This window comes from Beta vulgaris, chromosome 4, assembly GCF_026745355.1.
Source record: "Beta vulgaris subsp. vulgaris cultivar EL10 chromosome 4, EL10.2, whole genome shotgun sequence".
NCBI classification, from domain to species: Eukaryota; Viridiplantae; Streptophyta; class Magnoliopsida; order Caryophyllales; family Amaranthaceae; genus Beta; species Beta vulgaris.
The window spans coordinates 5,720,668-5,792,756 of record NC_079205.1 but is presented as its reverse complement, the minus strand read 5'-3'; the positions used below and the strand labels follow the sequence as shown (position 1 = coordinate 5,792,756).

At 34.9% G+C, this 72,089-nt stretch overlaps 4 protein-coding genes and 1 non-coding gene across 7 annotated transcripts in view; 2 read left to right on the top strand and 3 right to left on the bottom strand.

The window, feature by feature from the left end:
* Positions 1-1,468, bottom strand: part of LOC104907061 (protein disulfide isomerase-like 5-4) — an 18,020-nt gene extending 16,552 nt beyond the window's left edge. The window contains exon 1 of the mRNA XM_010695924.4: positions 1,159-1,468. Within this exon, the coding sequence (XP_010694226.1) occupies positions 1,159-1,199 (41 nt within the window). The 5' untranslated portion in view covers positions 1,200-1,468. The remainder of the gene's footprint in view (positions 1-1,158) is intronic.
* Positions 1,469-8,040: 6,572 nt separating this feature from the next.
* On the bottom strand, positions 8,041-17,838 carry LOC104907060 (anaphase-promoting complex subunit 10). Of its 3 annotated transcripts, XM_010695922.4 has the most exons (7): positions 17,646-17,831; positions 14,878-15,078; positions 14,726-14,786; positions 14,534-14,626; positions 12,951-13,021; positions 10,890-10,994; positions 10,252-10,802 (listed from the first exon to the last, which is right to left on the bottom strand). In XM_010695922.4, exons 2-7 carry the CDS (start codon positions 15,054-15,056, stop codon positions 10,733-10,735), a joined length of 579 nt encoding a protein of 192 aa, XP_010694224.1. In that variant the 5' UTR covers positions 15,057-15,078; positions 17,646-17,831; the 3' UTR covers positions 10,252-10,732. The 3 variants fall into 3 exon arrangements, with proteins under 3 accessions (XP_048498640.1, XP_010694224.1, XP_010694225.1); XM_048642683.2 differs by lacking the exons at positions 10,252-10,802; positions 10,890-10,994 and adding an exon at positions 8,041-8,348 and having other exon boundaries at positions 17,646-17,836; XM_010695923.3 differs by lacking the exons at positions 10,252-10,802; positions 10,890-10,994; positions 12,951-13,021 and adding an exon at positions 13,164-13,459 and having other exon boundaries at positions 17,646-17,838.
* An 11,037-nt stretch (positions 17,839-28,875) lies between these two features.
* Positions 28,876-37,574, top strand: LOC104907059 (electron transfer flavoprotein subunit alpha, mitochondrial). The gene is made up of 8 exons (XM_010695921.4): positions 28,876-29,045; positions 30,672-30,854; positions 34,221-34,432; positions 34,662-34,819; positions 34,992-35,150; positions 35,297-35,349; positions 36,068-36,208; positions 37,202-37,574. Exons 1-8 carry the CDS (start codon positions 28,965-28,967, stop codon positions 37,277-37,279), a joined length of 1,065 nt encoding a protein of 354 aa, XP_010694223.1. The 5' UTR covers positions 28,876-28,964; the 3' UTR covers positions 37,280-37,574.
* Positions 37,575-37,687: 113 nt separating this feature from the next.
* Positions 37,688-37,758, top strand: TRNAG-CCC (transfer RNA glycine (anticodon CCC)). The gene has a single exon. It is a non-coding gene; the product is annotated as a tRNA-Gly (tRNA).
* A 29,929-nt stretch (positions 37,759-67,687) lies between these two features.
* Positions 67,688-70,023, bottom strand: LOC104885324 (hypothetical protein). Its single transcript, XM_010670019.4, has 4 exons — positions 69,148-70,023; positions 68,757-68,819; positions 68,560-68,625; positions 67,688-68,071 (listed from the first exon to the last, which is right to left on the bottom strand). Exons 1-4 carry the CDS (start codon positions 69,472-69,474, stop codon positions 67,949-67,951), a joined length of 579 nt encoding a protein of 192 aa, XP_010668321.1. The 5' UTR covers positions 69,475-70,023; the 3' UTR covers positions 67,688-67,948.
* Between the last annotated feature and the right edge of the window lie 2,066 nt (positions 70,024-72,089).

Genomic DNA, 72,089 nt, shown 5'->3' with positions numbered 1-72,089 from the left:
AGCCACGCCTTGGTCAACATATGCATTCCTCTGTAAAATCAACCTAAGGTACTTAAAGCACTCAGTAATAAACATTTCTTTTCCTTCCAATGTTACTAACTCCTCATTTAACTCCCTCTCATTACTAAAATTGCACTCTATGTACTCCGTTTTGCTCAAAAAAGGCCATCATGACTCGTCGCTATTAAAAGCATGGATGCAAAAGAGCAACCTTCAAGAACTACACAAAAGTCACCTCTTAAAGACTTAATTACACCAATCAAAATACTCCTTTCTCATAAGTTATGTTATACAAAGGACCACAGCGAATCCAAAATAAGAGAACCTCAGCCTACCTTTTAAACCCTTATATACTTCCTATAAACCATTCAAATACTAACATTCATAACAAAATCATTATAGTGCTTACTACTAATTGCTAGAGGCACGAGATAAGCAATGACACAATAAAAATACTCCCTGCCTTCCAGCCTATAAGTTGTTTCTGTCAATTTCATACATAATAAGATTTTGGCAACAGTAACGTGGAACAGATCATCAATGCCTCATAATGTCAAATCAATATAAAGTGACATTTGATATATCGAGCGAGCAATCATATGCATATATGCATATATGATGACCAGTTTATGAAGCAAAAGAAGAACACGCCACTTCACTTTTCACTAACAACAAAGAACAAACCATAACAATATTGGAAGCTAGGAAATGCTAATAACTACTACACAAGTCCAACTAAGAAGTTCAGGGCAAAATATCAGTAAATAGTTCAAATCCGACCTTCAAATCCAACTAATCTTACACAGTATTGTCAATTTAGGTCTCAATTTAAAGTGCCAAACTGCAAATGTGTTAAAGTGTATGAAAACTAGGAAAATCGGTGAGATAACTAGAATGTATTTACACAAATGCTCAAATTTTCCACCATTTTACAACAATTTCCTCTTAAAAGCTCCAATTATGGATACAAAATTCACATAATTACTATCAAACTCCTCTTAATCTGCTTAACGTCAAACTTCAGAGCAAGAACAATGACGACTAATGAAAAAACACTAATCTTACAACCAAAATTTCATAAAATTATCAGTCTCCAAATCTCGAAGAACTAAATTGCAATAAAATTGAAAATGCAAGTGAAGGAAAAAGAAATCTGACCGATAAAAATCGACGGATTTAAGCTTGCTAGAAGAAATCATGGTGTTTTCCGATGAAAATAATTCCGCAAAAAATGCGAAGAAATGAAGAAATTTGAGAGTGTAATTGAGAATTAGAGATCTGAAATTGAGGAGCGAAAGAGATGGGAGATCTCAATGGAAATGGAAGCTTCGTTGTGTTGAACGTACGTCACGCACGCATTTTAGCAGCGTTTATCATATGATAATGATATTGATTATTGATATGGGGATCTTGCTCTCGAGTGAGTATTGATAGTCGGACACCACTACATTAGTACAAGTATTTTTTAGAACATATTTTGTCCATGTCTTCGCCAATATTTAGGCCTCCATTAGACAACTACTAATGATATATGTATATGTCTAATTATGTTGACATGTTAGACATATTATTGGACATAATAAATTAAATAAGTGGCGTATTTGAAGAAGAGGTGGTAATTCAATGCAATATTACCTCGAATTACAAGGTATTGTCCAGAGTTTGAATCCTCATCCTAACATTACGTTGGGGCATTTATGTTTCGTCTTGTACCCAACATCTGTGATAGTACAATTTTCTCAAAAAAAAATTTATACAAAAATGAAATAAGTTTCGCTTATTTCAGAACAGGAAATATAAAATAGCCGATGATGGAATTAGTTTCACTTATTTTGTTCATGATAAGCCTTTTTTATGTTTGGACAAATGTTTATTACCATTAATGTAAAAAGAACAAAGTACAAGTTTGTTCATGGTAAGTAAATACTAATATATCATTTTCTTCCATCTTGTTGTCCCCCTTAGCTTAGATTGATCTTTAGTTTAATGTCCCTCCAATAAAGTTAACTATTATTTTGACCTATTTAAAGCATGAGTATTACATATCTACAGTTTTCCAATAAAATTATTTCTGGAAGGTCGCATGGGTAGATATTTCATATATGAACTTTGTTGTAGTAGAAAACAATGGCACCAAAAAAATAGAGAATTATTTAAATTGCAGAGTCATGAGCTTAATTATTTGAGACCATTGGAACTGAGAATCTTTATAGTAGACCTGGGTGTACCATGCTCATGTTACACCCAAGGCTATTTTCAGCAAATGAACAAAATGAGCAAATGAATAAAATGAGCAAATGAGTAAAATGAGCAAACGAGCAAATGAGTAAAATGAGTAAAATGAGCAAGCAATTCTACTCATTTAAGAAAATCAGCACACTTTTACCCAAACGAACAAACTTTGTCATTTTCTCATCATCTTCTTCCTCAATTTCAGATCTGGAAATTTCTTTTTTTTTCCGCGAATTTTAGATCTCCATTGTTGTGTTTGGAAGGAGGTAGGAGAGAAAGAACTATTGAAACAACAACAACAACAACAAAACAACAACAGATCAATTGAACAAATGAACAACAAGAACAGCACAAATGAGCAACAATGAGAAATTGAACAAATCGACGAATTTCAACTCGTTTCTTTTTGTTTCGCGAATTTCAGATCTGTCGACTTTCGATCAGATTGTGGAATTTCAGTCGCCTCATCACAATCATCTCGCGTATTTCAGATCGTGGAAGTTTTGATCTTTATGTTTCCGGCGAGAAAGAAGAGCGAGAAAGAAGAGAGAGAAAGAATTGAGAGAAATGAGTCCTGAAACAACGACGACGACAAAAATGACGAAGACGTGAACGGTCATCGCCGTCGTCGCACACCCCGTCGAAAATGAGCAGAGGCAGGCCCGACAGCATCGCCGGAAAAAATGGAAGTGAAACCACGCGGAAGAAGAGAACACACGGAATGTTGGAACATTTATAGGGTAATGGGTTTGAAACTCATATGGGTATGTACTAGAAGAGGAGGAGGTCTAGTATGCAAAAGGTTAGAGTGCATCAAGTGGCAAAACGCATTGATAAACCAAGGGAGACAGAAGACTGGCCGCGAGTCGCGACAACCGTTGCGAGTTGCGACCAGTGGCCCGTCGCGAGTCGCGACACGCGTCGCGGGTCGCGACCAGCGCCTCGCGACTCGCGAGCTTCTTCGCGAGTCGCGACGTGTCTTCTGCCTTGGAATGCGAAAAGATGCCTTGACGATTTTATATCCGTTGTGATGTTTTGTTGATCATTTTAATGACTTTTAAGGTCCTTAAATCAGTAGATTAAAGGCCTTTGATGAGTGATTAAGATGGGGGTTATGTGATTAACAACTCTAGTCAATGAAAGGTTGATTATGCTTATATAACCTTTGGATTCCTATGAGTGAGAGGTTAGAAGAAAATCAGATTTTCTATACTCTCAAAGACTTCTTGCTTTGCTTAAGAGAAACCTTGCAATCTTCTCTTGAGTGTTCTTCATAAACACAAAAATACAAGTTCTTGTTGATTCACTTAGAAGATCATCTAAGTGGATTGTTTCTCTCCATTGTATCTCATAAGTTATTTCGTGTTAACCCGGTGATCCTAGAGGGGCGAAATTAAACTAATAGGAAAGCGTAGTTTCCGTGCCTTGGAGTGGGATATCCGGTTCTCTCATTGATCACATCTAACACGGAAGAGGAAATAAGAGGGAAAGGGTCGTTTTCTCAGTCCGATAAGTGTGTATATAGCAAATTTGATAATAATGGTAAAGGAGTTATAATTTGCTTATATGTTGATGATATGCTTATTTTTGGGACGGATTTGGAACAAGTGGAAAAGACCGAAGTCTTCCTTTCCTCTAGCTTCTCCATGAAAGATTTGGGTGAAGCGGATGTTATTCTAGGTATTAGAATAATAAGAGGGAAAGGGTCGTTTTCTTTATCACAATCTCATTATATTGAGAAAGTGGTCAAGAGGTATAATGAGTCAAATTCGACTCATTTTGCTACTCCTATGGATCCTAGTATTCACTTGGTTCCGAGTAGTGGTACTCCAATTTCACAATTGGAGTATGCAAGCTTAACTGGAAGCTTGATGTATACTATGACTAGCACTCGGCCGGATATAGCCTTTGCTATTGGCAAGCTCAGTAGGTATACTAGTAATCCTAGTACGTTGCATTGGCAAGCCTTGAGAAGAGTGTTAAGGTACTTGAATAAGACCTTGGATTATGTCATAACATACAATAGAGAACCTTCTATATTAGAAGGTTACTCGGATGCTAGTTGGATTTTGAATAAGGAAGATTATTCATCCACTAGTGGTTGGGTGTTTCTTCTTGGTGGAGGTCCATTTCATGGGCATCCAAGAAGCAAACATGTATAACGGATTCCACTATGGCATCGGAATTCATTGCTTTGGCTTCTTGTTGCCAAGAAGCGGAATGGCTAAGGAATGTGTTGAGTGAGGTGGACTTATGGGTGAAACCAATGTCACCTCTTGCTATCCATTGTGATAGTGCATCAACCATAGCTAAAGCATATAGTGAAGTCTACAATGGCAAGTCAAGGCACATTGGAGTTAGACATAGCTATGTGCGGGAAATGATAAGGAATAGTTGTATAACTATTAATTTTGTTCGGTCTAGTTTGAACTTGGCGGATACGTTTACAAAACCGTTGTCAAGGGAACTAGTGAACAAAATGAACAAAGGGATGGGTCTTAAGCCTATTGATCAACCTATGGTGAAGGAAAACTCTATTTGATGTCTAATACAACGTTAGATCTCAAATTCAAGGAGGATATAGTTTCTCTAAGAGGTTGGGAGCACTTGTTTAAAACATCCCGAGGTTAGTGCTTGTTGCTACAATGATAAAGAGGTTGAATTTTATTCTTAATAAATCTTTGATAAGTGCTCAATTGTAGGAGCATGTTCGGAAAGATTTACCTATGTAAGCTAGAAGTTTGGCCGCTTCATCAAGTCTAAGGCTTGACTTGGAATGCTTATGAATGGATATGGACACCAAGGCTTCATAGGTGTCGGAGGTTTTAAGAACCTAGTTTATGTTTGTGTGTATTAGTAACTTCAATAATTTGTAATGGTTATATGATTCAAAGCTTTGTCTATCATTATGATCTAAATTATTGTAAAGATTACTTTTACTAAATGGAAATTCAATCGTTAGATATTTCCATGATGCATGAACATGTGTGTTTGCGATTTATAGCAAGTTGGAAAACTTTTCAACATTACCCTATAAATGGGAGGAGGATTGTTGGAACATTTATAGGGTAATGAGTTTGAAACTCATATGGGTATGTACTAGAAGAGGAGGAGGTCTAGTATGCAAAAGGTTAGAGTGCATCAAGTGGCAAAACGCATTGATAAACCAAGGGAGACAGAAGACTGGCCGCGAGTCGCGACAACCGTCGCGAGTCGCGACCAGTGGCCCATCGCGTGTCGCGACATGCGTCGCGGGTCGCGACCAGCACCCCGCGACTCGCTAGCTTCTTCGCGAGTCGCGACGTGTCTTCTGCCTCGGAATGCGAAAAGATGCCTTGACGGTTTTATATCCGTTGTATGTGTTTGTTGATCATTTTAATGACTTTTAAGGTCCTTAAATCAGTAGATTAAAGGCCTTTATGATGTGATTAAGATGGGGGTTATGTGATTAACAACTCTAGTCAATGAAAGGTTGATTATGCTTATATAACCTTTGGATTCCTATGAGTGAAGGTTAGAAGAAAATCAGATTTTCTATACTCTCAAAGACTTCTTGCTTTGCTTAAGAGAAACCTTGCAATCTTCTCTTGAGTGTTCTTCATAAACACAAAAATACAAGTTCTTGTTGATTCACTTAGAAGATCATCTAAGTGGATTGTTTCTCTCCATTGTATCTCATTAGTTATTTCGTGTTAACCCGGTGATCCTAGAGGGGCGAAATTAAACTAATAGGAAAGCGTAGTTTCCGTGCCTTGGAGTGGGATATTCGGTTCTCTCATTGATCACATCTAACACGGAAGAGGAAGAGGAGAGAGAGTACGCAAAATTACAAACATGCCCCTGAAGTTGTAACTTATTACAAAAATACATGGGTGTACCATGAGTGCTCTCATAGAGTTTACTCATGGTACACCCCAAGGTATTTTCGTAATAAATTAGAACTTCAGGTGCTCATTTGACACCAAATTTGTTCATATGGCCATTTTGCTCATTTTGTAACAAAAGTGTTTGCTCATTTTCTTAAATGACTAAAAAAGTTTGCTCATTTACTCATTTGTTCATTTTGCTCATTTGCTCATTCGTTCATTTTGCTCATTTGGAGAAAATAGTCTTGGGTGTACCACGAGCATGGCACACCCAGGTGTACAATAAATATTCGAACTATATTAAGAATTTGAGTTGCATCCTTCAATTTGAAAATGAGCATGTAAATATGGATTTCACTTTATCAAATGTTAAGAAAGCATTACATTAGTAAATAAAAGAAAATAAAAGGCTAATCTTAATAACATGGACTCAATCACTCGAATGAGAGGTTACTACATTATCATATTGTCTTACTTTCTAGTGAAATTTATATTTATGGAGTTTTTACCTAATGCAATATAATAGGATAAGTCATTTTCCCAAAAAAATTTAATCCAATAATCATAAGTAATTATACAGCATGTAAATTAATTATAACACATTTTCTTACATCATATAAAAGTTGAACTCTCATGGCAAAAAAAAAAAAAAAAAACTAAAAATTGAAACTTTTTGTGAATATCTTAACTATAGATGTGTATTAATAAAGGAGTAGGAACTAATATATCAAGCCACAAATATAACGCATGTCTTTTTAGCTGTGAAATTTGATAAAATAGACATTTTTCTTAATATAAACACATCCACAAATTATCAAGGTAAACAATATCACGTTACATATTTGTATAATACAACTACCTAATGCCAACCTATCATAACTAAATATAACTCATATCCAACATTATGAAGTTAATTAATAGACAATTCCTTTAGTTGTAAAATTAGAGTAAAACCCACCCAAAGTAACTATATAATCCAATCTTTTGATACATTATCTCTTTCCTTCCCATAATTTCATTCATCTTCTTCTTCTTCCTTGTCTTCAACTCATACCTAAAAACACCCTGCATTATCAAACTTGCAGGGGTTTTTAGTAAAGGAGAAGACAAGAAAAACAAGAAGAACAATGGAATTAAGGAGGGAAAGTGTTATTATGATCTTAATGCTCGTATTAATATTATCAACGTCGAGCAACGCTCAAGATGGTCCTCCCAATATGGTCGGACCGGCACCAGGGCCAGCACCGCCGCCGATTCCGCCGTGTTCGGATGCATGCATGGACGTATGCATGAGGGTTAAACAAGCAACAGAGGATATATGCAAGGAAAGTTGTAAGCCTTTATGTAAACAACTTGACACTTTAATGTTTGCTAGGAGTAGAGGTCCACCCCCACCACCGCCACCCCCACGCAAGAAAAATTTAAAATCTTGAGTTTGTTTGTGTTTTTTGGTGCATGAATGAGTTAGATGTTATATTTTGGTGCTAGAATTTTGTACCATTTATTTATAGAATTAATGGAATAATACAAACATCTCAGGTTGAGAATTTTTCATATTTGTGGTTTGGATTGGAGTTTTAATTTATTTATTCTAACAAAAATCGTTTCAATTTTGTAAACTACTTCTTGATGGAAGGTATTCCTTTCTTCGAATTATTAGTTGATATATATATATATATATATATATATATATATATATATAATTATATAATATATATAATATATATATATATATATATATATATATATAATATATATATATATATATAGTTTCTCTCTAATCGCTAACAATGAGGGCATGAGAGAAATTATACTTTGTTATATTCATATCTAGAGTTGTGGTTAAGACATCTGTACAATAATTCAGTTATAACAGCTAGCCAATATGGTAATACATATGCAATAAGTTATGGATTTGAGTTTTGGGTGTTTGGTTTTCAATATATAAGTTTTGCCATACACGAGACAATACAAAGAAGCTATTGAACAAGTTGGTAGCCTGTATGGGTTACAGCTGAATACATATGCAATAAGTTATGGTAATACACATTTGTTGTTTTATTGACACTAGTAGACTAGTAGTTGCACTTGAAAAGATCTTGAGGAGAGCCAGGTCGATGAAGAGGATCAGTTTAGGAGTATGTTTGCCATAATTGATAATTTGTGTTTGGATGAAAAAATCTCTCTTTGCTATTTATATCAGTTGACCTGATTTTTCTTGTGTGTGTCGATACAACCTTTCTCTCGCTGCTATTTTATTGAAGATTGAAACAAGTATTACAGGGGTAAGTTGGTTAATCATGCAAAATAGAAGATTGAAAGAAGTACGGTTTTTTCACCAAGTACCCCCGAGTTTTCAAAAAATTCACCTGGTACCCTCCATGTTTTCAAAATTCACCGGGTACCCCTCACTTTTATGTAAATACACCCAAATGCCCTTAATGACTAACGGCGTTAACCGCCGTCAGTCATTAACCCTAATTTTCTATTTTCAACTCTAATTAACCTCTAATCCTAATCCTAATCCTAACCTTAACCCTAATCCTAACCCTAACCCTAACCCTAATCCTAACCTTAACCCTAATCCTAACCCTAACCCTAACCCTAAACCTAACCACCCCACCCTCCCACCACCCCTGCCCCACTTCCACCCCCGCAGCCCCCCTTCCTCACCCCAGCAACCCCCTTGCCCCACCCCCCGCAGCCAACACCCCCGCGCCCTTAACCCCGCAGCCCCCACCCCTGCACACTCCACTCACGGCGGTGTTGCTGCAGTTTTTTCTCTCTCCTTGCGGTGGTTCTTTTCTCACAACCACTCACGGTGGTGGTTCTTTTCTCTCTCCCCGCTCCCTTAACCCACGCATCCCCCACCCCTGTTCTTCCTCTATCTCGTTGCTTCCCTCGCTTCGCCTCTCCCCTGCTTCGTACTACAGTTGTCATCGGCGCGGTGGAGGAGTGCGAAAATGAAAGCTAGTTGTGGGGCCGCAACACTTGGTGGGGAGGGGGTGGGGGTGGTGTTGTGGGGGCGCGTGATGGTGAGAGAAGGGTGAGGGGACAAGTGAACTGAACTGGGTGCGTGGGAGGGGGCGGCGCGAGGGTTAGGGAGGGGCTGCGGGGGTGGAGGAGGGGGGCTGCTGGGGTGGGGGGAGGGCAGGGGTGGTGGGAGGTTGGGGGAGTGGGTGGTGGGGTTGTGGGTTGTGGGTTAGGGTTAGGGTTTGGTGGGTTAGGATTAGGGTAGCATTAAGGGGTTGATTAGGGTTTAAAACAGGAAACTAGGGTTAATGACTAACGACGATTAACGCCGTTAGTCATTAAGGGTATCTGAGTGTATTAGTTCGAAACTGAGGGGTACCTGGTGAATTTTGAAAACATGGAGGGTACCAGGTGAATTTTTTGAAAACTCGGGGTACTTGGTGAAAAAACCGAAAGAAGTATTACAGGGGTAAGTGGGTGGGTTTAATTTTAAAACAAAACGAAGACCAAAAAAGAGCGTGTGGGCTATGAATATATTGTCGCCCCAAGAAAGAGTGCATTGAAGCTAAAATAAAACCAAGCTTCCTATCTCATAAACGAAATAAGATTTTTTAGCCATCTATTTCAGAGTTATGAAGATGAAAAAGATTGAAATAGGGCACAAAAAGATAATTCATAACCGCAAAACAAGGATAATTGAACTAAAAAAAAAAGAAGATTCAATTATATATTTCTTCTGTCTCACAATGTACTTTACATTTCTAATTTTCAAATTATTCATAAGTAAAGAATTCTTTAAATTTTTTCCAATATAAGAAAATACATTGTCATGTGAGATTTTGTGAGTCATCTCATTAAGTAATTACGAAAATAAAACTTTCATAATGTTTATTAACATGTAATTAAAAATACTAATGATACAAAACGTACATTCCTTCTACCATGTTCCTCCTTCGAACTCTAAAGCCACATGCGACTCAAAGTGTTTTCTTCTACTTGAAGGACTAAATGGTATCAACCTTTTTTGTGTCAACCTGCTCATAATTGAAACTCACAACTTATACCTCATCTACTCTGATTAACCAATTGACAATTTCTTGGTCCATTTACTTCATTTTGTGATGCAAAGTGTGTAATCAAATTCCTACTTCATTTCTTAATGTTTTCGGTAGACAAATCAGGCGGCCAATTTTCTGACTAATCCTAGTCATAATCATTGCAAAATATAAATAGACAACGTCACATCTGATGCAAAGTGGGTACCTATGCAATCGAATTCCTACTTTAATGTTTTTGGTAGACAAAACACGCGGCTGATTTCCTGACTAATCAGGGTAATAATCATTGAATGGACAAAAGCATAAAACCCACTGTTTGTGATTATACATTGCCAAATGAACCATCGACCACGTCAACCCTTAGCTATTTCTTGCAAGTTCTGGCAGTGAACCATGCTCGGTTTACTTCTAAGTTCTAAACCAAGGTTTGCCATTTGTTAGCCAATCAGTCCTAATCCCTTGGTCACTTAGAAATGAGGGCAGAAAATAAAGAGGCAAAAGAGAGAAAGAGAGAAAGAGCGCCTTAGAGGAATAACAGAGCAAATGTAGCAGATCAGTGCAGGATATATGTAGCCATGTAGGCACATTAGCATCTCGTTATCCTTATCTGACAGTGGAGTATGTCAAAAACTCGGCAGACGTGAACTGAAATGGCTGACGCGGAAAAGGATTCCTGTTACAATTCAAAGCCAAGAATGACGGTTTGGACAGGAAAACAGCAGCAGAAAAAAATTGAGAGGAAAATGGTGTTCCGACATACGGTCGAGGTCCATAAACTTTGATCTGGCGTACATGGGTATCCCTCCCATTAAGATGATTTGACAAAACCGCTAGTTGGAGCATGAACGTATTAACAAAAGTTTCCCTGTAAAAATGGCGATCAAGCGTCAGAAATTGGGTCAGAAAGATGTTCAATCTACACACTTTGAGATTGCAATAGCCAGAAGAAAAAGCAATAGCTAAGATGATTGTATTGGACATTGACTCCAAGACGAGATAGCCAAGGGGAATGTCTAGAACCAATCATCGCTCTGTAGCAAAACAGAACACAGAATCATTAGGACTATGCTATTAACAATCTACTTGATAACTTCATGCAGAGCAAAAGTAATCAAGGTTGGGCACGAAATAGCTAACATTAGCTAGGATCAAGTCCAAGGAAAGAATTTGGTACGAGAAGGTTCCTTTAATCTTTGCTCTTGACTTCAGCATAGTCCAATCCTTGCAAATCTTTAAATACATCTTCAACTCCAGTCAAAAAGAATCTTCTTCTCCCATACCAAGAAGAAATAGAAAGGACATCTTTACAGACTTATAACAATTCGACAGACAAGATAAATAATGCCGTGCCATCGAGTAGCACTCTCCAAACCTTAAGTTTTTACAGATACACAAAACCTTCATGTTCCAAATCAAGGAAAATTTTCGTAAACATTCAAACCCCTGATAAAGGAAGCATCTTTATCTGCACCCTCTCACTCTCCAGAAGCAAATATTTAAAAAATTCCTAATATATTTTTCCATTTGTCATCTAGATTTGAAAACTACAATGAATTCTGAACTATTGATTCCTTGTAATCACCACCCTATAACCTGATGAGCTACCTTCTTTTTTCATGATTATAGAAGTACCTATGAAAAGGCTGATTATCTCCTATCATTCCTGACTTCCGGCGTTGTTTGCTGACGGAAAATCCCAGCAGGGAATAAATTCAAAATGTATGTTTGCAACTTCAACTCGACAACCATGACTGGTTGAAGATGATTCATAATCAATTATAGGTTTAGCCATCCAAATCTATACTTGGTATTTGATTTTTTTAAAAAAGAGTTCATGTCTGGGGCCCCACCCTCCATGCCCCCAAGTTTAGGGGTTCTCATACCCTGGTAGAAGGAGGTTTTGGAAGAAAGCCAAACCCATGGAATAAGAAATACAGAACGGTAAAACATACTCCTTCCGATTCACCAAGATTTACTTTGCGTTTCGGTATGTTTCAAAAAATCTTTGGGACATGAGACCCACCATAACTTTTTATTTTATTACTCAGCATCCACAGTCCACACTAAGAAATGCTGTTTGATACACATTGGTATCCTTTACAATCAATTTGCTTAAATCTATGTTTGTTCAGCCTCCGTATCAATTGGCTAACAATTCATATCTTTTCCTATCAAATTTGCTTTGTCACTTTTCCACTCATAGCTATCAGTTATCCAGTAGACGTTCATCTCAAAGAAGGCCCATTGGCAGTCTGACATCTGTTCATCGACACCATTGCCAGTTGCCACCTGCTCATTGCTGCGGCAAAACCATCAGCCTTCCTAAAACCCCTTTTTCTGCTGCCTCCACAATAACAATGAAGATTAAAGGAGCATGAGGATGAGAGGAGTAAAAGGGAGTAGGGAGGTAGTTGAGACAGCCCTTAAGCACTCTGGTGGAGGAGGAGAAGACAGAAGAGTAAATGAAGAGATGGGAAAGGCGAAAAGGGGAACGAGGGAGAGGAAGGTGATTAGAATGGTAGAGAAATCTGGGTAAAGGGTGGGGGGACTTTTAATTCAACAAACGGTAAACCAAACACCAGGATAGAATGTGGGTTTCTAGGTATCTCATTCCAAACCCACGTATTTAATACCTAACCCCATACCTGATAGCAAGTGGCCGAACCGAACACCTCTAAGGGGATATCAGAAATCATGTAAACATCAAGAATTAAATTTACATTAAAATGTAACGCCACTAGTAAGACTAGATAATCAGCAGCCAAAGTTATTCCACCACCAAATAAACAACTGGAAAAGAATACAAGTCCGACTATCTCACCGTGGATCATTTCCGGATAATGAGATACACACCCATCCAGTTGGCTTGACTAGCTCTATTGTTTTTATTTCCTATACGAGTGCAAAAGGGAGAGTGCTTGGTATTAGCTCAAAACACAGCAAGAATGGAAATAATAACAAGAATTAACAGATAATTTTAGTAACCAGATAGTAAAGTTGATTGGTTAATTGAATGATCAATAAAACCTTCTCACCATTCGAGATGTGAGAGATCTGCACATGTGTTTACCTCACTATTTTCTGAATACTCTTCTCTCTCTAGCCTTATTCCTATTTATAGACTAGAGGTGACCACACCCTACATCATGCACCTGCTCACACCAAATCTTACCCTTGAATATTCCCTGACATCACTAACAGCAATAATAACAGACTCCTAACAAACTTGAGACAATTACTGACTTCTCCCCTCTTTAATGTTGCTGCCTTCTTGAGTAAGTAAACCTGATAGGGAGGAGAGCTCTGATTTCTTGCAGAGAATTGCATGAACTGATGAAAATAACAATAACATATACAAGTTACAAGATGCAGAGCAAAAAGATGTTACTTTAAATCTTTACAGCAACATTCTCATCCAACAGGTACCATTGTGTTCTAAGGTCTTGATTCTGCTGTTCTTAGGGAAATGCCTACTCAGAGTCCAAAATAACATGTCTTTTTCCAAGCATCCAAACTTGGTTAAGTATTTTGAGGAAAAGTGGTATTTCAGATGCATTATGCATTACACATGATACTTCCTTCATAGTTCATCCCACCTAAAATGTCTTGGTTTGGATTTTATGATTGAACAAAGTTGACTTAGAGCAGATGTCCACAAATTGCTAAAAGTGCAAAGATTAAAACTTTAAAAAACATGGACAGATTAATTCTAACCCTTTAAGAAGTATATCTGCGAAATTAGCAAGATGAAATAGTATTGTTGATAAATCAAGAAATAAAGGTCACTCTTTTGACTTCAAAAGTCGATACAAGGCAGATTAGCAATTGAAGGAACATTATGTAATGAACTGATATTTATGTATTATCTTTGTTCGTTAGCTTAGGGGATAAGCTAGGTAAAGTATTAGGGGAAAAACTCTATATAGAGACAATTAGAGACAGCAGAGCATGCTGATTATTGATGAATGTTTTGTTGAGCTTTTAGAAGTTCATTAGAGGGAATCAAGCCTCTAGAAAGCTTGAATATCCTTTTTATTGTTGTAATTCCAGTTTATTAATTAAAACCATCTTTTCTTCCTTATAGTCTGCCATTAACAGTGTCTACGCTATATTAATTAATAGCATATTCATAAGAAACTCCAATCCATATTATATTCCCCTAAGTCCTTTACATTATCTATTTACTTGAAAGACAAATTTGGACCACTGTTATCACCAATTATGTTCTAAAGTATAAAAGCATGCTTTTATGAAAATGTTTGATAAAGCCACATATAATACTTTCAGATTGTAATTAGATGCATATTTCAGAATATCAGTGGTCAAATCTTGTAAACTTTTAACTCAAAAGGTACCTTTCATTGGATGGAGAACAAAATTCAAGAATTAAAAGTTCCAACTTACCTTCAAGTTATGGAAGCCATCACCAGCTCGAATAGAGATCTTGCTAGGTGTGTAGCTCTCGTCAAGCTTGAAATCGACATAGAGAACAATTAGCTGGAACAAAATTAGTTTCAGGCAAAAGTGAGTAGCAAGCTGCAGAAGTCAAAGACAAGGACAACAACAGAAGAAAGAACAATATAGTGACCCCATTACTTGCAATTTCACTTTCTTCTGAAACTGAATGTTTATGAGATGAGGCTGTGCTCCATCAGATCTATAAAATAAAACCATAAAACAGAAAAACAGTAAGCTTGATATCTTCAAAACCTAAATGAGGGTTTAGAGAGAAGCAGAAATGTCTTAACTGCCAATAGGTTTCGGAATTGTCATCTCGGAGACATTGAACACCATTGCCAGGCTTGCATGAGCTAACACTCCAAGCTGCATTTTTCGTCATCTCTCTCAAGTCACCATCCACATCCAAATTTTTGCTGCCTCCAACTAGCTTTCCTTCATCCTCTCCCTCAGATGACTCTGTTGCCATCTTCGCAGCTGTTAGAATTCACCTATAACCAAAGAAGGGGAAAAGAACATAAATTTAACACATAATTTTCTATTCCAGTTTATTCGCTGGAGCATAATGCTTTTGACGAGTGGCGGAGCCAAGATTCTCAAAGTGGGGGGACAAAATGTCAAAATATGGACGTCGAGCATTCCGGTAAAAAATTTAGAAAAAAAAACACTTCAACACTCATCACATAAACAAAAGAATTATGCACAAGAGAAATAAAACACCACCCAAATAAAATCCACAATCAACAAAATACAGACCCACCAATAAACCAATCACCCAATTAATCATACAAACTAAAAATCAAAATGAGAAAGTAATTCATGAACAATAAACAATAATAAAGATGAAAGAAATTCAGCAATGATAAACAAATAAGAAAGGGATTTGACTCAGAGTGTGACTAAGCTTGAAAGTGAGATTTTAATCAACTGATAAAAAAAAACAGCAAAGATAACCAACTGAGAGGCAATAACTTGCTTTTGGGTTTTTATTTTCTCTCCTCTCTTAACTATGCATACAATGATACAAACCCAGAAACACTATTAAAAAAAACCAACAAATCGATGGCTGAAAGCCAGCCATTAAGTGGGACCAACAAATCCGTTTATTTCTTTCGTATTGAAAACAAAATTGAACGAAAAAAGAAAACAAAAAAGAGGAGAGAGAAAGACAACGAAACCTGAAACAGGGAGGAAGCAAAGAGACAGAGAGGGAGGGTAGCGATGGACTGATAAATTTGACGCATCACTGCGTCAGTTTTGCAAAAAAACTAGTATATGAACCCGGGCGTTGCCCCGGATTGGTATTGTTTTCCGAACTTTATATGCATTTTTTTCCATTGCCATTAAAAATTAAGGAAAACTCAACATTTAAAGGTACAAATATAATAATTTGGACACTTCAAACATGATTAAAAGTTGGTTGAGATGGTAATTGTATCATCTATAATAGCAAGAGGTTTAATATATTTGTACAAATTTTTTTTTTTTGAAACCGTGAAATTATTTTTTGAAATGCGGGGACATCTATCCCCATGTGAATGTCCCCCGACTGGCTCCGCCTCTACTTTTGACACACTTTATACTCCTATGAGTAAGAATCGAGATTTGTCTCAAATTAGTGAACTTTGAAATCTCATCATTTATTATTTGAGAACCTTTGACGAGGCTAAACAGATGGGTACTTGGAAGATTTTTGGCACACATAAATCCAATGATCATATTATATCCCCAAATAAACTCACGCAGGTTCTGCAATCCAGAACCTAGATTAACATATGCCCACAAGTCTGTAAGATTTCAACATATTAATCTCACATCCCGAAAACTGGTGATGGAAACCGGATGTGAAGAGCAGAAATTAAGAACTAAATCAAGACCTCGCTAAGATTACGGGTACAGAGGGAATTGAATTATCATTGATACCCTTATAGATGAAGATGGGAACAGCAATGCCTCAAGAGGGCAATGACTTAGAATTGAACTAAACAAAATGCTACTACAAGTTCGCAAACATACGCCAAAAAATCCAATCAGTTCCACATTTCATCAACTAAATACCATATATCACCCATTTATTCAAAAATTCACAAATCATAATTTATGTAACAGCAAATTCACACATCTACATAATTCACGATTCACAAACCTATAAATAATTATAATTCATGAATCCGTGAATCCATAATTCACAAATTTATAATTCTATAAATTTAGAATTCAAAATATCACAAGTCTATAAATCAAAAGGATCAAAAATTTGAATGCCTGAGAGGCTGAGAAAGAGGGTAAGGAAAAAGAAATAACCAAACTGCTTTAGACAGTAGGGTCTACACTCTGTATCCTATCAAAAGAATCCCTGCTTCTCACCAAATGAGATCCTACGCAATCCTACACACGCAGTGGTTAACAAAGTCATCTATCAACATAGAATCTCCTAACAAAATCTCTGTCATGTTCATGGAAACCAATCATATTTCTCCTCTTTCCCGGGTCTTAAGGAAGATTCACAATTTCCATTTCGGTTAACCTTTTTAAATGAGCTGGGACTTGAGACCTAGTATTTGAAGTAGCTCTAGATTCTAAGTATTCATTTTGAGAGGGAGGAATACTACTAAATGGGAAAGAATTTTGTTGGGTTGGGTAAATTGGAGGAAGATGTGGATTTGAATCAATTTGATTTTCATTACGTGTTCCTATCGAAAAAAAGCTTGAGATATCCTTCTCTTGTTTTCTCTTCATGATTCTGAAATACATTTATACACATAGCACAAGAATTTTTCACTAATCATTTATAATTAGTACTTCTTTCTTACTCCTATCCACCAACAATTTATTAACAATTGCAATTCAAACAAAATAGAGCTCGCTACAATCACATACTAATAAACCATTCACACAATTACCATACATAAACAATTCATTCACTAACAAATTAACAAGCCATTTACTAACAATTCATTCCCACAATTACAAGAAACTAACAATTCACTAACAATCAAAATTCGCACATTCAATTCTCAACTAAACCATCAAACTACCAAAGAACAAAAAAAAGAACCTTGGATCCAGTCCCACAGACGGCAGACCCTGAAGGCAGAACTCTGACCCCGGCGAGATGAAGGCACAATGGCACAAGCCAGTCTAGCCAGACGATGAGGCAGAAGAGAGTCGAGAAGGGAGAACGCGGAGTCGAGGAGGGAGAGAGAAGAGGAAAGGAGGGACGCGTGTGGTGTTCATTTCTAAAATTCAAAACTGAGAGGGTTTAGTTCAAATGAGAGGTGATCACTTTGAGCCCGCCCCGCGTGCTCGGCTCGAAAATGGACGGTTTCTGGGTACGATTTTTGCCTTACGGTCGAGCCCGTCTCGAATTTTTTGAAAAATATCGAGTCACGGGTAACCTAAATTCGGAAAAATAGGCTAAATTTCGGCCTGTTCAAAAAATGGCCCAAAAAGCCTGTCAGGCCAGACCCGAAATACCAGGCTTTGTCGCAGATTTCTTGGCCCAGCTCGGTCCGCGGTTTTGGCCTGAAATGAGCTACTTATTTGGGCCGAAACCCGGCTCTGCCCATGATCACCTCTAGTTCAAATTACGAAAAAGAAATAAATGCAAACAAAGGACAAAAATGATAATAAAAATGGTTACTTTTATCGAGTGTTTGATGATGATAAATCGAAGGAGTTTATTATCATAAATAAATGGTAGGAACAACTCCAATGGTGTATCTTAGAGACTTGTTAGCAAATAAAAAAATGTAACCAATTAACCCAACTATTGGAGTGAGTAGTTAAAATTTTATTTGCTAGCCTAATGTAGCTTAACTAAGTCAATTTGCTTGAGTTAAAGTTGTTAGCCAATGTGAAAATTTTAGTTCCAATTAATAGTAAGTGGAGATTGTGAAAAAAAAAATACACAGATGATTGACAAAATGACAAGTGGACCTACTTAAGCAATAATTATTGGTTAACCATTGTGTGAGTTTCGCCTCATAGTTGAGTTGGCTAGAACAATCTAGATGGCACTCTAATACGACTTCCATTTTGCTTTACCACTGAAGTCGATCTAATGAATTGATGAGGTGTTGAATCAAATAAGAAGAAAGTGAATCAGTAATTGATTCTTTTTTTGGAGCCCAAATACAATGAATCAAATGACTCTTTACAATTCTATGTTGTATCCTTTGCATTTTTTGTTCTACATAGTACGCTTTAACTCTTAAAATTTTCTCTATGGTACCGATATTATTTATATTTTCCTTTCTCTCCGGATCTATCCAGTTTTAGAGGGTGTCAAGGATTAAGGAAAAATGAATCATTTTGTGTCCCTCTCCATCCTTCCCCCAATCCCTTATCAAACAAGGGAATTTGCTTACTTCCCTTCCCCTCCTTTAATTTATCTCTAATTTCTTCTATACAAATAAAATGTTAGGATCAATTGAAAAAGAATATTGACCCTATAAATTTAATCCAACGGTTGAAATTGAAATAGAAACCTAAAAATTTAAAATGTTCATAAAATTTGAACTGAACGTGCATAATTTTTGAACTATATATGTGTATATTTTCTAAATATGATGTGCATATATTTTTAAAATTTGAATATGCATAATTTTTAAAGTAAATGTGAATAATATTTGAACAGCATGTGCACGTAAGATGATTGTAAAACAAAAATTCCTCTTTGATTTTTTCCATGTTTTACTTCCCTTCTCCTTCAACCCCCGTGGTCAAACTCTTCATGTTGCACACACCTATCTTTATCTGCATCTGGCAACACAAATATAACCCTTATTACTTCTTGTTCGTCGCTTTTGCTTTTGGAGATTGATGTGTACATTGACAGGAGATTTTCACGTCATGGTCAACGTTAATTACTCTCGATGCTCCTCAAAACTTTGACGTGGCTTCAACGATAAATTTTAGCATGGATTTCTAACAATAATGCTATTATATTATGTTATCTCTTGCGACAATTTGCTTATTAGGCAAATCTCAGTAGCTCCTTTATGGCCAGTTTGTAATATAAACTCTAAACTCATTATTGACCACAATTTTCTTCCATTATCTCAAATTGCCACTTTTTCGTGAAATGATCGAACTATTGATTATTTTTTAAAACTAAAGCATACATCTTTAATTCCATAGATATCGTCGGAGGAGCTAGCTTACCAAAATTATGTTTCATCTTAAAAGCCTATGGAAGGAGTGAAACCATTTAGCTCTACAAAATGAAACTTTCACAAGCTCTTGGATTAATGCTAAACACTTTGATTTTTATGAAATGACAAGTAAGGAACGAGGTGGAGCAAAAAGAAAGCCACAAATCCCCTCTAACTACTAACCATTGTAGAAGCAACTACATTATCAAAATCCATTGACGTCTTTCCTCGTAAGATTACACTCAAACACAACTTTAATAATTTTGCTATCATTTGCATAGTACTGGTGCAGCTGTTGTCCTTCAAAATGGTGTATTAAGGCTTCATAGACGAATCATCTCTTTAAAATATAACCTCGTGGTAATAAAACATCGTTCGATGATTATACCATTGCCCTCAAAAACCTCCAACTCATAATGATGATATTCAAACCCAATGTTACAATGATGATACAATTTGACTTTTGTTGGAACATTTATAGGGTAATGGGTTTGAAAATCATATGGGTATGTACTAGAAGAGGAGGAGGTCTAGTATGCAAAAGGCTAGAGTGCATCAAGTGGCAAAACGCATTGATAAACCAAGGGAGACAGAAGACTGGCCGCGAGTCGCGACAACCGTCGCGACTCGCGACGCGTCTTCTGCCTTGGAATGCGAAAAATTGCCTCGACGATTTTATATCCGTTGTGATGCTTTGTTGATCATTTTAATGACTTTTAAGGTCCTTTAATCAGTAGATTGAAGACCTTTGATGAGTGATTAAGATGGGGGTTATGTGATTAACCTCTCTAGTCAATGAAAGGTTTATTCTTCCTATATAAACCTTGGGATTCCTATGAGTGAGGGGTTAGAAGAAAAAATTAGATTTTCTATACTCTCAAACACTTCTTGCTTTGCTTAAGAGAAACCTTGCAATCTTCTCTTGAGTGTTCTTCACAAACACAAAAACACAAGTTCTTGTTGATTCACTTAGAAGATCATCTAAGTGGATTGTTTCTCTCCATTGTATCTCATTAGTTATTTCGTGGTAACCCGGTGATCCTAGAGGGGCGAAATTAAACTAATAGGAAAGCGTAGTTTCCGTGCCTTGGAGTGGATATCCGGTTCTCTCATTGATCACAAACCTAACAATCTATTAGTTTAATTTTTTCTCATTTTCGGATATGGCTCAATCACTCAAGGACATGACTATGAACTTCCAAAAGTTGGATAAGTTTGAGGGGGTGAGCTTCTTCGCGAGTCGCGACGTGTCTTCTGCGTTGGAATGCGAAAAGATGCCTTGACGGTTTTATATCCGTTGTGATGTTTTGTTGATCATTTTAATGACTTTTAAGGTCCTTAAATCAGTAGATTAAAGGCCTTTGATGAGTGATTAAGATGGGGGTTATGTGATTAACAACTCTAGTCAATGAAAGGTTGATTATGCTTATATAACCTTTGGATTCCTATGAGTGAGAGGTTAGAAGAAAATCAGATTTTCTATACTCTCAAAGACTTCTTGCTTTGCTTAAGAGAAACCTTGCAATCTTCTCTTGAGTGTTCTTCATAAACACAAAAATACAAGTTCTTGTTGATTCACTTAGAAGATCATCTAAGTGGATTGTTTCTCTCCATTGTATCTCATTAGTTATTTCGTGTTAACCCGGTGATCCTAGAGGGGTGAAATTAAACTAATAGGAAAGCGTAGTTTCCGTGCCTTGGAGTGGGATATCCGGTTCTCTCATTGATCACATCTAACAATCTATTAGTTTAATCCTCTTTTCGTTTCGGATATGGCTCAAACACTCAAGGACATGACTGTGAACTTCCAAAAGTTGAATAAGTTTGAGGGGGTGGGCTATCGTAGGTGGCAAAAGAAGATGCACTTCTTGTTGACCACTTTGAATGTGGTGTATGTTTTATCAACTCCTATGCCACCACTCCCGGAAGATGGAGAGGAAGAGCCTCTTGAGACTACTAGGAAGAGGATCAAGTGGGAGAATGATGACTACATATGTCGTGGTCATATTCTCAACCTCTCACCGACCCGTTGTTTGATCTCTACCAAAATGTGGAGAGTGCAAAGGAACTTTGGGATGCTCTTGAGGCCAAGTACATTTCGGAAGATGCTTCAAGTAAGAAATTCCTTGTTAGTAATTTTAATTCTTTTAAAATGACTAATGATCGGCCTATTATGGAGCAATTCCATGAGGTTCATCATATTTTGAACCAAATAAGATCACATGGTATGGTGATGGATGAGGCAATTGCGGTTGCCTCAATCATTGACAAATTACCAAATTCTTGGAAAGATACAAAATACCTTTTAAAACATAAAAAGGAAGACATGTCCATGGAGCAATTAGGAACTCATCTTCGTATTGAAGAGGGGATCCGGGCTCAAGATGGGGTTAAGGATACTACTCCTAGTATTCCTAAACTACCGTTAACTTGGTAGAGGTTGGTGGGTCTAGTAAGACCAAGAAATCCAACAACAACAACAACAACAATAACAAAACCAATGTTGCAAACAAGAAGAGGAAGACCTTTCTTGTTGGATATGCAATGGTCCTCATCTTAAGAGGGATTGTCCTTCTAACAACAAGAAGAAGACAAAGAACACACAACCTAGTGTTGTTCAAAACCAAGGTAACAATGCACATGTTAATGTAATTGAAGAAATGCATTTTGTTGCTATGATTTCTGAAATTATGTGTGTGCAGGTTGATGATTCTTGGTGGATAGATTCGGGAGCCTCTAGACATGTGTGCAATAACAAGGATTTCTTCAAGTCTTTGAAAGATTTGGATGATGGTCCAATCTTGTATATGGGGAATGATTCTACGGTAAAGGCTAGAGGAATAGGCCAAGTAGAATTGTTGTTAACCTCGGGAAAGACTTTAACTCTCCGGGATGTTGTGTATGTACCGGAAGTTAGGAAGAATCTTGTGTCAGGAGGTCTCTTGAATAAGTATGGTTTTAAAGTTGTTTTTGAGTCGGATAAATTTGTACTTTCCAAGGGTGGTATTTTTGTTGGACAAGGTTTCTTTTGTAATGGAATGTTTAAATTTAGTATTGATAATAAAATTGGTACTAGTTCTATTTACATGCTTGATGTTTCTTCTCTATGGCACAATCGTTTATGTCATGTGAATTATCGTAGATTATATGACATGTCTAAAATGGGGTTGATACCTCCTTTCGATTTAAAGTTAGAGAAGTGTCACACTTGCGTGCTAAATAAAATTACAAAAAATCCTTATCCTAGTGTGACTAGACAAACGGTATTGCTTGAATTGGTGCATAGTGACTTGTGTGACTTTCATAGTTCACCTTCTTTAGGAAATAAAAAATATATTGTAACTTTTATTGATGATTTTTCAAGGTTTTGTTACATATATTTATTATTTACTAAAGATGAAGCACTAGAAAAGTTTAAGACCTTTAAAATCGAAGTGGAACTCCAACTTAATCAAAAGATTAAAAGACTTCGAACGGATAGGGGTGGTGAATATTATAATCCAAGTTATTTTAGTTCCATTGGTGTAATTCATGAAACAACCGCCCCATACTCACCTCAAAGTAATGGTATAGCGGAAAGGAAAAATAGGGTCCTAAAAGAAATGGTTAATACCATGCTTTCTAATTCGGGTCTTAATGACGGTTTTTGGGGTGATGCAATTTTAACTGCATGTTACATTTTAAATCGAGTTCCTAATAAAAGGAATAAGACTACCCCTTATGAACTTTGGTGTAATAAAAAGCCTAATCTCAATTACCTTAAGGTATGGGGTTGTAGGGCAATTGTCAAATTGACGGAACCTAAAAGGAAAACTTTAGGTGAAAAAGGAATTGATTGCATTTTTATAGGCTATGCGGTACATAGCAAAGCCTATAGGTTTTATGTCATTGAGCCCAATGACTTTGTCTCTATTCACTCCGTGATAGAGTCAAGGGATGCAATATTTGATGAGACTAGATTCTCATCGATTCCAAGACCAAAGGACATGATACCTAGTACTAGTTCCAATGTTGTAGATGACATTTCAATGATCATGATACTACAACACCGGAAATTAGGAAAAGTAAAAGAATTAGAAAAGAGAAATCTTTTGGACCGGATTTTCAACTATATTTAGTTGAAGGGTCAAGGGAGTCAATTTCGACTCAAATTTCATATTGTTACAATATGGAGGAGGATCCTAGGTCCTTTGATGAGGCTATGAAGTCTCATGATTCTGCTTTCTGGAAAGAGGCAGTGAATGATGAAATGGATTCTATAATGGGTAATCACACTTGGATTTTAGCTAATTTACCTCCCGGTTGCAAACCCCTAGGTTGTAAATGGATTTTTGTAAGGAAAAAGAAAATCGATGGAACCATACTAAAACATAAGGCCCGGTTAGTGGTCCAAGGTTTTAGGCAAAGATATGGTATCGATTACTTTGATACTTATGCTCCAGTAGCTAGAATAGCTACTATTAGACTATTGATAGCATTAGCTGCGATTCATGGTCTAGTAATTCACCAAATGGATGTAAAAACTGCTTTTCTTAATGGTGAATTGGAGGAGGAAGTGTACATGAATCAACCTGAAGGGTTTGTGGTTAAAGGTCAAGAAACTAAAGTTTGCAAATTAGTTAGATCTTTGTATGGTCTTAAACAAGCACCTAAGCAATGGCATCAAAAATTTGATGAAGTTGTGTTGTCTAGTGGGTTCAAAATAAATCAGTCCGATAAGTGTGTATATAGCAAATTTGATAATAACGGTAAAGGAGTTATAATTTGCTTATATGTTGATGATATGCTTATTTTTGGGACTGATTTGGAACAAGTGGAAAAGACCAAAGTCTTCCTTTCCTCTAGCTTCTCCATGAAAGATTTGGGTGAAGCGGATGTTATTCTAGGTATTAGAATAATAAGAGGGAAAGGGTCGTTTTCTTTATCACAATCTCATTATATTGAGAAAGTGGTCAAGAGGTATAATGAGTCAAATTCGACTCATTTTGCTACTCCTATGGATCCTAGTATTCACTTGGTTCCGAGTAGTGGTACTCCAATTTCACAATTGGAGTATGCAAGCTTAATTGGAAGCTTGATGTATGCTATGACTAGCACTCGGCCGGATATAGCCTTTGCTATTGGCAAGCTCAGTAGGTATACTAGTAATCCTAGTATGTTGCATTGGCAAGCATTGAGAAGAGTGTTAAGGTACTTGAATAAGACCTTGGATTATGTCATAACATACAATAGAGAACCTTCTATCTTAGAAGGTTACTCGGATGCTAGTTGGATTTCGAATAAGGAAGATTATTCATCCACTAGTGGTTGGGTGTTTCTTCTTGGAGGAGGTGCCATTTCATGGGCTCCAAGAAGCAAACATGTATAACGGATTCCACTATGGCATCGGAATTCATTGCTTTGGCTTCTTGTTGCCAAGAAGCGGAATGGCTAAGGAATGTGTTGAGTGAGGTGGACCTATGGGTGAAACCTATGTCACCTCTTGCTATCCATTGTGATAGTGCATCAACCATCACTAGTACAGAAAAGGCAATTTGCGTCGGATGTGAGACGCCTATTTGCGTCGGACTCCGGTGCGACGCCAAAGCCCTCGACGCAAATGACCCAGAACTGATCTGCGTCGTATGCAGAAACGACGCAGATGATTGAGCTATTTGCGTCGCACCTTGTATACGGTGCGACGCAGATGGGTCTCCCACTCTCCCCAGCCAATATAGAGCTTATGAAGGTAATGTGCGTCGCACATCTCCTAGGGTGCGACGCATATGAGTAATTTGCGTCGCACCTTGGTATACGTGCGACGCAAATTGAAATTTTTTTTTAAATTTTTTTGTTTTTGTTTTTTATAGGGAATAGAAAATTAAATTTATGAACGGACTGTTGCAAACGCCATTGACGGATTAAACGCCATTGAAATAGGCTCAGTTAGTTTGAACACAAAAAATCTGCTCTAACACAAAATAAAACTAAAAATTAATATCCAATCATTACTATACATTAAATTATGAGAAAAAAATTTACAATTACAACTTGAATTACATAGATCCAAAAAAAACAAAAAAAAACCGAAGGCTAATACAGTCTAAAATTATAAGCTAATCCAATACAACTTACGAGATTTTTTTTTTCAAAAAAAACCTCAAATCTGAATCTAATACTTGCATTCTTCAATCTGAATCTGAATTTAATAACCTCAATGTTCTTCAATCTTCATCCAACTACAGCCGCCGTTCACCTTCGCCCTTAAAAAAAATTAAATTAAAAAAACAAAAGGCCAAATAAATCAGATCTATAATTAAAAAAAAACGAAAGGCCAAACAAATCAGATCTAAAATTTACAAAAACGAAAGGCCAAACAAATCAGATCTAAAATTTAAAAAATGAACCTGTAAGTTGACAAGATCTTTCAGAAAATTTACAGAGAAATTAAATTCCCCAGTAAAAATTTGAAGAAGAAACTCATGTAAGATCTTTAAAACAGTAGAAAAAATGAGTGAAATCAAAGAAAAAGAAGCAGAAATTACATTTATAAGGAGGGAGAAATGAAATGCATGCAACTGTTAATCAAGAATAGAATGTTAGATAATTCCAAGCTAAAAAACGTAATGTTTTTGAGAACATTCACAACCAAAATATTCTTAGAAATGAAGATAAAAAAAAAGTGCAGAACTTTACCAGAAATACAAATGGAAAAAGCCAAAAAGGAGCTTTAATATTGTCAGCGATATGAATCCTTTATACTATAGGAAAAGAAGAAGAGATAAGAGAGAATTTGAAGCAATATGGTGGTTGGGTCTTCAGTCTTCTTCCCTCTTATACTTTGATGTTTCACTATTTTTGTATTAAGACCCCATGACCCCGTAGAGAGAATTTGGAAGGAGAGTGAGGGTGAGAGAATTTGGCAGGAGAGTGAGGGTGAGAGAATTTAGAGTGAGAGTGAGAAGCGGCGCGGTGAGAGTGAGAGAAGTTGAGAGTGAGAGAATTTAGGTTAAAGATGTTAAGGGGCGCGGTTATGATATGTGGGCCGCGGATCTGCGTCGGACCTCATGTCCATCCGACGCACATTGGGCTTTTGCAACGCACTAAAATACTATGCGACGCAGATAGTGGTGTTTTCCTTTTTCAAGGAGAACATGATTTGCGTCGTACGTGTCAGGTGGTCCGACGCACATAAGGCTTTTGCAATGCACCTATGGTACGTGCGACGCATATAGCTCGTACTGGTGCTCATTTACCCATGATGTGCGTCGCACTCTTCTTTGCATGCGACGCAAATTACCCTTTTGCGTCATTTCCGTTTCAGTGCGACGCAAATCAGGGGACGCAAATCGTCGTTTTTCTACTAGTGCATAGCTAAAGCATATAGTGAAGTCTACAATGGCAAGTCAAGGCACATTGGAGTTAGACATAGCTATGTGCGGGAAATGATAAGGAATAGTTGTATAACTATTAATTTTGTTCGGTCTAGTTTGAACTTGGCGGATACGTTTACAAAATAGTTGTCAAGGGAACTAGTGAACAAAATGAACAAAGGGATGGGTCTTAAGCCTATTGATCAACCTATGGTGAAGGAAAACTCTATTTGATGTCTAATACAACGTTAGATCTCAAATTCAAGGAGGATAGTACTTCTCTAAGAGGTTGGGAGCACTTGTTTAATACATCCCGAGGTTAGTGCTTGTTGTTATAATGATAAAGAGGTTGAATTTTATTCTTAATAAATCTTTGATAAGGTGCTCAATTGTAGGAGCATGTTCGGAAAGATTTACCTATGTAAGCTAGAAGTTTGGCCGCTTCATCAAGTCTAAGGCTTGACTTGGAATGCTTATGAATGGATATGGACACCAAGGCTTCATAGGTGTCGGAGGTTTTAAGAACCTAGTTTATGTTTGTGTGTATTAGTAACTTCAATAATTTGTAATGGTTATATGATTCAAAGCTTTGCCTATCATTATGATCTAAATTATTGTAAAGATTGCTTTTACTAAATGGAAATTCAAATCGTTAGATATTTCCATGATGCATGAACATGTGTGTTTGCGATTTATAGCAAGTTGAAAAACTTTTCAACATTACCCTATAAATGGGAGGAGGATTGTTGGAACATTTATATGGTAATGGGTTTGAAAATCATATGGGTATGTACTAGAAGAGGAGGAGGTCTAGTATGCAAAAGGCTAGAGTGCATCAAGTGGCAAAACGCATTGATAAACCAAGGGAAACAGAAGACTGGCCGCGAGTCGCGACAACCGTCGCGAGTCGCGACCAGTGGCCCGTCGCGAGTCGCGACAGGCGTCGTGGGTCGCGACCAGCGCCTCGCGACTCGCGAGCTTCTTCGCGAGTCGCGACGCGTCTTCTGCCTTGGAATGCGAAAAATTGCCTCGACGGTTTTATATCCGTTGTGATGCTTTGTTGATCATTTTAATGACTTTTAAGGTCCTTTAATCAGTAGATTGAAGACCTTTGATGAGTGATTAAGATGGTGGTTATGTGATTAACCTCTCTAGTCAATGAAAGGTTTATTCTTCCTATATAAACCTTGGGATTCCTATGAGTGAGGGGTTAGAAGAAAAAATCAGATTTTCTATACTCTCAAACACTTCTTGCTTTGCTTAAGAGAAACCTTGCAATCTTCTCTTGAGTGTTCTTCACAAATACAAAAACACAAGTTCTTGTTGATTCACTTAGAAGATCATCTAAGTGGATTGTTTCTCTCCATTGTATCTCATTAGTTATTTCGTGGTAACCCGGTGATCCTAGAGGGGCGAAATTAAACTAATAGGAAAGCGTAATTTCCGTGCCTTGGAGTGGATATCCGGTTCTCTCATTGATCACAAACCTAACAACTTTTATACTATTCACAAACTCTATCCTAACTATGTTTTTCTATACATATATAAAATCAATACTTACATACAAAATAGTGTTGAATTTGTGTCGGACATATACTTTTAATATTTTCTTTATAGCTTTTCACTAATAAATAGCTATGTATATTAATAGTAAAAGTGGTATATGTCCACGAGTATCCAAATCAAAGAAGAAAGTATTAATATGGATAAGCTTAATGACACCATGAGTCCATGACACAATTACTCAAAAACATTTAAATACGTATTTTTCACGTATATTAATTCATCTGTGCGTCTTTCTCTTCAGTTTCCTTCTCATCTCCTCCCAATTAAACCTGCTCTCTTTATCTCTCTCTCTCGCTGTCTCGCATGGCTGTCGGAGTAATACTCAGGGCCTTCCGACTTCGCAAACCTTGTTTCTCTCTCCTAGAAACTACCACTACTCGATTTGTAAGCTTCTCTTTTCATATTTATACCTTTTTTTTTCTGCGATCGTTGAATTACTTTCAAGTTATTGACCTCAATTTATACTTACGATTTTTACGAATTCGAAATTTCTGTCATTTTTGGACTTCTATTTTATTTTATATGTACTGCTTAGTAAATTACTTGTTAATTGATCTGGATCATCTATGTTTGGGAATGGTTTGGAGTTTGGACAGTGTTTAGATTGCTGTTTGATTAATCAATTGACATTGTTTGTGGTCATTTGTGAATATTTGCGTTTTTTGGAAATTGGAACTGATTATTGAAATGAAAATTCGAGTAGTGGAGGAAAATGTGCAATGTAAGTAGTGAGGGGTTATATAATTTGGGATGTAAGGTAATTAATTTATACAATTACACATTTCAGATATCAGTGAAAAGTAATGGTGTTTTTAGGTTGTATTATTGGGTTTTGGTCTCTGTTGCGCTTAAATTATTGCTCCATTAGTGAACGAGTTGGGGATGATGGGATAAGGTGGGATGGAAGAGTCACAAGATGTTGTCTTTGGTTCTAGCATTGGAGTAGCGATTTTCTTCAGTAAAATGATTTCCTGATGAGGGTAATTTAAATTTCAAAATTGATTGTGTGTGATATTATGTCCAACTGGCAATTTCCTCTTTCAGATATTGCTTAAGACTTAAGAGTTAAAAAATATGGGATAAGGTGGGATGAAGAGTCACAAGTCATCTCTGGTTCTAGATATGGAGTAGCGATTCTCTTCTGTACAAATGATTTCCCGATGATGGTACTGCAGATTTCAAAATTGATAGCGTGTCAAATTAGATCCAACTGTCAAGTTTTTGGTTTAGATATTGCTTAAGATTTATAGGGTGCATAGCTGCTATTTCTTTCTCTTCGATGGTTTGTTTCGCTTGCTCTTTTTGTGCGTGAGTATGTATCAGAGAGCCTAAGATAACAGAATTTCCCCCTTTCAATTCTGATTTTGCATACCCATAGACACTCCTTTTTTCCTTGTTGAAAATTGAACCAGGGCCATGATTTGATTGCAGGAGAGGAAGCTCCTTCCAACTAGCTTCCTTTCGCGGCTACTTAGTTGTCATTTTCTGTTCTTCAGATGTTAGAAAATGTATTATCCTTTGTTCAATTTTTTTTCTTCTTCTTTTGTCACACTTGTTTAAATTTAAATGTTGGTAACGCAAGTCTGGTGACTGTGGCTCTTCATCATATTCATGGTCTGGCATAGTAATCGCTGTCTCTGTGTCTTCTGGATTCAATTGTGTATTTGTTTGTGTTGTTTGAGTATTGTGACCATCAGCATTTTGCGCAATGTGTTCACCTCTTTTATCTAGTGTCCTATGTTGCATTCCCTCTTAGCTCTTAGCTCTTAGCTCTTAGCTCTTAGCTCATATACTTCTACATTTTCTCAAATACTGATTAAATGTTATAGCTTGCTTTTCTTTTCAATACATGCGTGCTATCTCTAATTTTGTCAAACGTGGTTGCATTTCACTAGAGGTTATAAGTGTCATGTTGAAATTTAATATTTATCATGATTTTCTAAATCTGCCAGTGGATGAAGTTGCTTATAGCATTTGTGTTTGGTTGTATGTTATGTTTGTATGAATTAGATTAGCACACTGGTGTTGGCTGAACATGAAGGAGGTTCCATTAAGTCATCATCTATTAGTTCTGTTGAAGCTGCGAAGTGTTTAAGTAAGGATAATTCTATCTCTTTGTTATTGGCTGGTTCTGGTCCCTCTCTCCAACAGGCTGCTACACATGCTGCCTTGTGCCATCCCTTAATTTCTCAGGTAATTTTTTTTAATTCTAGTTCTCTTTATGGTGTATAAATCATACTTCCTCCGTTCTAAAATAGATGAAACACTTCTCTTTTATGTGAGAGCTTTTTGAGAGAAGTGTTTCACTTATTGTCTGAGGAGGTAGATATTATGTTCAGTTTGGGTTAGAGCAGTTAGTATGGTTTTTTATTAAAAGTATTCATTATGCCATACTCCCCTATGTCACATAGTAGTACACTTCTCATTTGCTTTTCTAAAGTCAAACATTGACCATAACTTTTCACCAATATATAAGAAAAATTTAATCATGTTGGATTTTGTTAGATTTTTGTCATCGTGTAGATTCAAAATACCATCTTATTAATATGTAACTAAATGTATTAGTGCCTTAGTGGTAAAAGATTTCTCTTAGAAACTATGCAGAAAGCAAATGAGAAGCTTTACTATGGGACTAAGGGAGTTCAAGTTGAGGCAATTATATACTTCTTCTGTCTTAGTGGTAAAAGATTTCTCTTAGAAACTATGCAGAAAGCAAATGAGAAGCTTTACTATGGGACTAAGGGAGTTCAAGTTGAGGCAATTATATACTTCTTCTGTCTTTTCACTTCTACCATTTGCTCTTTGCACATTTGCCGACGCACAATTTTGAGTAAAAATTGTAAAAAAGTTTGTACTTCAAAATATATATCGAGATGAATCCAACAAAATCCCACATGACTATGTTTTCCTAATCTGTAAAAAATACAAGATGGTCAAAGTAGAATTTGTGAGTAATGTCAAAAGTCAAAATGGTAGAAGGAATAAAAAACATAGGAACTAGTTTGTATGAAGGTTTCCATGAAAATAAGTGGAAACTTAGAGTTTGAATATGATTGGATTAACAATAAAACAAACAACTTCATGTAAAATTATGCATTGGGTTGGTTTCACCCGTTTGAGATTGAGGTGGGATGAGGAGACATCAAGTTAGCTTGGGATTGAGAGAACTACAATTTTGTGACTGAAGGTTGAACAATCCTTTCCTTAGAGTAAGTAGAGTTGGTCTTGAAGTGGATTTCGACTTTCGAGTTATTTTCACTAGTCCTTTATTTCAAGAGAACTTTCAACACTTGGACTTGGGGACTAACCCCTCTACTTGATGTAATGTAATTAGAGGCTCGCTATTTGCGTCAACTAATTTGGAATGTAAAGGATATGAAGGCTTGTGCTAAACTAGAGGATTTACTTGTCAATGAAAGACATAAAACATTGATCATTGGTTAACAAAGCGTGGATTATGCACAAGGGTGCACAATGCTCATTGTGCACCCAAAAAGAACATACCATTTATATAAAAGAATACAAACTTTTTTCAACAACTTTTCTACTTTAAAAAAGAACACACGACTTAAAATTAAAGAACGTGTAAATTTATATTTATGAAAGAACAAAGGTTATAATGAAAAGAACATATAGTAAATGAACATCTACACTTAAGGTAAAAGAACATATACCTTTTTAATTTAAATTTGAAAAAGAATCTTTAGTTGCAAAATTTATAGAAGCAAATAACAATAATTTTTTAAAATTATAGACTCTAAAAATGATAAAACGACGTAGTTTAGAAAAGGGTGCACCATGCTCTATATGCACTTGGGTGCATGTACTTATTTACGCATTGGTTAGAGGTGTTTGCTTGAATCTTTATACTTTTAATTGTTAGTTATTTTACTGAAGACTTGGCTACAAGCGTCCACTCAGATACCATACTTTAATTGTTAGTTATTTTACTCAAGACTTGGCTACAAGCGTCCACTCGGATACCATGTCTAGTTGTTTGATATGGCCATATCATTGAAAAAGGTATTTTTTTTTGTTTGAAATGAAGTATCCGACACGACTCGAGTTTGGCACGGATACGTGAGGAAATTAAAAGAGTCGGTGTAACATAAATTGTGAGCACAACGTATTCCTTTTTTGTTTTCTTCTTACTGTACAGGTTCTTGTAGGGTACATTTGGACTTGTATCATGCACTAGCGAGTAGCGACTACAATTTTCTCTTAGTATTTTTGAACAACGTATACACTACACATAATTTTGAGTTAAGGGTAAAATAAGATAAAATTAGCGGTTGAGGGAAGGGTGAGAAGTCATCAAGTACCATATACTTCACTCACAAAAGGCAAAGAGTAGTTTTTATCAATATGATCATCACGGCTTAATCTTTCTTAGGAATACTCAATCATTAAGGTTTAGAGTACCACCTTTCAATTTTCTTTAAGTACACAATTAAATGAAGTTTCCACTAAATATTAGTCGACGGAAGACAATTTGGAATATAGTAGAGAAATAGCTGCTTAGATATAAATACCTGATGGTTTTTATAAAAAAATCTTTATATTTTGCAGTGTTTGTCTTCGATCGCAAATCTCATGTTCTTCTATTCTAATAAATTTTGTTAAAATTGCCTTCATTACTAGAGTTGAGCTTTTGTACTATCTAATTTGTGATATTGAGAATATAACCTCTTTGAGTATTGATCTATTTGTTCCATATTTAAGGCTCCATTTGATTGGACTGAAATTAGTTTTGCTGGAAAATGCTTTTCCTTGAAAAAACATCTTCCAATGGTAAACACAATTATAGCTTAGTTTGCCTTTTTTTGGTTCCTTCATGAAAAAGTTGGAGAAAAGAGTAGCAAGGTAAATGAATGGGGGAAGATGGAAGGTAGGAAAGTGAAGAATAGGCAAGAAAATGTGGTCTCCCTTTCTCCGAGAAGGAAAATGTTTTCCCCATCAGGAAAATTATATTTCAACATTTGAAATAGTTTTCCACCCTCTACAAGCCAAATAAAGGAAAATGGGAAAACCGCTTTTTCGGAAAATGTTTTGATTTAAGTTCTTTTCTTTCTAAGAGGTGGAATAGAATAACTCGATTGAAGCGTTCCACCCAACCAAACACTCTTTAAATGGGCAACTATAAAGTAATAATCTGTTTCTTGAAAGTTGGATGTTCTATAATTTTCTTTCTCTCTCTATTACTTATATAAACTTAGCAACACGACAACAAAAGCGAAAAATAAAAAGTAGATACCTTGCATATCCCTGTTAGGCTGTTTGTTGGTGGTCATTTGGATATATGATTTCATATAGAGCCACCTTCTGGAGATTAGCTATTATTCCAGTATGAGGAGTTGTCTATATCTGTTAATGCCATTATTATTTTTACTAATATATATCTGACCAACCATGACAAACTGATCTTGATAATGAATAGCTTGTTTACTAACATGTGTCTTTTAAATGCATAATCATGTACACTCCCTGTTATTGCAGAAGTTTCTTGAATTTGAAATGTGTAAAAAGCGTACTAATCTTGCATCAATGGTATTCTTGTAGGTCCTTGTAGCTGATTCAGATAAATTTATTCATCCCTTAGCTGAAGGTTGGGCAAATTTGGTCGAATCAGTTCAGAAGAAAGATGGATACACGCATATTCTTGCTGCCTCTGGTTCATTTGGAAAAAATATATTGCCCCGTGCAGCTGCGCTTTTAGATGTTTCTCCATTATCTGATGTGATTGAGATATCCGGTTCTCATCAATTTGTGAGGTATTCTTACTATTCACTTATATTTCTTTCACAAATTAAGCGTAGGGTCCAGAAGGCGTGAAATCAAACATTTGTCTGCCAATGGTGTAAGTTGTCTTCAGTTGCCTATATTTGATTCTGCCACATGCTTAGTTTTTTTTTTTCTTCTTTTACTAGTCCATTTTGTTCTGATAAGGCTGTTATACTGTTATTGTAAGCCCTAAACTTTGTGTGTGCTTGACTCTGACAGGCCAATTTATGCTGGAAATGCTCTTTGTACAGTTAGATATACTGGCGAGTCTCCATGTTTGTTGACCATTCGTGCCCCTTCATTTCCGGTACCAGCATCCGAACCAAGATCAACTGCTGCTCCAATTACTCAGGTTGATCTCTCAACCTTTGGTGAAGGTCCGTGAATATCTTAAATACAGACATATTTGTTGCGCACTTGACAAGAAGGATAGCAATTACAAACAATGTATACATTTCTAATCAATGAAATAATGATAATTGGGCTTCTAACTATGCTTTCTATAAGTTCTTAGCTATCATGACAATGATTTTGGTATATCATTTGCAGATATTCTGAAAAAATCAAGATTTGTGAAGCGCAGCTCTCAGGAATCTGAGCGGCCAGACCTTGGCAATGCACGCATTGTAGTGACTGGAGGACGAGGTTTGAAAAGTGCTGAGAACTTCAAGATGATTGAGAAACTTGCTGAGAAAATTGGTGCTGCAGGTATTATAAAAACCTCAATTCAATATAGGTTTGTAATTAATTTTGTATTGTTATGGACTTATGGTGTAATGAGCTTGAATGAACTTTTACTCTTAAATTCCCAAAAGATCAGTTCATGACATTTCCTTTTCTGCCATATTATCTAGTTGGAGCTACACGTGCTGCTGTTGATGCAGGATTCGTCCCCAATGAGTTACAGGTAAATTGTGCTGCTTATTGTGTTTATAGACTGCCCCGAGTTCTGTCTTTCTATATTATATGGACTGTTGTTTTCATTGTTTAATCCCCTGTTTTAAATTGTGTAGCTTCACTTTAGAAGAGGGTAGTGTAGCTTGTGAACATAAATATTTATATCGCAAAAATTCTTGTCAGTTTAAGTACCTCTATAATAGATATCACTACTTACGTAGCATGTGTAGTAGCTGGAACTCAATAGTCAATACACCTGAAGTTTTCAAGTCTTGAAACTCAAAGATGCTTCTATGTCTATGATCATTAACCTTTTTGCATGGAACCCCTGAAAAGAACTCATGAAAATAAGGATAATCTCTTGATAGAAACTCATATAAATCCGTTTTGGGGGGGGGGGGGGGTGAAGAACACAAATTAGATGTCCTACCTAGCACTTCAACAATATATGCATCAACATCCAAACCTATGTGGACACCAAAACAAATGGGAAAACTACAGTTTGAAGTTCAGTTTTAGCTGAGTCAGCCAGAAACCTTTGATCTCAACACAAACTCAGTTTATATGAGGAATTCTGCTAATGAATTAATATATGTTGTAAGCATGCAGTTTCCAACTCATATCTGGTGTTTATTTGATCAGGAGATGTAATTTTCAATTTTGTAAGGTTCACTGATACAACCATGTTTGTCTTGTCATTCTGAGTTGTTTACTTATATGATTTTCAGGTTGGACAAACAGGAAAAATTGTTGCACCAGAGCTATACATGGCTTTTGGGGTCTCAGGCGCCATTCAACACTTGGCAGGCATGAGAGACTCGAAAGTCATTGTAGCTGTGAATAAGGACGCAGATGCCCCCATATTCCAGGTAAGGAAATAAGCTTAATCATCTTTGTGGCTTTTGCCTTAGATGTATATGCCTGCGTTGTCATAGGTCATAGTGATACACATTATCCTTCTTCTACCCACTTTTGTTTTTTCATTTAATATTCACCCCCATGCTCCGAAGGCCGAAAGGGGGATCAAATCCTTCTTTTGCAAGTCCTCCAATTCTATATGTTGCGACTTTCACCATTTTAAGATCAATTTTGCACCAACTTTAAATGTATTTTTCACTTATAAGTTCAATATGTAAGGGAAAAATGAAATTACATGGGATCTTGTTAGGTTTATTTCAATGCATATTTTCAAATATCAATATTTATGATTTTCATTATATGTAATTAAATATATTGTGTTTGGAGACCTTCAAAAAGCGAATGTTGCAAAAGGATAGGGCGAGAGAGATCATCTTTAATAAAAACAAAGATTTGGTTTTTTGTCTTTCCCACTATTCAAAATTGTAAAATCCCTTTCTTTATGGAAGTACAAACTACAGACTAGTTGCACCTGGAAATTCATTGAATCACAGATCAGGGTGCGTACAGCTTGTGGGTTGAGGTAGGATGACATATTGAGGAGCCACTGTTTTATGAACGCTTTATGCCTATTTCCATGACTTTCAAACAAAATTTGACACATTGCCACATCTAAGATTAGATTACTCTCATCTTATGATATGGGATATAATCCAGAAATGATGTAAACTTGGTCCTCTAATTTATGGGTCAATATGATCATATTGCTGTAACTCTGTAAGCCTGTAACACAGCAAAGAAACAAATTTACTTAGAACTATGTTCTACGCATGGAAAACATTACCGCCCTCCCGAAAAAGAAATTATTCGCAGAAAATTAACTTTAGTCCCCCTTCAGTAAACAAGTTGTTGGAAAAACAGTGGCTGTAAAATGCTGCTTTACCCCAAATTTTAACCAGTTTTTTGTTCAAGTTTTGAAAGTTGGCTTACTTTCTGTTCTGCAGGTAGCAGACTATGGGCTGGTTGGTGACCTGTTTGAGATTATACCAGAGTTGCTAGAGAAGCTTCCGGAGAAAAAGTAAAAATTGTACAAAAATTTCCATTAACTGGGGACTCACTGTATATGTTTGACGTAACAATTTACATGGCCTATCTTAGGGAGAGAGAGAGCTGTTATTTGCAATCCCATTTAGGCAGTCTGGGACTAGTGATAACGGTTCTTTTATTGATGTCCTGTATGGCTGTATGTGTGTTGTGTCTGAATTCTGATTCAACTGGATGTTGTATTCTTCAGCAAAGGAACGAAGTATATATAGTCATGAATTTCTGAATGCTTTATCAATTACCTATGTTATACTCTCTTTTTTAAGTTGTTCTTTTCACCTTGGTTTTTGGGTAATATATTCTTTTTCTTCCTATTTCTACTTTTAAGCAGGTGATCACTAATTATTTGAGTTATGAGTGAAAGGGTGAAGATTCCAAACAAAAAAGCGCATCTAGTGTAGTGGTATCATAGTACCCTCCCACGGTACTGACCGGGGTTCAATTCCCCGGATGCGCATAAGTTTTTGTTTTGTTCTGGACGCGCATAAGTTTTTGTTTTGTTCTTTCACGATTTCTTAATATCGAAATGTTATTGGAACGCAAGCTTCTAAAACCAGTGCTCCTAAGTCCTAAGCACTATTACAGCATCCTTTTTCCTTCGATGCCTCAGTCTGTGGTGGTAGTTGTGGGTGTGGCGGCCGATGGGTTTGTGATGGTGGTAGTTGTGGCTGCGGTGGGATTGTGATGGTGGTAGTTGTGGTTTTGGTTTGTTGTTATGGTGTGGATGGGGGTCTCTTATGAAAATGATTTCACATTGATATTATGCTTATATTTAGAAACCTATTATTATTGTTATTATTATCATGATTATTAGTAATACTAATGCTATTATTGTTATCGTAATTATTATTACTACTACTATTACTGTTATTATAATAATAATAATAATAATAATAATAATAATAATAATAATAATAATAATAATAATTACTATTTTTATTATAATAATAATTATTAATATTACTTTATAAGATTACTATTATTATTAATATTACTATTTACTAGTACATTTGTCCAAAAAGATTATTATTATTGTCCTTGTTGTACTTATTAATTATTAATATTGATAATTATTATTAATGTCGTTGCTATCATAATAAATGTTATTGATATCACTATTTGAAGCTATTTGTGTTCAAGAAGAAGAATGTTCTTTTGGCATTTATACGTGTTCTTTTTCATATTTGTTCGAATTAACAATTTTGATATGCGATGTTATTTTTGATGTTCTACATGTAACAAACATGACAATAATATATGATATTTTTTAAAATAATTTTGGCAGAATAATATAAAGTACTCCATGTTACTAGTTCATATGAAACATGAATAGCATGGGATAACCTAACGGTATTGGCATCACGCTCAAAATTTTTCCCTACAAAGGATTTCAACTTATCTTTAAAAATAAAGTTTATATAGAACAAGATAACGATATAAAAATAATATTTAACAAATTTATTCAAGATCATATATATTTATAATAAAAAGGATTAACTTATTGATATAACAAAGAACATGTTGTTAGATTTCGTATTCCTTTTTATACCAAAAACTAACATGTTCTTTGTTATATCAATAAATTATTCCTTTATATTATAAATAAACCTGTAACTATATATATAAAAAGTTAAATCTAAACTTGTCATCAATATGTAACATCTATATTTTACTTTTAGAATGTCTTGTCTAAATAGATTTTGTAAATTCTTATTATAAACGGACCTTGGACATGAACAATATGTTTTCTTTACCATGAGTAATATATTTTTTTAACCAAAATACGTGTTCTTTTATTTTAAATTGTATGTTCATATACTAATGTGTTCTTTTTTTTAAAAAAAACTAATTATGCTATTATTATTATTATTATTATTATTATTATTATTATTATTATTATTATATTATTTAGAGAAGGTATTGTGTCAGATTCGTTTGACACAATACAACTGGTCGGACCACATCAGTTAGAAGCACTTGGATTTCAGTTGGTCTTCATTTTTTTTCAGTTAGTTACTAATTTTTTCCAGTTAGTCTTAATTTTTTTTCAGTTAATCTTCATTTTTTCAGTTAGTTTTTAATTTTTTTCATTTAGTCTTCATTTTTTTTCAGTTAGTCTTAATTTTTTTTTCAGTTAGTCTTCATTTTTATTTCAGTTAGTCTTCATTTTTTTTAGTTGGTCATCATTTAGTTAATGTTTTTCAGTTAGTTTCTAATTTTTTTCAGTTAGTTTTCATTTTTTTTCCAGTTAGTCTTCATTTTTTTTCAGTTAGTCTTCATTTTTTTTTCCAGTTTGTTATTGTTTTTGTTTCAGTTAGAATCACTTAAAAAGAATAGACCAACGTTCTTCTCTTTCTCAATTCTCTCTCTTCCTCCTCCTCAAAAGTATTTCCACAATAGAGGAGAGGATTGAGAAAAACAAACACATCAAACAAATCTTTCCAAGATCTTTCTCACTCTTTCAATTTCTTCTTTTCCTTCCATTGTTAACAACATCAACAATGGGTTTCAACAACAATTATAGTCGTAATTCATCCGTAATTTTCTTTCTCTCTCCTTCAATCATTCTTCAATTATGGAAAATTATTTGATTCTTCTCCTTCTTTTTTGTGCTTGAATTTCTGCAGATTTCGAGCTCTTTGACGCTTGGAGATAAACTTTGCACTGTAGTTATACCTTTCGTTGCTATCGTTGAAGCGCTTGCTTTTGGCGTTGCTCATTGCTTTTGGAGTTGTTGATGGTCCGACCGAAAGTTTTGGTCAGACCGTCTGATACAATACTTTCACTATTATTTATTATTATTAAAAGTTGTCTATAGTAATAAAATAATATATAGTAATAGTAATACTAGTAATGAAATACAAAGTAATAATAATAGTAGTAATAATATGTTTTATAAAAGATAAGTTCAGATTAGATCATATCAGATAAATCAGATCAGATCGGATCAGATAAGTTCAAACCAGTAAAAATAAGGTGAACTACACATAGCCTAAACTTCAAATGGCCACACATCTTTTGTTTTGTATCTAAATCAAACATGTGATTTGTCGTTGGAAAGTTAACGAGTCAAAATTCAATCTTCAGTTTGAACTGATCACTTTAATGATGTATGCATGGTTAGTAATATATGGTGGTTTAAATTGGACAGTATCGTGAAATATGAAATGCACTTCGTGGGCTTTGTTTCTTATACTTCCATTTGCCTTCTAATCTTAATTATCATTTTGTTTTAAAAAAATTGATAAGAAAAATTCCTTTAATTTGGAATGTCTTTGCATAGGGCCTCCATCCAAAGGTCCATTATAAGTCAGATACTTCCCAACCTCCCTCCCTCCTTAAATCTCAAGCACTTGCTTGGGGAGAGGAATTAAACCTTAGACCTTACTAGGGAAGATGGGAAATCTCATCACTTGAGCCAACTGACCCCAATTCCTAATCTTCATTATCATGCTCTATGCCTCATTTGTGCATTGCTGGCTTTCGTAGGTGAAACGAAAATTATACTTCAATAGAACTTACAAAGAATACCAAGAAAAATATGTAAAAAGTGCATAGAAAACTAGAAAAAGACCATAAACTTTCACTTTTTTCTTTTCTTCCATACACACAAGAGCTAGATAGTAAATCAAAAAAGATGCAAATTAAGCAAACCAAAACTATAAAAGAGTAGAAAATAAGAAAAGTATTTAATATACGCAAACCAAAACTATAAAAGAGTAGAAAATAAGAAAAGTATTTAATATACGCAAACATAAGGGGTTTAAAGTAATATGAAATTCTGAATATCATTTGTCAAGGTTAAGAAAAGTATTTAATATACGCAAACATAAGGGGTTTAAAGTAATATAAAATTATGAATATCATTTGTCAAGGTTATATAAGATGAAAACCATTTCGAGAAAAGACTTAAAAAGTTGTAACTGCTTGTAATAATTAAAAACTATTACTTTCATTTCAAAGGAAAAAGTTAGTGTCATTTAAATACAAATCAATTTAAAGTTAATTTTTTTTCATATTTTTTGAAAAATTTTAAATCGAAATTGGTAGTGCCAATTATTCCTAATTACAAATCTCATCATATAATATACCAAACCGGTGAGTGGTGACAACCACAAGTCAAGCATTTGTCTTAACAACTTAGGGTGCGTTCTATTCAACTTATTGGACCTGAACTTATTGGAATTTATCTGAACTGAACTTATTGAACCTGAACTGAACTTATTAGAACTTATTAAACCTGATTGGACCTGATTGGACCTGATTCAACTTATTGGACCTGATTGAACCTGATTGGAACTTATTGGACCTGATTGAACCTGACTGACCTTATTAGACCTTATTGGAACTTATTGACCCTGATTGAAACTTATTAGACCTTATTGGACCTGATTGAAACTTATTAGACCTTATTGGACCTGATTGAAAATTATATGACCTTATTAGACAAAAACATTGACCATGAATAACATAAATATTACCACTAACGTAAATACTACCCCTCAAAATTTTTCATGGAATAATAATTTTATAATTCGTCCTTTAAAAAATAATGATTATTAATTATCTCTTATGATAATTAATTTAACAAAAAAATTACTATTTATATATTTGCCTATACGTAACTTTCATCACTAATATATCTAATAGTGTTGTTTTAATTTTATAAAAGTAGAAAATCAAAAAATTAATTTTATAAAATACTAGTAGTTACTAATTTAAGTTGAGCAAAAGGCTGTGAACTTTCATTCTAAAGGGCTTGATTATGGGCCCGATTCTCCTTTTCCTAATCAATGAAAATAAGCTGAACATTTATTGCTAACAAGAACTCCTTCATTCATTTCTTCAGCTTTCTTCACCTTTCATTTATTTGAATGTTACTAGAAGAAAGAGGAAAAAATGTTCAAAGTCACAGTAGCTTCAACTCGGGCGAAAATTGCAGATGAAATATGGTTGGCTGTTGATAAAGAAAACGTATTGATTGAAGAGGATGATGTAGAAGATGAAGAAATATACTCCGATAAAGAAAGATACTCCAGTGATGATAATGAAGCAATCAATTGATAACATTTATATCTTTCATAGTTATTAGTAACGAAAACATGTTATCTCTAGTTATTTTTAAAGACGAATTGCAAAATATTGTAATTATTATTATTATTATTATTATTATTATTATTATTATTATTGTTAACCTTAATTATTTGACCGTGATTATAATATTATTCAATAGCAATATGAATAATCAAATAATAGACAATAATACTAATACTATACATTGTGGTACTTTAATAAAAAATTCTAATAATAACATAATCAGCTAATAGTAATATGAATAATAAAATAATAGACATAATACAAATAAATAATAAATAATAGACATAATACATATAATAATAAAATAATAGACATAATACAAATAAATAATAAAATAATAGACACTAATACAAGTATAATACTATATAATATTGTGGTACTTTAATTAAAATTCTAATAATAACATAATCTGCTAATAGTGATATGAAATTATGAATAACAAAATAGTGGACAATAATACAAATGTTTATTAAACATTGACTATTTGGACCTTATTGGACCTTATTAGACCTGATTGAAACTTATTGGAACTTATTGCACCTGATTGGAACTTATTGCACCTGATTGGAACTTATTGGACCTTATTAGACCTTATTGGAACTTATTGCACTTATTAGACCTTATTGCAACTTATCTGAACTTATCTGAACTTATCTGAACTTATTGGACCTGAAACTTAATTTTTTAAGTTGAACAGAACGCACCCTTAAAGGTGTAAACAATGGATCACCTCAAAATACAAAGAAAGTTCCGAACAATGGATTAGGATATAGGAATCAATCCATGGAACCACAAATATAAAATTACAAACCAAACTAAAAAGGTTACTTTACGGTTGTAAGCTGCCTAAAAAACAATTACAAATATATAGATCATGCGGATAAACCAATTAATTTTAATAAAATACTCTAGTTGCTAGTGGAGAACTAATTTCATGAAAGAACATAAGATTAATTTTAATAAAAGTAATGATACGGCAATCAAACGATTGCCATGATTAGAGTTTTGTGTCTTTTTTTAATCTTTGATCGTACAGTTTGGTCGGAATCCTAATATCTAATAGTTAGAAGACAAAACAAGAAGAGAATAAACAAGGGCCAAAATCTTGTGACCAATTATATTGATATATACCAACCTTAATAATTAATTTGCTATAGCTTTAATCTGCCTAATAATTTCCTATTCCTATTTTGCAGGGAGCCCATAACATAAATTAAACACATTTTTTTCTTAAAACAATTGAATGGACACCAAAACTAATGATGATTAATCGATTGATCAAGTTGCCAAGCGTTATTATTGTCCTCTTCGACTAAAAAAGCTTTTAAGAAGCCATAAATCTTATGTAAGCAAGTTTACAATTATTTTATCGCAAGATTAGGATAACTATGTTAAGATACAACTTTTAACGTCTTACTATAAATTATTGTAAGTTTAATTCATCTAAAATTTGTTGAAAATTGAATCTTTCTATTTGTTATAAAAATATAGGCCATTAATTGTAGATATATTTAAGCATGTTTGTTAGTGGTGCCGTTATATCAGCGGGTTGACACGATATAACTCATTACGCTGAGATAACGAGTGCGCGGGAAAAGTGTGGGGGAGCTGTAAGGGGAGAGCGGCAGATGGATGAGTTTCGTAATGTAATTGATGAATTTGGGCTGCTAGACCTCGGTTTTAAAGGGAGTATATTTACTTGGCAGCGTGGCCTTTCGATGGAGACCCTTGTGAAGGAGCGCTTAGACAGATTCCTAGCAAATCATGAGTGGGGGTTGATGTTTTCATATGCAGAAGTGATCCACTTTCCCATTTACAAATCTGATCACGCCCCTATCTTGCTGAAATTTGGGAAGGATCGAACAAGGTTCAAGCGGGGTAAATTGTTTCAGTTTGAGGCACTATGGCTGTCAGACAAGGAGTGTGAAAATGTTGTTACACGGGTGTGGCAGCCTGGCAGGGTAGTATAACGGCTAGCATTACTTCGCGTCTGGAGTCGCTGGCCGGTTCATTATCTCGGTGGGCCCAGGTTACTTTTGGTGATGTTAAGAAAAAGATCATTGCTGCGGAACGTAAACTGCATTAGCTACAGGAGAAGCCACCCGATGGTTTAATTCTCCAGCAATGTCAACAAGTTGCGGAGGAGTTGGATGAGTTATACCGGCTGAAGGAATCTTATTGGCATGCTCGGGCAAGGGCAAATGAGCTGCGTGATGGCGATAAAAATACAAAGTATTTCCATCACAAAGCGAGCCAGCGTCACAAACGCAATGCTATTAAAGGTTTGTTTGATGTTCAGGGAGAGTGGAAAACGGCAAAAGATGATATTGATGGTATTATCTCCTCCTATTTCGAGGACCTATTTACAACCAGCAACCCAGTGGATTTTGCGGAGGCTACGGCTGGCCTTGAAACGCGTGTTACGCCTGCTATGAATGAGGAATTAATGAAGGAGCCGACTGGAGAGGAGATTAGGATGGCGTTATTTCAAATGCATCCTAATAAGGCCCCCGGCATTGATGGTATGCATGCTTTGTTTTTTCAGAAATTTTGGCATGTGGTTGGTTCGGATATAATTCTTTTTGTTACAAATTGGTGGAAAGGGGAACTTGAGCTGTATGATGTTAATCAGACTTGTATTGTGCTTATTCCCAAATGTGAGAATCCAAAAAGTATAACTGAATTCCGTCCCATAAGTTTGTGTAATGTGGTATACAAAATTATTTCAAAAACTTTGGCGAATAAATTGAAGAGGTGTCTGGGTGATATAATTTCTGTGAACCAAAGTGCTTTTGTTCCTCAAAGATTGATTACGGATAATGCCCTCATTGCGTTTGAAATTTTTCACTATATGAAAAGAAGGGGGGATAGTAAGGATGGAACTGTGGCGTTAAAGTTGGACATGAGTAAAGCGTACGATAGGGTGGAATGGAGTTTTCTGGAGCATGTTATGTTGAAATTTGGTTTCCATGTTCAGTGGGTTAAAAAGATAATGCACTGTTTACAGAGTGTGACTTTTTCTTTCAAATATAATAACAGTGTGTCGGGTAACTTAATCCCAGGCCGTGGGCTCAGGCAAGGTGACCCAATCTCTCCATATTTATTTTTGTTATGTGCTGACGCTTTTTCTACGTTGCTGTCTAAAGCAGCTAGGAAGAATATGATACATGGAGTCCAAATTTGCAGAGGAGCCCCAAGAATTTCTCATCTTTTCTTCGCTGATGATAGTATTCTGTTTGCTAAAGCGAACCAGCAGGAATAATGCTCTATGGTTGCTGATATAATCAGGAAATATGAGAGAGCTTCCGAACAAATGGTAAATCTAAGTAAGACGGAAGTAGCTTTTAGCAAAAAGGTGTCGGTGGAGACGAGGAGAATGATTGTGGAGACTCTGGGGATGCGTGAAGTGGAGAAACATGAGAAATATTTGGGGTTGCCAACAATTATTGGCAGATCAAAAAAAGCGATTTTTGCTTGTCTGAAGGAGAGGATATGGAAGAAATTAAATGGGTGGAAGGAGAAACTATTGTCTAGGCCGGGTAAGGAGATTCTGATTAAAGCTGTGGCACAAGCTATCCCGACATACTTCCTCCGTTTCTTTTTACTCGCTACACTTCTCATTTCACGGACTCATAGGCAATTTTTGGAGAAGAGAGAGGTAGAGAGTAAAAAGAAAAGGGACCCATGTGGGAGGAGGGAGATAGAGAGAGTTTATTGCCCAAAAAAGAAGTGTAGCAAGTAATGTGAAACTTCCCATAATGAAAAGTGTAGCGAGTAAAAAGAAACGGAGGAAGTATATGATGAGTATTTTCCGTATCCCTGATGGTCTGATCGATGAGATACACACTATGCTGGGGCGGTTCTGGTGGGGTGCATCGGGGTCGGAACGGAAGCTTCATTGGCATAATTGGCAATCTCTTTGTCTCCCAAAGTCTATGGGGGGGATGGGTTTCCGTGACTTGAAGATTTTTAATATGGCTATGCTGGCAAAACAGGGGTGGCGGTTGTGCACCGATTCGTCATCACTTGTTTACAGGCTCTTGCAGGCGCGGTATTTTAAGAAATCTGAGTTTTTGGAGGCTTATCGGGGTTTTGATCCTAGCTATTCTTGGCGAAGCATTTGGGGCGCGAAATCTTTGTTACTAGAAGGGATAAAATGGCGTGTTGGTGATGGAAAGAATATAAAGGTGTGGGAGGATGCTTGGTTATCGGGAAATGGTAGTCATTTTGTTCTGACACCGCTGCCAAATTCGAATCAGGATATGCGTGTCAACAGCCTTATTGACTTCGATACTGGGGCGTGGAAAACACAAGTGCTCGACGAATGTTTTTTACGAGAAGATAGGGAGAAAATCCTTGATATACCTCTATCAAATTTTGGCCAATGGACTGCAGATTTTGGTGGCCAACGAGGGATGGCTGTTATTCCGTCAAGTCGGGGTATTGGCTGGGTGTTCTCGGGCATACCCGTTCGTGGCAGCTACTCTCGGGTCGCTATGAAAGTGAACTATGGAGGAAAGTGTGGGCTATTGAGGGGCCAAAGAAGCTGAACCATTTCTTGTGGAGGGCGTGTAAGGGATCATTAGCGGTCAAAGAAAGGTTATTCTTCCGTCATATTACTCCTGATGGGGTATGTTCAATTTGTGGTGGAGTGGAAACTATTATACATGCAATTTTCGAGTGCAAGTACGTGAAGGATGTGTGGACACATAGTGAGCTAGTTGATGAACTGAATGCGGCACCTATGTCGTCTTTTGCTGAGGTTTTTATGTGGATGGATGAAAAGTTGAGTAAGGATGCGATGAGGCGGTTTGTCACATTGTCATGGGCTGCTTGGTTCTGTCGCAATAAGGCAGTGTTTGAGCTATCCCCTCCCTCACCAACTCATGTGGCTTTGGGTATGAGTAAACTAGTGCAGGACACTATTGAGGTATCCCAACGCACATCAGTTCCAGCTAGGCTGGCGCAGATTACATCACCTGGGCATTGGAAGAAGCCGACGACGGGGTGGGTAAAAATTAATGTGGATGCCCATGTTTGTGCAGATCGCGGAGTGGGACTTGGTGCGATCCTGCGGAATGGAAATGGTGAGCTTCTTGCGGTGGCAGCTACTCGCTTGAATGTGGCTTGGGAGGCTCCGATGGTTGAAGCTGCTGCGGCCAGGTATGGTGTGCTACTTGCTCGACGGCTGGGGTACAAATATGTTTGCTTGGAGAGTGATGCTTTAGCTCTCACTACTGCTATCCAACACGAGAATATGGGCTTAGCTCCTTTGTTTCTGTTTTTAGAGGATATTAATATTATCCGCCAAACTTTTGTTGCTTTTGATTGTAGTCATGTTAGGAGAGCAGGAAATACCGTTGCACACTTTATGGCGCGATGGAATGTTATGTTTGATGATGAGTATGTTTGTACAAACTCTTTTCCCCAAAGTATTATAGCTTTGGTGGAACTTGATTTACTTTAATAAAACGGTTTCTCGCGTTTTCTCTCAAAAAATATAACTCATTACGCTCGTGTTACTACCAATCTAAATGTTGCGCAATTCCATTCACATGTGACTGACTTGAAATTTCATGCCTAGGCTACTTAGTTCATGCAGAGATTTATGCAAAAGGATGCATGTTTGTCATTGCTTGTAGCACAAGTGCACAACCCACAGTCGAGGTCTTGTTTGGCTCAAACCTAGGTTATGTCATGTTTAAAGTTAACCCAACTAAAAAGTAATTTAAAATAAGTTACTCTATATCATGAAATTATTAATTTGCTTGATTTTATCGAACTTAACACATACAAACAAACTTTAGTTTAAACCGTTATCCTAAAGTACATGTTCAAGGATTATGGACTCATGGTCATAATACAAAAATGTTGGACAACATCATATAATTATTGTACTAACCCAACATGGCAAAACACATAAATACATTATAAAAAGTATCTTCGGTAATATCTTTCGGTATATGTAATGATATGTTAATAAATTTTGACCTGAAATTGTCATGATTTCTTACTCTAGAGTTAGTATTTTTTTTTTGCCTTATCAAATGACACCAATAAAACACTGACATAAAGAATAGGTTCATGCATGTTACAAAAAACATAAAAGAATATGAGCAATTGAGGTGAAAGATATTATTACTTACAAATTATAGTAGATAATATCTCTAATTTTTTTTCCAGAGCAAATAATATCTCTATGATGATCGATAAATGAAACTAATAAAAAATGCGCCATGATAACTCTGCTCAAAATAAATCTTCGTAATTGAGTATTATGATTTGACTCAATGAAAGCCCGTAAATTCATCTTATATTCAAGTTGGTACATATAATGTCAATATGTCAAATAGACAAAAATATATGAGATAATTGTTGCTTTTAAGATTTTGTCAAGTTAATTGACATTCATGATTTAAGTAGCTAGTATAATGTCTCACTAAATTAAAGGTCACCTATGACTTATGGGCTCGCACAATATGGAATTAGGCCTTGTTCGGTTGTATATAGGAAGTCATACTTTCTAGGAAGTTATTTTTTCCATGTATTTGAAATTCCTAGGAAGTGTAAAATTGTGTTTGATTGATAATGGGAAGTAGAACTTCCTATGGGAAGCTCTACTTACCTAGGGGGACCTAGGTAAGTAACTTCCTCCATTATGGAGGAAGTAGAACTTCCTAGGAAGTGCAAATTCCCATGGTTTTGCCAACAACCAAACAACTTCATATACTTCTACTTCTTAGGAATTTGCACTTCCCATGAATCGTTTTGTCAACCAAACAAGGCCTTAGTTGGGGGACATTGCCAATTCTAATGGAACTACCGGGTTGTATAAAGAGATGATTTTTATTTAATGGGTTATATTTTTTTTATTTGTTTGAAATTAACATTAATTCATTATCAAAGTCATATGACATCTATATACAAAGAAGTAGAAACTAAAAATATATATCAAAATGAAATAAATACTATTCTAGTATGACAAAACCACGATCGTTGAGTAGATCTAACACTTTTGAAAACCTTCGTCTTTCACATCGCTGTCTGATGCAACCTTTTGCAAAGGGGTATGTCGATCTTTTGTAGTTTTGAAGTAGAACTGGATTTAATTCAAGTGATTGTAAATGAAATCTTAACATCTGTTGCAACTCCGTACAAACTTCGATCAACAAATCAAAATCTTTGAATTACATAAAAACTCAAAAACAAAATCTCCAAACTCTCACATGGAGAGAGATAAAACCCAATATATAGGTAAAAAAACTCTCCATTAGAGAGAGACTGAAATTTATAAGAAACATAAACATAAAAAAACTAGTAATAAAAGGAGAAAAGGAGATCGGACTTACCACCGCCCAAAAGGACCTCTAGGTTGAAAATTAAGATTTTGGGTGCATTCTATTCAACTTATTGGCCCTGAACTTATTGGACCTTATCTGAACTGAACTTATTGAACCTGAACTGAATTTATTGGAACTTATTAAACCTGATTGGACCTTATTCAACTTATTGGACCTGATTGGACATAATTGGAACTTATTAGACCTTATTGGAACTTATTGACCTTATTGAAACTTATTAAGTTATTAGACCTTATTGATCCTGATTGAAACTTATTAGACCTTATTGGACCTGATTGAAACTTATTAGACCTGATTGAAACTTATTTGACCTTATTAGACAAAAAAACTGATCATTAATAACATAAATATTACCACTAACGTAAAATACTACCCCTCAAAATTTTTTATGGAGTACTCCCTCTGTTTTTTTATCTTTCTCACTTTCCATTTACACATTTTCCAATGCACATCTTTGAACTTAAATATCTTTCATCATATATTAGTAAAAATTATAACGATGGAATATTAATAATGTACTAATTGAGACGAATCAAACAAGATCCCACATGACTATATTTTTTCTTATAAATTGAAAAAAATTGAGAAGATTCTCTCTACGTATGAATAGTGTCAAGATTCTAAGTGAGAATGATAAAAAAAAAACAGAGGGAGTAATATTTATTATAATTCGTCCTTTAAAAAATAATGATTATTACTTATATCTTATGATAATTAATTTAACAAAAAAATTTACTATTTATATATTTGCCTTTACATAACTTTCACCACTAATGTATTTAATAGTCTTGTTTTGATTTTATAAAACACTAGTAGAAAAGCAAAAATTTTAATATGAATAATAAAATAATAGATATAATACAAATAAATAATAAAATAATATACATAATACAAATAAATAATAAAATAATGTAATTATAATTATTATTGCAAAATATTGTAATTATAATTATTATTATTAACCTTAATTATTTGACCATGATTATAATATTATTTAATAGCAATATGAATAATCAAATAATAAACAATAATACAAGTATAATAATATACATTGTGATACTTTAATAAAAAATTCTAATAATAACATAATCAGCTAATAGTAATATGAATAATAAAATAATAGACATAATATAAATAAACAATAAAATAATAGACATAATACAAATAAATAATAAAATAATAGACACTAATACAAGTATAATACTATATAATTATTGTGGTACTTTAATTAAAATTATTCTAATAACATAATCAGCTAATAGTGATATGAAATTATGAATAACAAAATAATGGACAATAATACAAATGTTTATTAAACATTGACTATTTGGACCTTATTGGTCCTTATTAGACCTGATTGGAACTTATTGGACCTTATTAGACCTGATTGGAACTTATTGCACCTGATTGGAACTTATTGGACCTTATTGTAACTTATTGCCCTTATTAGACCTTATTGCAACTTATCTGAACTTATATGAACCTGTTGGACCTGAAAGTTAATTTTTTAAGTTGAACAGAATGTACCCTTTGTGAGATTTTACTTAATTACTTATATATATATATATTTCATTATAAGCTTAAAGTAGTTTAAATGAGTTCAAAAAGTCCAAATATGGACATATAAGAACCCTCTTTGCCTATATACTAATGTACTCCATCCGTTTCATTTTAATCTACACACTTTGACATTTTACAATATTCACAAATTTTACTTTGACCACCATTTATGATTTATACGCGAATGATAATATAGTCATGTGGGATCTTGTTAGATTCATCATAACATGTATTATATTAATATATACTTTTTATAATTTTTACAAATACACAAAACTAAAGATATTGTTATTTCCCTAGGAACACTACAAGAGGGGGGGTGAATTGTAGGTGTAGAAATAAACGTAACTTTTTGCGGAAATTAAAACTTAAACGAATAAACAAGCTAAAGGAACACAAGGGATTTTTACGAGGAAAAACTTCTTGGGCCCAATCAAGAAGAAACAACCTCGACCACTAGGGATTTTAAACTCAACACTTTCACTAATTAGGCCAAACAACTCTGTTACAACCTAATTCTAACTCGAGCCCTACCTTGAGTTCCTAAACTCAAGTTCCTGAACCACTGTTCCCTTAACAGCAGTTCCTCTCAACTTCACTCGAAGTTTTCTCACACATACAAGCTTCACTCAAAGCCTTTCTCTTACAGAACTTCACTCAAAGTTCCCTTACCCCAAAAACCAAAATACAATTGATCGAAATAAGCTTAGTGGAATTAGAGTAAGAAGGCAAAGAACAAATGGCTATTATGAGAGAATGAAGGCACTGACACTTAATAAGTTAAACTCACTTAATTACTTAGTCAGACACAATTTGGAACTTATCTAGACTTCTATATTTATAGTGGTAATCAAGAAGAACGTGGGAGTAATGTTAGAGTACACGTTTTAATCCATTTACCCATGATGTTCCTTCCCCTAAGGAACACGTTTTACATCATGTCCCATGATCCCATGAACTATAAATGAACGTGGATAAAATGCAGCCATTACTCCTAAATAATAGGAGTTCCTTCAACATTATCCGAAAATCAGTTTTTATAAACTCTTTTTATCTTTAAATATGAATTTCTAATCTTTAAGAAAATAATATCTTTGAAATAAAATCTTTCTAACAACCGGATATTTATTTTCTTATTTACCGAAAAATAAAATCTTTTCCAAAACAGATTTTCTTTTTAAAACTGATTTTATCATTTGAAATTAGAAATAACTAATTTCCTATAATCTAGGCACGACTTACTCCATTATCTTTTAATCGTTACACTAAGTACACGCCTAAGTCTAGTTCCTTATATTAGTTCAGTTCCTTTAACATATTTACTAAGTGCCACTGCGTTTGTTCCTTACAGAGGAACAAACGCCTCATTCTCAAATATTCTGCCACAGTTCCTTACCATTCCTTCTTTGTTCCTTTACATTGGAACTAGAAAATAAAACGCCTAGCTTCTATTATTCTTGATCCAATGCTTGCTCCAGTATCAACATGGAAACATCTTTACTTAGCCTTTGAAATCCTCTCTTGACTTCTTCATTGACTTTGTATTCTCTCAGTTCCTTGCATTGATACCTTAGACACCATACACTTAAATAATTCATTAGTTCACTACTTAGTTTGTTCCTTTGTTTCTTTGTCATTATCAAAACTAGGGTTCAACAATTTCCCCCTTTTTGATGATGACAACAAAGGTACAAACTAAGGAAAATAACAAATAATATAAGTGAATAAAAATAAAAAAATAAAGAAGAAAATGAAAAATAAAACACAATTATATGAGTAACTGAAGTTTTTGATTTTTCATTTACCTTAACCTATTTTTTTATTTTTCATTTATCTTAATTTTTTTAATTTTTTAATATTTTCAACTTTTCATTTTTTAAGTGCAGTTTGTTCCTTAAATCCTTTTCCCCCTTTGTCATCCTCAAAAAGAATAGACTCAGTATGAATTGATGAATTGATTTAACACCTTAAGACCAATATGCAAGCACCATTAGTGGTTAATTTAGAAAATCAAAAAGTAAACTTGCTCAAACATCAATCACATAATACTAGCCATTCCAAGGAAGAAATTATGCAACGCATTTAGAAACATAGACAATATAGCAAAAGTCATTAATTATATAGCACTTGTTCCATAACAAAACAAAGAAAGAAAAGAAAAAGAAGAAACAAAAGTTGTGTTCCTTGATGAAAGAAACAGGAACAACAATAAAAGAAACTAAGAAAGGGAAAGGGAAGTGAAGGGAACAGAGAGTTTGGGAGATGGTGGAGGTAGTGGTTCCTTGAGAGTGGAGGGTACCTGTTCCTCATTATCCGAAAGGACTAAAGGAGAGTCCTCATTGGAAGGAACAGGAATAGGAGCAATTTTTCGACGAGTGCTCTTTCTCACTCTCAAAAGAACAGAGGGTTTAGGCTTAGTGGCAATGTGTTTGCGCCTCTTAGGTTTTGTTCCTCTGGTGCAAAGCAGGATTATCCAAATTACATCATTTCCTCTTCTAAATCAGTTGAGGCAGTTTTCTTTTTCCTGAGGAACTGGAAACCATTTTCCTTGAATGAGAACACCTTCTTGGACAGACAAGCCAAGTCCATTAGGGTCTTCTCATTCAAGATGTTCCCTTGTTTGACTCCTATGGTGGTCCAACCCGAAAGTCTTACTTCAAAGTGATGAAGTATAAGAAGTTATTAGGCACCGTACCCAATCACACAATTGTTCTCAATACAGTGAGTTAAATGTTGAATGAAGAGGGAAGGGAAGTTGATTTGTATGTGGTGGTCTAAGCAAAACATGTAACACATATCCAAGAGACCCACTTCATTCTCTTTTCAGTTCGAGGAATGAGTGCTCTCCAAACCAAGTTAAACAATACTTTGTGAAGGGGAGAGAGTAGGTTATGGTTAATTTGTTTTGGCCAGCTGTTCCTCCAAAATATTCTAAGATTTTGTCTTGAGGAAAATTCGGAAAGGAAACAGTTCCTTTCCTTTTAAAATACAAATCAGTTCCTTTGCAAGGAACTTCCCATACTTTGCTTAAAGTTGCTTGATTAAACCTTATTTTCTTGCCTCTAACTTCAGTTGTGCAAGTTCCATTAGTATTAACAAAATTTGCACAAAACTCGTCCATAGTTAGAGGAACAAGAGCATTATTAAAGGCGAATTCAAACAAGAATTCCATGCCTTGTTCCTTTAGAATGGGTTAATTCTAGAAATTCAATTTTATTTGCCCATTCTAAATCGACGCAAAAGCCCAAGACATACCTAGATTCACTTCGTTCGACCCTTTTCTTGGAAGACGAAGAAACAGTTCCTTTGGAAGGAACAGGTGCAGTTTCTTCTTCTTCCCCCTGAGATTGTTCCGGGGTTTCTTCTTCATCATCTTCCCCAATCAATTTTCTTCTTCTCATGCTCCTTCTAGGAGATTCTAATTGCTGTTCCTCTATGGGGTTTTCTTGAATTATGTCGGTTTCAAGGTTTTTTGTTGGAGATGAAGAAATTTCCATTTTTGAAGTGTCGGTTGTTTTTGGTGTTGGAAAAGGTGAGTTTCTTGAAGTTTTTGCCATGATTTATGAAGGTTTGGAGGTTTTTATGGAGTATCAAGGGTGTGATGAGGTTTCGGATTTGGTGAAGATGAAGCGTTTGAGAGGAACACGGTTTCTTAGATGGATTGAAGAAGGAAGTTTTGCATGTAATAGTAATTATGACACGCGGGAAAGAAATAAAGCAAAAGAAATAAAAATAAAAATAAAAGAAGAAAACGAAAAGATAAAAAGAACCAAGATTTAATTAAACTGGTTCCCCTTATTTTTGGGATTTTATTCGGATTTTTCGGATTTTTATTAATTTAATTTTTGAAAGAAATTAAATGCTAAGGAACTTGTGCTATAGGAGCAACTAATGCTATATGTCAATATCCTTCATACTATGCGTGTTTCTTGACCTTAGGAACAGTAAGGGGAGTATTATGTGACATTTGTGAGTTGTTTAGTTTCTTTGACTTCATGTTATGTTTTCAACATTCCAATTTGCAATGGTCTTAGGCAATTAAACACAATTATTTTTAGCACACAAAGTCACTCAAATTGATTCAAACATGGGGGAATTGACATAGGAACAATCACTTAATTTTTATTAACCTAACTCAAGCCTTAATTTTCATATCTATCTTTTGCAAAGGCTTAGTTAGGATATCAGCAATCTGATAATCAGTTTGACAAAACTCAAGTTTGATCAAACCTTTTTCGACATTTTCTCTTAAAAAGTGATGTTAATATGTATATGCTTTACTCTAGAATGATGCACTGGATCTTTAGATATACTATATAGCACTTGTATTGTCACAATAAATAGGAACACATTCAAAGTTTATTCCATAGTCACTAAGTTGTTGTTTTATCCAAAGCATTTGAGAGCAACATGCAGCAGCAGCTACATATTCTGCTTCAGCAGTGGATAAAGCAACTGTGTTTTGTTTCTTGGTACTCCAAGAAACTAAACTATGACCAAGGAATTGTGCCATACCTGAGGTGCTTTTCCTATTAACAAGATCTCCAGCATAATCTGCATCTGCATATCCTTTTAGTTCGAATGTATCACTTCTTGGATAGTAGAGTCCAAGATCATCTGTTCCTTTAAGGTATCTAAGAATTCTCTTCACAGCAGTGAGGTGAGACTCCTTTGGATTTGCTTGAAATCTAGCACACAAACCAACACTGAAAGCTATGTCTGGACGACTAGCAGTTAGATAAAAGTGAACCAATCATTCCTCTAATTTTGTTTGATCAACACTTGTTCCTATGGAGTCTTCATCTAATCTAGTTGAAGTTCCCATAGGAGTGTGATTTATCTTTGAATTTTCGAGGCCATATTTCTTTAATAGTTCCTTTATGTATTTTTGTTGGTGAACAATTATACCTTTTTCAGTTTGTTTGATTTGTAGTCCAAGAAAGAAATTTAACTCTCCCATCATACTCATTTCAAATTCATTGCTCATGAGATTGAGAATTCTTTGCACAATGTTTCATTAGTAGCTCCGAATATGATGTCATCAACATATATTTGAACAAGCAAAATATCAGTTCCTTTAGATTTTAGGAACAAGGTTTTATCAACCTTTCCTCTTTTAAAGTTATTTTCTAAAAGGAACTTAGATAATCTCTCATACCATGATCTAGGTGCTTGTTTTAACCCATAAAGAGCTTTATCAAGCTTGTAGACATGATTTGGGAGATTGTTATTTTCGAAACCAGGGGGTTGTTCAACATATACATCTTCTTTAGATAGCCATTTAAAAATGCACACTTAACATCCATTTGATATAATTTAAATCCCATGTAAGCAGCAAATGCAATTAAGATTCTAATGGCTTCTAATCTAGCTACAGGAGCAAAGGTTTCTTCATAATCAATTCCTTCTTGTTGGTTATAACCTTTTACTACAAGTCTAGCTTTGTTTCTTACAATGGTTCCATATTCATCTAGTTTGTTTCTAAACACCCATTTTAAGCCAATTACTTTTTGTTGTTTAGATGAAGGAACTAGATGCCATACCTTGTTTCTTTCAAACTCATTTAATTCAGCTTGCATTGCAATAATCCAATCAGAGTCAGTTAAGGCTTCTTCATGATTTCTTGGTTCCATCATTGATAGGAACGCATGAAATGCACAAAAGTTCCTTAACTGAGATCTAGTTTGCGTACCTTTGGATATGTCGCTGATTATGAGTTCCACAGGATGTGACTTTTGTAATCTCCAAGGTTTTGGTTGAAACTCTCTTATAGGAACATGTTGTTCCTCATGAGTTCCTTGAGTGGATGAGGAACTCTGCTCAGTTGTTCCTCTGTTAGCCTCGGTGGACTCAGTTCCTTCATTTAGAGGAACAGGAGATCTTCTCCTCCTTGAGGAACAGGAATTCTTGATTCATTATTTTCGAATTCCTCGTTCCTTTCCTCTTTCACTTCTTCTTCTTCTTGTGAATCTGTGTTCCTTGACTAGGTTGGCTAACCCTATCTCATAGTCATCAACCTGTATGCTTGGATTATGTTTGTCAGATTCATCAAAGATTACATGAATACTTTCTTCAACACACATAGTTTCTTGTTATATACTCTATAAGCTTTACTATGTGAGGAGTATCCTAAAAATGTTGCTTCATCACTCCTTGCATCAAATTTTCCAAGATTATCTTTTCCATTATTATGCACATAACATTTGCATCCAAATGTTCTAAAATAGGTGATGTTTGGTTTCTTTCCAAAGTAAAGTTCATAAGGAGTTTTATTAATGATAGGTCTCATCATGGCACGATTAATTATGTGACAAGCAGTATTAACAGCTTCAGCCCAAAAGTTCCTTGGAAGTTCACTAGCAATTAACATGGTTCTAGACATTTCCTCCAAAGTTCTATTTTTCCTTTCTACAACACCATTTTGTTGTGGTGTTCTAGGGGCAGAAAAATTATGATCTAGGCCATTATCTCTGCTTAGGTCATCAAATTTATAATTTTCGAATTCCTTGCCATGATCTGATCTAATGTGCATTATTTTATGTCCACTTAGGTTTTGAACTCTTTTAGCAAAGACAAGGAACTCATCATAAGTTTCATCTTTACTAGAGAGAAAAATAACCCAAGTGTACCTAGATTAGTCATCTACAATCACAAGTACATACCTCTTTCCACTTCTGCTTTGAATTCTCATGGTCCACATAAGTCCATATGAATTAACTCTAATGGTTTAGTGGTCTTACAATCGTTTTAGATTTGAAAGAGGATCTTACTTGTTTACCTCGTGCACATGCATCACAAACTTGATCAATATGAAATTTTATGGATGGTAATCCTAAAACAAGTCTTTTGATCTAAGTTTCTCAAGTAATGAAAAGCTAGCATGTCCTAGACGCTTGTGCCATAGAAGTGAATCATCTTCAATAACACTAAGACAAGTTAAATTGATTTGAGGAACAAGGTCTAGATCCACAATGTATGTGTTCCCTTTCCTTGTTCCTTCCAAATAACCTTCTTAGTTTTAATGTTGATGATTAAGCATTTTTCTTTATCAAATTTTACAGTATTTCCTTTGTCACAGAATTGAGAAATGCTTAATAGATTATGTTTTAGACCTTCAACTAAAAATACATTTTCAATGGAGTGTAATGGTGACTTACCGACCTTACCCATAGCAACAATGTTACCTTTCTTATTATCACCAAATGTTACACTTCCACCTTCATAGGTTGTGAGTGAGAGAAACTTCGTTTTGTCTCCTGTCATGTGCTTGGAACAACCACACTACTACATTTTGAAGCAAATGCAACGAACTAATGCAACGGTCTGCTATAATGCAACACCATATTGCAACGACACACGCTAAAGTAACAGTTTGTTGCAACGGGTAGTACTAACGCAACAGCTATTGCAACGGGTAGTACTAACGCAACACCTATTGCAACGATTAAAAATCTATACAGCGGTTTGTGCCTGGCATTGCGTTAAAGTTTGTATAATAGAGATACCACGCTGCCTCTTGGTTTCCATTCTTATTTTCCCCAAATTCTCTAAAACCCTAAATCTTCGTTCTCAAATATATCACGAGCATCTAGTCAAGCACTCTGCCGGAAACTCTTATCCTCGCCGGCGCTGCCTTTTCACATCCTCGCCGGCACCATAATTTTTCGTCCTCGTCTTCATCCTGCTAAGAAATTCAGTCACACTATCTACTTCAGAGTGAAGATAGGCGGCGAAGATTTTTTACTCAAATTTCCTTCAATTGGATTAATTCACTTCGTTTAGTTAGGTTAGTTCGAACTTCTACTCCTCCAATTCATTAATTTTCAGTTGAATTTTACTAATTTGTTCCTATATTTACATTTGAGTTCGAACTTCTTTCGATCCTCTCTTTCATGGCGTTTTTTCCTTTGGTAATCCTTCACTTTTATGCCGGACTGTAATGATAATGAGAATTCGATCTTCATTCTGGAAATTTATAGGTATCTTTAATTTCTTAGATGATGTTGGTGCTATTGTTACTCTATGAATTTCAGTTTTTTTTTATTTTATTTAGTTTGTGAAATACAGTAGAATGGTGCCATTGTTACATCATATGAATTTAAGTTTTTTATTTTATTTAGTTTGTGAAATACATTATAAGGGTGCCATTGTTACTCTATATGAATTTCAAAAGAGATAATTTGAAATTATTCTCTGCATTGTTACCACTACCAAAAACAGAACATTTATGACAAATAATCTATGACAGATATAAAATCCCGTCGCAATTTTGATGGAAGCCCTTTGTAGATTGATATTCAATTTTTGTTTAGTGATGTAATTTAGGGTCGATGATATCTGAGTATTAGTTATGGGGGTTGGATTCAATGATTTAAACAGTTTGTAAGTATAATGTAATATGCTTTTTGCAGGTACATTTTGATCTATCCTCAGGGTTGTGATGTCTTTAACCATCTCCTTAGGGTTTGGATTCAGTATAATGCATCTTAGCTAGGTAAGACAGGCTAACTAAATCTTTCTTATGTGAAAGACTTAATTTAACTAGTTGATAATTTGTTTAAGTTGGCTTACATCGGATTTGAGTGTTCTTCACTTCTCTGGTTTAATGTACTTATTATCTTCTGTTATCAATTTGACTTGATGAGAATTTGTTCATCTTTGATGAATATTGTTGAATTGGATATAATAGGAGGGAAAGCGAAGTTGTTAGCAACCTCATTACAACATTTTCTTTGCTAAGGAGGCTATTGTGTACGGAACTTTTGTCTACACTAAAATTATGCTTGATGGGATGTGATCACATATGTGTAGATTTATTACCAAAAGAAAATATATGTAGTCAATTGTTGTTTAGACAGTCAAGTCCATTTAACTGTGGTCGGTTAGCTGTAAGCTGCTTAAATCACGTGCCAAACACAACTTGAAGCACATATCTGAACAAATTAAGGGAAGCAATAACCTGAAGGAAATAAAACAGATCAAATAGAAAAAATGCCATGAGTTAAACTCATGCCTTGGATGCAAACAAGCTCTCTGTTGTGTTTTGCTCCCTTTTATGTTCACTTATTCTCTCCTTAGTTTTACTTTCAAATATGTTCTCTTTTATTGATTTGCTGCCATATGATCTTGGGGCTTATATATCTTTGTCAAACCTGTGTGCTGATATTGGGCAATGGGAGGAAGTAGAGGAGATCAGAGATCTAATGAAGGGAACTACGTTGAGCAAGGAACATGGTTGGAGCCTTGTGCGATTCACTGTTTAGGTCTCGCTAGTGCTCGACTTGAACCTATTAGCAGGTGATTTGCTTTTCGAATTTGATTCACTTTGATGGCGACTTGATGAAATCATGGCACAAGGTACTCAAGGGCCAAATGCCTTATGTTTGATATAGTAACACTTTTGTGAAATGGCTCAAACATAATTTGGGTGTATAATTTATGGTTGTTAACTTATTATTGCCTGTGCATTATTATTAGATAGTTCTTCCAAGTTTTTTTGTTTAAGTCTTTTACATTATTTTTGATAGCATTGTGTTTACACCAAATGGCTTATGGTCGATATGGTAACACTTTTATGGAATGGCTCAAACATAATTTAGGTGTATAATTTATGATCGTGAACTTAGTATTGCTTGTACATTCTCTTTAGGAAAGCTTTATGTTGTCTGTTGAGTTTAATTGTTACACAGGATAGGATGACGTCTTTCCATCATGTTGAATAATATAATGAGCGTTTCATACATGTGCAGGTCTTATCTTCATGATGGTGGTGCTCATAATGATGTGTAACTACAGTGACTCGTATTGTGCTCTATTCAATATATGCTCAAGTGAGGCAGAACTTTCGGAGCATTTTATATGTAGTGACTATATAGCATGCTCTATTGTAAGAGTGATTTATTGCAACATTTTAAATGTCGACGTTCGCTCGAATAGAATTGAAAATTCATGGATTTTGTTTAGTTTATTAGTTAATAGATTTGTAATTATTTACTTTGTAAATTTGCCCATGGGCATGAATATTGTATGCATAATTTTTGAATCAATTATAAAATTTCATGTTTTTTTAATACATTGATCTACTATTACTACTACTAGACTATGATGAAATTAGAGAGTTGCATTAGCTAGAGGCGTAAGGGGTAGTAATAGGTGCTAAAATGAAGCATGATATTAGTAATAGAGGCGTCGCAATAGATATACAATTGTGTTGCAATGTATATGGAGGTGTTGCAATAGATATCAAAATGGGACACAATATGAGTGCTAAGGGCGTTGCAATAGCTATCCTATGTTGTTGCAATAGACATATAGGTGTTGCAATAGGTTATCTAGCTGATGCAACAACTATTTATACCTATTGCAACGGCTCTATGGTAGCCGTTGCAATAGTCATAAATACCGTTGCATTAGGTCTAATGCAACGGCAGCAACAGCAACGGTTGTTTGACCGTTGCAATAGCTCTATTGCAACGGTTTTTGGCTCTACTGCAACGATTTTTAAGGGTTGCAATAGCTCATTTATGTACTAGTGCCACTATCGAGATACCAAGTGTTGTTCCCCCTCACTCCAACCTGCAAAAATCAACTAATTGTTAGTTGAAGGAACCCCATCTTTCGTGGGTTCCTGTTCTTGACTAGGATTTGTTTTGACAACCCATTTTTTCTTACTTATTGTCACATTTTTCCCAATCATCTCAGATTTTAATTGACATTGATTTATGTAATGACCTACCTTGCCACAATACATACAGAACTTATCACTAGGTAGATCAACATATTTCTTTGTCTTGTTCCTTTTCTTGTAGTTTTCAAAACCAAGACCTTCCTTCCTTTTGGTCTGTGGTTTCTCAATCCACTTACAAACTTTCATGATTTTGCCTCTGTTCCTTGCGACAACCAGTTCCTTTTTAAGATTACAGATATGTTCCTTTAAAGCATTTTTCTCTTTATTTATTTTTTCAATCTCAGATCTGTATCCTTTCAAAGGAGTTGATCTTATATCAAAGGAACTCAGAACAGGGACAAATTCCTTCAAGTGTGAAATCTCTAAATTAATTAGATAATTTTCATTTTTCAAACTCTCATAACATTCTTTGATTTTTAAGTTTTTATCAAACAAATCAAAAAATCTAGTTTCGACATCAGTTCTCATTTTCTTAAGCCATTCTATGTGTTCCTTGCAAACCTTTAAGGCTTGTTCCGTTTGTTCACGTTTTTCACGTTCATCTCTACATTCAAGAATTGCATCATAAAGAAGATCATATATTTCAGTCCTAGTTTTACCATCTAGTTCTGACTCAAGTCCATGTTGACTTACCTCAATGTTTTCTTCATCTTCTTTTTCGTCGATGTTTGCCATAAGGCAAAGGTTTGCTGTTTCTTCAGTTGGTTGTTCCTCTTCATCTTCCGTCTCTGAATCTCCCCAAGCAGCTATCATAGCTTTGCGCACATTTGCCTTAGAGAAAGGTGCTTTTGATTCTTTGTTCCTTTCAGCAAAGCGTTCCTTGTTCCTTTCTTTGGTTTTGTCGTTTTCCCAAAGAGGACATTCTTTGATGAAGTGATCTGTACTTCCACATTTATGACAAGCAGCTTTGTTAGAAAATTTCTTAGTTTTACCTTTGAAGTTTCCATTCTTCATGTTCCTGTACATCTTTCGAAATTTTCGAACCATGAGGGCTGCTTCTTCTTCTTCAGAGTCCGAATCATCTTCATCATCTGTTTTGAGAGCAATTGATTTTGATTTGGAGCTTTCACCATATTCAGTATCAAGGTGAAGCTCATGTGTCATAAGTGACCCTGCCAGCTGTTCTAAGTTGAACTTAGTGAAGTCTTTTGTTTCTTGAAGAGCCGTGACTTTAGCCATCCATCTATCCTTAGGAAGACTCCTAAGAACTTTTCGAACCTGTTCCTCAGATGAAATAAACTTTCCAAGAGAAGCCAACTCATTTATAATGTTAGTAAAACGAGTAAACATGTCTCGGATGCTTTCTTTGGATTTCATGCAGAACAGTTCATATTGATTCATAAGTAAATCAATTTTGATCTTTTAACTTCATTAGTTCCTTCGTGGGTTACTTCTAGTAAATCCCATATTTGCTTTGCGGATTTGCATCCCATGATCCTATTATGTTCATGGGGTCCAAGTCCACAATGCAATAGTTTAATAGCCATGGCATTTACTTCCATTTTTTCAAAATCAGATTTATCATAATCAGAGAGGGGTTTAAGAGTTACCTCATTTTTGTCATTTGTAGTTGTGACTTCGAAATCACCAACTTCAATGACTCTCCATACCTGATAGTTTTCAGCCTTGATGAATATCTCCATGCGGTTCTTCCAATAGTTGTAGTACTTCCCATTGAACATAGGAGGCCTTTGAGTGGAATAACCTTCTTCAAGTTTCTCGGTGGTATTCATTGTTCCTTGGATCTTTTCCTCAATAGGGTTTCCTATCTTACGTGAGTTCTCGCTCTGATACCAATTGTTATTTCCCTAGGAACACTACAAGAGGGGGGTGAATTGTAGGTGTAGAAATAAACGTAACTTTTTGCGGAAATTAAAACTTAAACGAATAAACAAGCTAAAGGAACACAAGGGATTTTTACGAGGAAAAACTTCTTGGGCCCAATCAAGAAGAAACAACCTCGACCATAGGATTTTAAACTCAACACTTTCACTAATTAGGCCAAACAACTCTGTTACAACCTAATTCTAATCGAGCCCTACCTTGAGTTCCTAAACTCAAGTTCCTGAACCACTGTTCCTTAACAGCAGTTCCTCTCAACTTCACTCGAAGTTTTCTCACACATACAAGCTTCACTCAAAGCCTTTCTCTTACAGAACTTCACTCAAAGTTCCCTTACCCCAAAAACCAAAATACAATTGATCGAAATAAGCTTAGTGGAATTAGAGTAAGAAGGCAAAGAACAATGGCTATTATGAGAGAATGAAGGCACTGACACTTAATAAGTTAAACTCATTAATTACTTAGTCAGACACAATTTGGAACTTATCTAGACTTCTATATTTATAGTGGTAATCAAGAAGAACGTGGAGTAATGTTAGAGTACACGTTTTAATCCATTTACCCATGATGTTCCTTCCCCTAAGGAACACGTTTACATCATGTCCCATGATCCCATGAACTATAAATGAACGTGGATAAAATGCAGCCATTACTCCTAAATAATAGGAGTTCCTTCAACATTATCCGAAAATCAGTTTTTATAAACTCTTTTATCTTTAAATATGAATTTCTAATCTTTAAGAAAATAATATCTTTGAAATAAAATCTTTCTAACAACCGGATATTTATCTTATTTACCGAAAAATAAAATCTTTTCCAAAACAGATTTTCTTTTTAAAACTGATTTTATCATTTGAAATTAGAAATAACTAATTTCCTATAATCTAGGCACAACTTACTCCATTATCTTTTAATCGTTACACTAAGTACACGCCTAAGTCTAGTTCCTTATATTAGTTCAGTTCCTTTAACATATTTACTAAGTGCCACTGCGTTTGTTCCTTACAGAGGAACAAACGCCTCATTCTCAAATATTCTGCCACAGTTCCTTACCATTCCTTCTTTGTTCCTTTACATTGGAACTAGAAAATAAAACGCCTAGCTTCTATTATTCTTGATCCAATGCTTGCTCCAGTATCAACATGGAAACATCTTTACTTAGCCTTTGAAATCCTCTCTTGACTTCTTCATTGACTTTGTATTCTCTCAGTTCCTTGCATTGATACCTTAGACACCATACACTTAAATAATTCATTAGTTCACTACTTAGTTTGTTCCTTTGTTTCTTTGTCATTATCAAAACTAGGGTTCAACAGATATATATCCTCAAAATTTTGCATTGACATGCGCGAAAAGTGTAGATTAAAATGAAACAGAGGGAATACGAATTTGGATTTCCATAATCATCTTATTACAAGATTGTTTTTTGGGGGTGGGTCCGTGGGTGTTAGTAGGATACCGTTAAATAAGAATTAAACCATCAAATTTCATATGGACGTTTATCAACTATGAATTATCTAAAGCCCAAAATTCGATTTAAAGAAGCTTTTACCAAGTTGAAAGTTAACTACATACACTAGGGGAAAAAAAAGGAAGGGATGCGGAGGAAGGGTTGCGCTTTTTCTAAAAGCGCAGCCCTACTAGTGAAGGGTTGCGCTTTTGTACAAAAGCGCAGCCCTACACAACAGAAGGGTTGCGCTTTTTTTATAAAAGCGCAGCCCTTCACTCAGTAGGGCTGCGCTTTTAGAAAAAGCGCAGCCCTTCTTACTTCAGAAGGGCTAAAGGCGCAGCCCTTCTGATTAAGTAGGGCTGCGCTTTTGAAGAAAAACGCAACCCTTCTTAAAAAAATTTGAAAAATTCAAGTTCGCGGGCTTCAAATATTAAGCGGGATTCGTCAAATATATCCCTCATTCTTCTCTCTCCTCTCTCACGTCCCTCATTATTCCTTTTCCTCCTTCTCTCACATCCCTCCTCCCTCTCCTCCTTCTCTCTAATCCTCTCAAAAACTCCCTGAAATGTTGCGACAAAAACGCTGAAATGATTTGCACGAATCATGCCGACGGAGTCTGATTGCCTATTGTGATACCTTTTCGGAAGCGGAACGAGCCAACGAGTCAAACGCACGGCTATGCCGTGACGTTTAGGCTTTTTAAGCTATCCGAGTTCGTTTAAGCCTCCAAATAGGCATTTTAAGTTTTTCCGAAATTTTTTTCCCCTTAAATTATGTATTAGGGTTTTGTTTTATGTATATAAACATTATTAGGTTAATGTTTGGAGGTATTTCTTGTATTTTCAGATCTATAATGTTCTTGTATACTTCTCTTTGTTTATATATTTTGATTAATGTTCTTGTATACTTCTCTTTGTTTTGATTAATGTTCTTGTATACTTCTCTTTATTTTGATTAATGTTCTTGTATACTTCTCTTTGTTTATTTTGATTAATGTTCTTGTATACTTTTCTTTGTATATAATTTCTTGTATTTTCATCTTTGTTTTTATTAATGTTCTTGTATACTTCTCTTTGTATACTTTCTCCGTTCCATAATAAGTGAAACACTTACTATTTTAGAACGTTTCAAAATAAGTGAAACATACCTTAAACGGAAAAAAGAAAGTTATAAAATGACAAAAATACCCATCACAAATTAGTGTGGTTTGCTTTCTCTCTCCTCCTTTTGATAATAGAAAGGGTATTTTATGACTTTTTGGCTTTTGAAAGTGATGTTTATTAAATCTTGTGCCCAATCCCTATGTTTCACTTATTATGGAACGGAGGAAGTATTAGTTTTTGTTCCTTTTTTTCATTTTCGTTTCATTCTTTTTTTTTTTTTGGGTTTAGTATTTTCGTTTCGTTTCTCTTCTCTTCTGTTTAATTTCTAAAATGTGAGATTATAAGTAAAAAAATGTCAATTTTTTTTCCTAACTAGCGCAGCCTTTCTAGTTCAGAAGGGCTGCGCTTTTTCCTAACTAGCGCAGCCCTTCTAGCTTAAGAGCTGCGCTTTTCTAGCGCAACCCTACTTAAAAAGTGAAGGGCTGCTACTGAAAGGGCTGCTGTCAAAAAGCGCAGCCCTACAGGCCTTTTTCTGCGCAGCCCTTCTTCATTTTTCCACTAGTGATAATTTCATCATTACTACTATTAGACATAATTATACATGTAGCAACAGAGTATAGGTAATACATGCATATTTTTTTGTTTTTGATTAGGAGATTAAATCAGCCCAAGGGCTAACCCCTATAAGGCTACTAGCCTGTAGGAAACACCAACACATTGGTTGGTAAGGCATGCATAGCATGCTAAGAAAATAGTCCAACATAATGCTGGGGGTAAGGATCAAACCCCCGATCTTAGGGGCCAAGAGGGAGCGCTTTACCCATTTGAGCTAACTCCTATCCTTAGGTAATACATGCATATAGTTGTACCTATTAAATACTTTCAACATTGTTTTCCCATTGTAAAAAAAAAAAAAAAGTTTCAACATAAAGACTTGAAGAATTTTTAAAGGATCTTTTGTAGATTTGGAAGGAAAATTAAGAGCATTGACTTCCTTTTTAGTTGATATAAAAATAAAAATAGACACTGATGTCTCTAGCAATGACTTTGATAATTTTGGAGTGGGATATGCACTATTATTTTTTTTGGATCATCTCATTCTCATATATATATATATATATATATATATATATATATATATATATAAAATATTATATCAAGTTGAAATATACTATATCATTTTCATAGTGTTGCGAATTTTCTTGTTATAATTTACACATAAAGCAAACGCTATATTAATAGATAGATGGAGGTTATTATATTTTTTCATGTCAAGCGAGCATATATAAAGAATAGAGAATTATTATATAGGAAAATAAATTTTAAATAGTACGACTTGAGACCTAGCTAATTTTTACATTTTACACATAGTAAATAAGACCTTTGGCTTAATGGATTTTCATTCTGAATCCTAATTCCCCCATCGATCGTTTGGAGAGAAATAATCCCATTTTTGTTCACCCCTACTCATCCATTACATAATTACATTACATTACATGAAGAGGAAGCTATATATTCTGACAAACTAGGCCTGATAATTTAATATCTCAACTAAGTTGATTTAATAACATAGACATTGGAACTAAGCAAAGTCCTTTTCTCCTCAGTTGTGTCTCTAGAAAACCCATATCAATGCCTTCTCCTGCATGCTGTGAAGCTTGTCCTTTATCCTGCACAACACCCAAGTTGTAGATTATACATTATTATCACCAATATTTTTACCACGTACCAATTACCACACAAATGCAAGATGTATATACTTCTTCGGTTTCATAATACTCGCTACACTTTCCATCATGGGAAGTTTCACATTATTTGTTACACTTTTTTTGGACAATAAACTCTCTCTATCTCTCTCCTTTTACATGGATAATGGGTTCCTTTTCTTTTTACTTTCTACCTCTTTATTCTCCAAAAATTATCTAAAAATCCGTGATGAGAAATGTAGCGAGTATTATAAACGGATGAAGTATACTTCTATTGTAATACCTTTACCTAACAGTGTTACCATCTCACATAACTCCAAAAGTACAAGAGAAAAATTCTAAAAATGGGCATTGAATTTTTTTAAAATAACGTATGGATCGTTCTAAGATAAAACCACATCAGCAATGTTATTATAATAACGGCTGAAAATAATCTATAGTACGTAGTTTACCAGAGAAGAGCTGTTGTACTTGTTCTTCGTTTGGTCCATTTGATGAAAATGGTTGGAATTATGTGCCTATATTAGAGAAGTTAATTATTAGCAAACATAAATACTCCCTATAAACTTAATATATGTACTTCTATCTTCTAACAATTATATAATAATAAGACCCGTTAATAATCAAAAAAGTTGGATTAAACTTTTACCTTGCAAACATCTTGAGGACCTAACTCTTTTGACTTCATGTACAAGTGGTTCAGATCATTAACCTACACAAGCATGAAAGAAAATTAAAGAGGATATAAATTTATATAAATACAAAAAAGAAACACAAGTATTGATATATATATAGGAAATAATCTTCATAGCAAATTCTCATAATTTTTTCTTAGTAAATAATTCGCTACAAAAGAACTTTTATAATGAACGACTGAACGTGTTACAGTTAACTACTCCTATATTTTTTATATAAAGACGAAGAAACTATAGATTTGGGTTATCTTACTAGTTTCAGGAAGAATTTATTTTACTAAAATTAGAAAGAAAAATGCAAGATGAACACAAAAAAAAAGGGGATGATAGAGTGAATAATAATACCTTAGGACTATGACCAGGTGAGCTAGCAGTATCTTCTAAATCTTCATCAACAAAAGTTTTAGCAGTAATCTTTCTATTTTTGGAAACTTTTTTACTGCTCCCATGCTTTCTCATGGCGGCTGCATCTGAGACCATTGAAGAGTTTTGATAACCAGAAGAAGTGTAAGCAATATAATCTTCATGAGTATCCATGTTATGATTATTATTATTGTTGGCTAAGAAATCTTCAAAGTAAAAAGTCCAACCACTTTCTTCAGAAGAATTATCAGGTGTAGAAGAGAAAGATTGGTTGATCATGTAATTTGTGGAGCTCATAGAATCATCCATGTATGTTATATGAATCTATATATACTCTAAAACTATAATATAAGAATGAACAGAATTATATGCTATAGTTTTGTGTATTGGACTTTTGACAATATATATTTTGATTCAACTGTTTTTAACACCTATGAAATGAAACAGCTCTTGGGAGGTCACATTTATAGCAGCATAGTTGTATTTTGTGGTTAGAAAAATGTGGGCCATTAAGATTATTAATAATAACAAGTTGCAAAGAAGTGTTTTTTTTTTTTTTTTTTTTTTTTTTTTTTTTTTAAAAAAAAAAAAAAGAAAAAGAAAAAAGTTTTGTGCCTAAGCTAAGATTTGTCAAAATTTTTAAATATATTTGATGATTGTACTAGAACTTTCACTCTAAAAAAAAAAGTCTTGAATAAGTCATTTCATTATCTCATGAGAATATTAATAGTAAATCTCTTTTAAATGGATCTCTTATGACTTAAAAGAGAAGAATCTTGTTTAATTTACGTATACATAGCCAAAGAACGGTAGGTGATTGATTTGTTGAACCAAGGTTATGAAATTGGTACGGGAAGGTAGGCCTACTAGGCTACTATAGATAATTACAAAATGTGAAGAAAGCAAAGGCTAACTATATCTAGTCTCTATTAGTAGTATGATATATCTTTGGTACAACTTACAAGTTCGATGTTATTTGGAGGTATATTAATCTTACAACCACCACCAACTGATCCATCATAGCTTGAATTATCCACAATTTTCAAAGAGTTATTTTAGAAACAAGTTTGTTTGATTTTTTGGATTCTTGTGGTCTTGTTCTTATAACAAAATGAGTCTTCTATTATAAGTAAAAGCGTGACCTATAAAACTTTGGGAAAGAGATATAAGTAATAGAAGAGAGAGAAAGGAGTATTAATTGTAATTAAGAAAAATATCTAATCTATTTCCGGTTGAGCTTAAACTCAATATTGGGTCCCCAGAAAAATGTGACCCTATGCTGTAGACCTTTATGCACGTGCTAAAATCTGGCCCTGTAATTGGACTTAAGAAGTTAATGAAATGGTTCATTAAAAAAAATTAATGAAAGGATTTTATGATTATTAATACATTACCATGAAGTTTCCCTTTTGAATTTCTTGTTTGGATAATTTAAATTCATTTGATCTTGTAAGAGACGACCTATTTTTATTTAAAATAAGGTAACAGTTCAAGCCCAATATTAAGAAGAGAACATACCACCTTTATGAACGTAATGACTAGTTTAATCTTTTAAGTTACTAGTTTAATTCATTCAGTAATCATATTTATTAGCCCATTTATGACTAGTTTAATCAATTCGGTAAGACTGCCGGCGGCCGATTATTTTATAAAATTGTATTTGTAGCTCAAGATTATTTCAAAGGAAACAAAGGAAGAAGACGAGAAGGGATTTACTCCGTTGGTTCGAGATGTCTAGGACAACCTTTTCTAATAATCTGTGATTTAGATTTTCTACATAGTAAAGTATAATATGAATTATTAATCAATATAGTCTCCGACTTCAAAGAGAACATATATATAAATATATAATTATTTTTGAAATTTAGGTGAATGTGAGAATAAAACAGATGCAATTGATTAGTGTAGTAGTGTTAATTAGGGAGGTTATAAAAATTTTAAGATTTTTTTCAATATAAGATGTTTGAAAGGTAGGATGCTCTATTATTAGGATTAGATTAATGAGTATTACTATATACTTTTGTATTAATTAGTTTAAAAAGAGAAATACTATTTTGTCTTTAATAATTTTTCCCTCACAAAGACCAATATGAGATTGCAGATCAGTTGATTAGTGCATTTTGTTTCAAATGAGAGGTTATGGGTTCAACATTTTAACACACACATCTATGTTATTTTAACATGTCTCATTTGATCGTGTGGGATAAGGGGGAGTACTTATGACATTACGTTATGTTTTTTTAATAGATTTTTGCATTTGTGTTTTAGATATAAACTAGTTCTTATATCGGGCCATATGCCCCGTATTATTTAATGACGTGCATTTGAAGTTTTCAAAAATAGAAATATATATCTTTAAATCAATTTTTCTCCCCACAAAGATCAACATGAGCATTGTAGTTAGGGCTGGCAATCAGGTCGGGTTGGATCAATTTCAAGTTGACCTGATTTATATTTTAGGTCACTTACCCCTAGGGGTTAAAGTTCGGTGTGCAGTTTGGATTAGGTCCTAATCCAATCCGATCCGAATAAAATTTTGGATTTCAATTTTTCAATCCGAATCCAAACCTATTAGGGTTTGAATCCGATCCAATCCAATCCGAATTTTCATACTCTAGATTGGATCCGATCCGAAAATCCGATTTTTTTTTAAACTCTAGTTTTTTGATGAAATGAATTAAGCACAACAACTTAGTAGATTTAGGAAATGAGGAATTAAGTGCACTTAGTGTTTTAGGGGAAAGGTTGAAGTGCTATGTGTATTGGGCTATGGAGTAGGTTTTTTATATATAAAAAAATCCAGATATATAATACAAGGCATATTACTATTTGATTATATTATCGGATTTTTGGATCCGATTACCCTCAATCCAATCCGATCCGAAATCCAATTTTTCAAAAAATCTCAATCCGAATCCAATCCG

Coding starts and splice junctions, on each gene's coding strand:
- LOC104907060 (XM_010695922.4), bottom strand. CDS start 15,056: ATGGCAACAGAGTCATCTGAGGGAGAGGATGAAGGAAAGCTAGTTGGA. Junction 14,787..14,877: donor AATTCCGAAACCTATTGGCA/GTTAAGACATTT, acceptor TTTATTTTATAG/ATCTGATGGAGCACAGCCTC. Junction 10,803..10,889: donor AAAGTTTATGGACCTCGACC/GTATGTCGGAAC, acceptor GAATTGTAACAG/GAATCCTTTTCCGCGTCAGC.
- LOC104907059 (XM_010695921.4), top strand. CDS start 28,965: ATGGCTGTCGGAGTAATACTCAGGGCCTTCCGACTTCGCAAACCTTGT. Junction 29,046..30,671: donor AAACTACCACTACTCGATTT/GTAAGCTTCTCT, acceptor TGTATGAATTAG/ATTAGCACACTGGTGTTGGC. Junction 35,350..36,067: donor TCGTCCCCAATGAGTTACAG/GTAAATTGTGCT, acceptor TATGATTTTCAG/GTTGGACAAACAGGAAAAAT.
- LOC104885324 (XM_010670019.4), bottom strand. CDS start 69,474: ATGGATGATTCTATGAGCTCCACAAATTACATGATCAACCAATCTTTC. Junction 68,820..69,147: donor CACCTGGTCATAGTCCTAAG/GTATTATTATTC, acceptor ATGCTTGTGTAG/GTTAATGATCTGAACCACTT. Junction 68,072..68,559: donor AGTACAACAGCTCTTCTCTG/GTAAACTACGTA, acceptor GGTGTTGTGCAG/GATAAAGGACAAGCTTCACA.